Consider the following 72,089-nt stretch of genomic DNA (forward strand, 5'->3'; position numbering starts at 1 on the left):
GGTACCCCGATTATTGTCCACTTTTTTTAAAGTGCATCACATAGTATGAAACCAACATGACAGAATATGTTGTAAAACTTTGACCAATATAAAATGACAACTACAATATGTGGTACTGGACAAATTTGTCTCGGCTCTGTTTCTACATTTACTATGGGGACAGGTTCACTTCTTCTTAGAATAGTCTAGCCACTTAGTGGACAGGGGCAGATGGTAGAAAATTCAATGTTACGTTGACCTCACAACTACTCCCCAATAGTATCTTCCTTTGTAGTACTCTGGAGCCTCAAAAACAAGAAAATAATAATTTTAAAAACCAGTTCACATGCATCCAGCCCATTTCTGTTTACAGATCACAAAATGTCTATCTCAATTCTCACCTGAAACTCAGAAACATATATTATTAGTATCTCCAATGTACAGAGACCTAGATGATTATGCGTCTTTCCCAAGGACACATTTTAGAATAAAGCCAAAGCTGTCACTTGAACAATTTTTTTTTTCTAATTTCTGGTCACATATTTTATCTATCTCACTATGGCAGTCCTGCCAATATTTAAAAATTATTTTAAAAATTGTTATTTTAAAATTATTAGCATCCCAACTGTCTTCTCTGTTCTAAACTATAATCCCTTGGTTAATGTTTGGAGGTAATCTCATAAATGTAAATAGTGTCCCCAGCAATGCACTGTGATTCCCCTTTGCTCATGTTCTACTTAGGTTTGGGGTTTAGTCTGGGGCTAAGTGCAAATCTGAGGAGAGTGATGATTTGTTAAGGAGTAGAAAAACTGTCATATAAGGAATAATACAATGTCATTAACTATTTTATCTGTAAGAGAGGGAATGGCATTTGCCTTCAAGTGTTGAAAAATTCCTGAAAATTCTATGTATTTTGTGTAGCTCCAGAAACTAAATTAGGATAGCAGATGCTTGTTAGAGAGAAAGTAATTTCAGTCTACTCTACCTTGCCAAGGTTAAGTCTAATATTTCATTGTATCCTGAGTCCTTCTGATGAATGAACTTATGAATTAATGAGGAAGATATGTTCAAGGTCACAACTTTCCAACTTGCAAATTTATGGCTTTATAAGCATGATCCTAACACCTAACTCTCAAACCCTTACATGAGACAGTTTTTCATGACCCACATATCAATCCATTGCTCTGTACCCATGATTGCCCATTTTCTATTTTAACCCCCCATTATGTCCCCAGTGGACCTCAGAAATAACTTGGTTAGGAATGCTTTCAGCTGCAAGTTAGCAGGATTCTTGACTCAAAGTACACGATGTAGAATTTTAGAGTTCACCCAAAATGTGAAACTGAAAATGCCAATGGCATAACATAGTGAACTTGACATGACTGGAAGAAGCCGAGTTACTATACACTCCAACAAAAATTATGTAGAGGGAATTTCCACAGTGGGTAGGAGATTGGTCCAAGCAGCATTTCTTGACATGAGATCTGATGGCCATCAGAATCACACTGGCATACTGTGTATAATCCATACAATTAGCTGTAGTGATCATGTCATAAAAAAAAAGACCACTCTGGACAGTCTATCATGAACAGATAGCTGCAGAGCAAAAGCAGAATCAGGGAGACTGGATGCAAATGTTTCCATTGCTGCATGTGGGAGAGGAGGGTTCACAGGAAGTAGAGACATCCCTACATCATCAGATTGGCATCTACACCCTGGCCTTCTGAGGGTCTAGAAGCAATTCACACCCAACGGAACAGTTAGGTTTATCGTTGAAGATAAACTGAGTCTGGTCTACTTTTTTTGGGTGTTGGGAAGATGAACCTTCTGTTTGGGAAGCTCTCTAAAATACAAAAATACATATTTATGTTTTAATATCTTAAAACATATTTATGTTTTAACATGTACTCGCCCAGCTGAAACAGTGGCATCAGTGCATTAGGAGTCAGTATATAACCTCCAAACTCCCACCAACAACCAGATACCATAGTTATTTGCAGTAAATTTTAGAAACATGTCAGCCATTTAGGTAAGTCTTCTCTAGATTCATTTTTTTAATTTTTTTTTTGAGACAGAGACAGAGCATGAGCAGGGGAGGGCCAGAGAGAGAGGGAGACACAGAATCGGAAGCAGGCTCCAGGCTCCGAGCTGTCAGCACAGAGCCCGATGCGGGGCTCGAACTCACGGACTGTGAGATCATGACCTGAGCTGAAGTTGGACGCTCAACCAACTGAGCCACCCAGGCGCCCCATCTCTAGATTCATTTAAATTTAATTGTATTGATGAATGTGGATGGTAGCCATTTGGAATTGATTTCTATTGATTTGTTTCTAATTGAATTCAATTAAGCCCCAGTGATTTGCATTGAACAAATTAAGTTGCACAGACTAATTGGACTGAAGGCATTTTCACTGAGATAGAGAGCATTCATGGGATGAGGCCACTGTGATATGGCTTTCATAAGGCTCCTGGGGTGACAATTATTGGAAAATTATTAAGACTCAACAAATGTTTCAATTATTAAGAACTCATTTTACAGAAAGATGGACTGCATAGTTCTTGTCATTACATTGAACTCTTTGGCTCCCTAATTTGTAAATAGTTCAAGATTGATTCTAAGTGCTGCTCTTTTAATGGCATTTGACCTTACTTACTTATAAGAAATAAGAAATGTCTGTACAGAAAAGAGGAGACAGGGGAGTTCACAATTATTCAGCCTTGGGTGATTCTTTTATAGCTTTGTTTTTGAACATTAAAACTCAGAACATATCTGCAGTATATTGAATGTATTGCAATGCATTTAACATTTCATATCCCCCCAACATTGTCTACTCACTATTCTAACCACCACTGCAGTGACCTGTATTGCAAGGTGCACCCTGCCAGTGCCCCCCTCAGATCATTGTCAGTCTTACTTATCCCAGGGGGCTTCTCTGTTGCTATTACTGCAATAAACATCTCAAGGATCCACTGAGAGATTATTGCATGCAAATTGGAAATGCAGGATAGTTAATATCCCAAGGAGTGAGAGTTTGAGGAAGGATGAATGGGAGCGGTTATAAGCTAAATGTTGGCATCCTTCAAAATTCATTGGTTGAAGCCCTAACCCCCAAAGTGATGATTTTTAAGAGTGAGGCCTTTGGACGTAGTTAACTTTGTATGAACTCATGAGTGTGAGGTCCTTATGAGTATATTAGTGCCCTTAAAAAAAAGAAGCAAGAGATCTAGATACCTCTCTCTGCCACGTGAGAACTTGGCAAGAAGGCCATCTGCAGGACGAGGGCCCTTGCCAGGAACCAAATTCAGCTAGCACCTTGATCTTGAATTCCCCAGCCTTTAGAACTCTGAGAAATAAATACCTGCTCTTTAAGCCACTCAATGGATGCTATCTTGTTATAGCAGCCTGAATAGACTAATACAGTAATTAATAGATACATGTTTTCCCATTTCTTCTCTTGAATGGAGGTCCTGAGATGCTTTCCTTAAAGCTCTTAAAGTGGGGGCGCCTGGGTGGCTCAGTCCGTTGAGCGTCCGACTTCAGCTTAGGTCATGGTCTCGCAGTTCATGAGTTCGAGCCCCGCATCAGGCTCTGTGCTAACAAACAGCCAGAGCCTGGAGCCTGCTTCGGATTCTGTGTCTCCCTCTCTCTCCCCCTCCCCTGCTCATGCTCTGCCTCTCTCTGTCTCTCAAAAATAAATAAGTGTTTTTTAAAAAGTATTAAAAAAGCTCTTAAAGTGGTTACAACAGACTAGTCATTTAACCCCATAATGCATCTCTTCTTTGGCTTTTTCTATTTCAGAGCTTTGCTCCTGTACTTACCCTGCTTTCAAAATAAAGTATACTTTAGCCTTTTTTTCAGGTTCTATTTCTGGAAAACCCAGGCTAAGCCAATATGGTTGTTTTAGATTTACAGATAAAGAATTTGAAACTTATACATATAGTATTTAGAAAATATTTCACAGCACGAACTTCATTGAACTTGCATTCAAATCAAAGTCTGTATTACCACATACCTCATAAGTGGCAGTCAGTCAGCAGGACTCTTTGCTCATCCACAAGGACATATGTGATCTCTGACCTGATCCTTGGTGCTGCTGCATTGCCCCAGGTTTTGCTTTTATCAGCTTTCCAAAACTGGATTGACTGACATCCATCTATCTGACGAAAGTTATAATCTAGTCAGGAGAGAATCAGGAGGTATTTCAGCAGATGACATGACACTCTATGTGGAAAACCCAAAAGATTCCACCAAAAACTGCTAGAACTGGTACATGAATTCAGCAAAGTCACAAGATATAAAATCAATGCACAGAAATTGGTTGCATTTCTACACACCAATAATGAAGCAGCAGAAAGAGTAATCAAGGAATCGATCCCATTTACAACTGCACCAAAAAACATAAAATACTTAGGCATGAACCTCACCAAAGAAGTAAAAGATCCATACACTTAAAACTATAGAAAGCTTATGAAAGAAATTGAAGAAGACACAAAGATATGGAGAAACATTCCATGCTCATGGATTGGAAGAAGAAATATTGTTAAAACATCGATACTACCCAAAGCAATCTACATATTCAGATCAATCCCTACCAAAGTAACAACAGCATTCTTCACAGAGCTAGAACAAACAATTCTAAAATTTGTATGGAACCACAAAAGATCTCAAATAGCCAAAGTAATGTTGCAAAAGAAAACCAAAGCTGAAGGCATCACAATTCTGGACTTCAAGCTGTATTACAAAGCTGTAATCATTAAGACAATATGGTACTGGCACAAAAACAGACACATAGATCAATGAACAGAATAGAGAACCCACAAATGGACCCACAAACATATGGCTAACCAATCTTTGACAAAGCAGGAAAGAATACCCAATGGAAAAAAGACCGTCTCTTCAACAAATGATGTTGGGAAAACTGGACAGCAACATGCAGAAGAATGAAACTGGACCACTTTCTTACACCATACAAAAAAATAAATAAGCTCAAAATGGATGAAAGACATACACAGGAAGGCATCAAAATCCTAGAGGAGAAAACAGGCAACAAACTCTTTGACCTCAGATGCAGCAATTTCTTACTCGACCTGTCTCCGGAGGCAAGGGAAACAAAAACAAAGATGAACTATTGGAACCTTATCAAGATAAAAAGCTTCTTGACAACAAAGGAAACAATCAGCAAAACTAAAATAAAAGGCAACTGATGGGATGGGAGAAGATATTTGCAAATGACCTACCCGATAAAGGGTTAGTATCCAAAATCTATAAAGAACTTATCAAACTCAACACCCAAAAAACAAATAATCTAGTAAGGAAATGGACAAAAGACATGAATACACATTTTTCCAAAGAAGACATCCAGATGGCTGGCAGACACATGAAAAAATGCTCCACATCACTCATCATCAGGGAAATACAAATCAAAACCACAACGAGATACCACCTGACACCTGTCAGAATGGCTCACAGTAACAACTCAGGCAACAACAGATGTTGGCAAGGATGCAGAGAAAAGGATACACTTTTGCACTGCTGGTGGGAATGCAAACTGGTACAGCCACTCTGGAAAACAGTATGGAGTTTCCTCAAAAAATTAAAAATAGAACTGCCCTATGACCCAATTGTACTACTAGGTATTTATCCAAAGGATACAAAAAATGCTGATCCAACGTGGCACATGTACCCCGATATTTATAGAAGTGCATTAACAATATCTAAATATGGAAAGAGCCCAAATGTCCATCAACTAATGAATGGATGAATGGATAAAGATGATGTGAGAATATATATATATACATATATATATATATGTATATGTATATGTATATATGTGTGTATATATATATATATATAAAATAGAATATTACTTTGCAATTAAAAAGAATGAAATCTTGCCATTTGCAACAACATGGATGGAACTAGAGTGTATTATGCTAAGCAAAATAAGTCAGTCAGAGAAAGACAAATATCATGATTTCACTAACGTGTGGAATTTAAGAAACAAAACAGATAGGGTGCCTGGGAGACTCGGTTGGTTAAATGTCTGACTTTGGCTCAGACAACTCTCTCGGTTCACGAGTTTAAGCCCCCTGTCAGCTCTGTGCTAACAACTCGGAGCCTGGAGCCTGCTTCAGATTCTGCGTTTCCCTTGCTCTCTGCCCCTCCCTCACTTGCACTCTGTCTCCCCCTCTCTCTCTGAAAATAAATAAACATTAAAAAAAAAAAGAAAAAAACAGATGAACATAGGATAAGGGAAGCCAACATAATATAAAAACAGAAAGGGAGACAAACCATAAGAGACTCTTGAATACAAAGGACGAACTGAGGGCTGCTGGAGAGCAGGTGGGTGGAGGGTGGACTAAATGGGTGATGGGCATTAAGGAGGGCACTTGTTAGAGGGAGTGCTGGGTAATACATGTAGGTGTTATAAATCGCTAAGTTGTACTCCTGAAATCATTATTATACTACAAGTTAACTAACTGGGATTTCAATTTTTAAAAATAAAATAAATAAAATTTACAAAAGAACTGTCAATCTTAAAATTACTCTTTGGTACTCAACACATCAAATGGTTTGTGGAAAGAATGAGACCCGGGTGACTTTGTTTTTGTTTTTTCGTTTGTTGCTTTTGTTGTTGTTCTTGTTTCGGTTTTCTTTTTCTAAAATTTTTAATGTTTATGTATTATTTTGAGAGAGAGAGAGAGAGAGAGAGAGCGAGCATGAGTGGGGGAGGGGCAGAGAGAGAAGGAGACACAGAATAGAAAGCAGGCTCCAGGCTCTGAGCTGTCAGCACAGAGCCCGACGCGGGGCTTGAACTCACGGACCACGAGATCATGAGCTGAGCTGAACTCGGTCGCTTAACTGACTGAGCCACCCAGGCGCCCCCTACGGGTGACTTTGTACCCTTTGGCTGTTGCACATTACAACAGGCTGTCGCCTACCACCACACTTTCATTCTGCACCAGGTCCTGTAAATTATGTAGCCAGTCTTGGGTAAGTTATTGGGAAGTTAATAAAACTTAAACTTTATGTAAGGCTTTGGAAGAATCTTAACAAGGTGTACACATGGCTCGTGTTTTGAGAAAATTTGGAAAACTGTATTGTAACAATTAAGACGTGTTCGTCATCACACATTTGAATTGCACTTCTTTGCCTATGACCTCATTACATCCACAAAGCAAACAAGGGAGATTCTTGGGGGTGACATTTTAACCCCCCAATCAGGTTAAGGGTCATTTGGAGTTCCCACAGAATTTTGTTTTCCTTTCTTTTAAAAAAAAGGTTTTTTTAAAAATGTTTATTTATTTTTGAGACAGAGAGAGACAGAGCATAAATGGGGGTGGGTCAGAGAGAGGGAGACACAGAATCTGAAGCAGGCTCTAGGCTCTGAGGTGTCAGCCCAGAGTCCAATGTGGGGCTCGAACTCACGGATCATGAGATCATGACCTGTGCCGAGGTTGGATGCTCAACCGACTGAGCCACCCAGGCGCCCCTTGTTTTCCTTTCTTTTAACAGCTGTCTGTCAGGGCCCCCTCTTCCATAGCAAATCCCAAGCTCCTGGAGGACGGAACTTACATGTTAGTAACCTTAGTCACCCCAGCTCCTGGCATGGAGCAGATCACTTAATAGACAACTCTAAATGTTTCTTTGCCTGAAGTTAACACCTTCACAAGACTTTCTGGAACATAATTTGTAAGGCAGTATGGTTTTCTTAAAAAGCGGTGGTGATCTGGGCCACCTGGGTGGCTTAGTCGGTTAAGGGTCCGACTTCGACTCAAGTCATAATTTCGTGGTCTGTGAGTCTAAGCCCTGCATCGGGCTCTGTGCTGACAGCTCAGAGCCTGGAGCCTGCTTTGGATTCTGTGTCTCCCTCTCTCTCTGCCCCTCCCCTGCTCGTGCGCTCTCTCTCTCTCTCTCTCTCTCTCTCACTCTCTCTCAAAAATAAGCAAACATTTAAAAAAATAACAAAAAATAGTGGTGGTGGTTTCGTTCTTTCTTTCTTTCTTTCTTTCTTTCTTTCTTTCTTTCTTTCTCTCTTTCTTTCTTTTTTCCTCTCCATTTCCCCCTTTCACCACTGAAAATTGAAAGGCACAGGAATCAAAGGACAGACAAAACAAAATATTTTGAAATGCTTTTAGGAAATTGTGATCCAAACATTTCGCCTACTGAAGACCTGAGACATCTGCAATCCCGGGTAACGAGCTCAGTCCGCCTGGTAACTAAGGAGGTGGCTCATGGGCCAGCGGGTCAGAAATGCATCGTATGTTCACATTTTCCAGTAGCATCTGGGCATTTCTACTTGGAATCCTAGAATATCTGAGCCGGAAAGGAGCTCGGGGAGCATCTGTTCCAGAACCACATTTCATGTTCCGGAAACTTGGATCCAGCAAGGACTTGAAGGTACGCCCGAGACCACACGGCACAGCAGAGTCCCAGCCAGAACCACAACCGTCATCCTCCGGGTACAGCCTCTTCCTGCCTGGTTTTAAGTTTTCAGTCCTTGTCACTGTCCCTTTCCCTGCCCCTTGCTCAAAGGACAACATGAAATGCCTAAAAGCAATGCAATATTTCCAATGCTCCCGCCGAGGTGTAGGACTGAAATAGATCCTATAGATCCTCCTTCAGATTGTGGGGCATGGCTGTTTCCAAACTCATAATTCAAGTCAGACCAAAACAAGATCAGAAAGCTGCAGGAAATATGACTGGAATCTCCAAGTTCCCAACTCAAAGGCAGGACTCGGGCTGAATCCCCAGAGGCCACCTGCTCTGCATCTTGTTAAAACCGTTAGTTCTGGTCTGGAGCCCATGACAGCAGAGGTCACCTTACTGTCTCAATTTCTGCCAATCCCTAGGGAGGAGGCCAAAGGCTCACATCGACCACCTGGCCCCAAGGAGGCATGCTTGTGGGCGGAAGAAGTACTCGGATGGGCTTCAAAAGCTTCGTCCAATATAAACCGCGCTCCACAGCCAGGTCTGGTCTGTATCTGCTCCTCTGCACACAGCCCTCCGTTCCCCCTCCGCTGACCGTCCTGCCCCTCACGCCTGCCTGGGCCACCTGCACCTGTGTGCTGGGCGCTACCCTTTCACTGCTTCGTCAGCTTTAGACTCACCCCTCCGTACCTGACCTTTGATGGACACCTTTCTGTTCCAGATGCTTCAGACACAAGCAGTTTGCAGCTGTCCAATGTGCCCACCTCCCTCTCAGCGCCACACCCGCTCCCTCTTGTTCTACATCCCGTGTCCTCACTCCAGAAGCACGGCCCCTCCTTTGATCCTCAGTCCTTGGAGAGCTCCACACCCCCCTCCCCCTCCACCCTCGGACATTTGCATGGATCATTCTCTCTGTCCCTTCAAGTCTGTGCTCAAATGTCACCTTATCAGAAGGCTTCTCCAGCCATCCTGCAAGATGGACACCTGCCCAGCCTATAAAACTGCACCTTACCAGTGCAGGCTACTGTCTGCTCTCTCCCTCCACCTCATTGTCATCGTGACAGCACAGTGCTCAGTTACAAAATTACAGGGAGCCTGGGTGCCTCAGTCGGTTGAGTGTTTGACTCTTGATGTCCACTCAGGTCATGATCCCACGGTTTGTGAGTTCAAGCCCCGCATCAGGGTCTGTGCTGACAGTGCAGAGCCTGCTTGGGATTATCTCCTTTCCCTCTCTCTTTGCCCCTCTCCTCCTCTCTCTCTCAAAAAGAAATATTTTTATTTAAATAAGTAATTTTTTATTTAAATAAGTAATTATGAAATTACACTTACAATTACAAAATGACAATTTTATGTAAGTTTACCCTGTGACTATATATAGTACACAATTATTTGTTTATGTTCTGTCATCCCCAAACTAGAATATAACTCTATGAAGACAGGGACTTTTCTGTGTGTCTGTTTGTTTGATTGTCTTTGTTCCCCTTTATTGCTACTGTATTCTGCATAGTCTGACCTCGAGAAATATGTGTTAGAGTAGACAGGGGTGCTAAGCTACGTTCATAAATGGAATATAAAGTGTTTTGATGTTTTATGTAAACTCTTAAGCCATCCTACATGAAAGCAGCCATGACTAAAAAGGAACCAGCCTGCATCTCACACCCTTGAGACAGGGCAGGGGATGGTCTTCAGCTCCTGTGTTCTGTCTTTGGCTTCTCCTGAGGTTCTCTCTGTTTTTCAGTGTCAGACTTTTAAGCTTTCTGTCCTTCACCCCAGACGGCCAGCTCTCGCAAATGGGAATCATTCATGCACCCTTGGTGTGCACGTAGGCCTGTCCCAGGGATAAATGCCTGAGGCAACTCAGGTTCAGTGCGAAGTAAAATACTCTGTCTTCTGATATAGGACTTTCTTCCTTTTGTTTTCTGTCTGTTTCTAGCAGCAGCAGTAAATTGGATACGTTTATTTAGCACAGGCGAAATGCCTTCTTTCCTATAAACATTCACATAGAGGTCGGTATGCTAAGTGGGAAGAACCCGAGTCCAGGGGCCAAGGAACTGTCCTGCCCTGGCCCCATCTTTACTAAGGAGAGAGGATGGCCAGTGGGTACCTGTTCCTCTTCTTCCCCTGGGGCACCTTTGTGCCCAAGAGATGCAGAGCTCCTGTTCTAGCCCGTGCAGTCTGTTGTCTGGGTGTCTGCAGATGACCCCTTGTTCTCCACAATGAGTACATTAAAATGCAAAATTGGTAAAAATAGAGAACGAGAATAAAGAATAAGATAATAGAAGATAAATAACTATATTATGTAGAGTAAAAAAATAAGAATGTACAAAGGTAGGAAATACAGATTGTTTTTAAGTTGGAAAAGTAATGTTAAAAAATATCAATACAGAAAAATTAAAAATTAATGAGAAAAAAAGAAGTACACAAGTTCTTTAAAAAATTAAAAATGGTAAACTAATCAATGATAATTAAAGGAAAAGAGGAACCTACAGAAACTAATCCAAAATAGAAGATAAAGGAAAAGTAGGGTAGGAAGAAAGTTAAGACTAGACAATTTGAACTAACAAATAATAGGAAGAGGGAAAAAAGAAAAGAAAGGAGGGATCAGGGCTGGTGAGTAAAGGCAAAAATGAGGGAAGACGGAGACAGTGGAAATGAGGGAGAGAGGATGAGAAAGGAAGTCCCCAAAATCAAAAGGAAAGAAAATGCATTGAGAAAACAAAATTCAAAAAACAAAACAAAACAATACAATGGAAAATAATTAAGGAAGGAAGGAAAGGGAAAAATATTTTAAAAAATGAACAAAGAAACAAAAGCACAGTGATCGAAAGTCATAAAAGCGAAAGTAAAATAAACAACATGAAAGAAAAAAGCCATAGGAACAACATGGAAATAGGAAAAGTGAAATAGGATGTAAATAAAATAAAGACAGTGAGGAAAGTCAAAATCACATGGAGAGTAGAAAATGAGATAAAGAAAGCCAAGAAGTTCATGAACAAGGAAATGGAGGTGTGGACTTGGTCTCTTCCTCTGGCCATGAACAAGGAGGTGTGCCCCTTTCATGGTGACCACAGGGAGACTCACCTCGTGCTAAAGTTCTTGAGCTCACAGATAGAGTATGTTTTTGGTGCCTGAACATAATTTGTCTGGAGTCCTTCTTGCAGGTGAACTTTCTCATGGGTGACATAATGTTGTTTAAGCCCAAACTGACAGGTGCTTCACACTTTGCACAAGACCAGAGATATAGGGGCTCCCTGTGGAGGAAGGTGATGACAGAGGAAAGGATAAAGAACCCTAATTTCAGAATCATAAACAGAAACCTAGCAACATGAATTATGGAAAAGGAAAGATAATAAAACAAAATACTTAAAATACAAAAGCCCTAAAAATGATTGAATTTATGCAGAAGGAAGAAGGAAAGCAGGGAGGTAGGGAGGCAGGGTGGAAGGAAGAGGAAAGATTATACCAAAGACCAGAAAGTAAAATTGAAACAAGACAAAGAGGAAGAAAAGAAAAGAAAAGAAAAGAAAAGAAAAGAAAAAGAAAGAACAAAAGAAAAAGAAAGAAAGAAAGAAAGAAAGAGAGGAATGGAGGAAGGAAGAAAAAGAAAAAATCATAAATTGTACTGGAAGTCTGGTTATTTCTTTGAAACATCTTTGCTGTAGTTTGTGAGAAGTTGATAGCATGCCAGGGAAGAGAGAACATATGGAGTCACTCAAAAGCTGCTGTTTCCCAGGTCTTGTTCAAGGTGTGAAGTATCTGTAAAAAAAAACAAAAAAAAAAACTCTGGAAAAGTATGGTAGAACTGAATCAGCCTTTCATTTACAACACCCTCCTCCCGTCTAAAAAAATAATAAACAAAGGAATGGACTTGAATAATATAACTAACTTGAGAATTATTCAGCAGACTGGAAATACAATTTGGGCTCCATTAACAACATTCCAATTTAATATATTTCTAATTGGAAACAGGCTTTCTTGATGGTTTTAAATCTTTAAAATATAATTCTCCAATCTCACATTCACCAACAATTCTCATTTTGGTTTCCACTACTCCAAGCCTTAGAGGCTCCCAAATCACCAGGATCCTCCACCTCTGCATGATTACTTGAACCCTATCTTTCGTTTGGAACACACTTTTCCCATTTTCTGATGCCGAAACCAAAAAGGAAAGGGATGATAAAAACAGGAGAGACAGCTGATAGAAACTTTTTAGTAATGACATTGCCTTCTTGCATCAAGGAAACATCTTGACTTAAGAAACACCATGGAAAGTAGATTAAAGACTTGAATTCTGAGCCATACATTCTCTCCCGGATCTTACTTCCCATGTTTGTTATTATTTTTTTAATATTTAACATTTATTCATTTTTGAGAGACAGAGAGAGTGCATGAGTAGGGGAGGGAAAGAGAGAGAGAGACACAGAATCCGAAGCAGACTCCAGGCCCCGAGCTGTCAGCACAGAGCCAGATGTGGGGCTCAAACTCACGAAACGCAAGATCATGACCTGGGCCGAAGTCGGAGTTGGATGCTTCACTGACTGAGGCACCCAGTGGCCCCTCTCAGTTCCCATGTTTAGAAGCTACCCTTTGCTCTTTAATATAACAGATGTTTATAACAGGCATGATTCCAAAGGGTTTGGGCCCTACCGGGAGTACACCTCAAAGCAAGGACTCAAGGGCAAGAAGCTTATTTAGAAGAAGTGGCAAACAAGGACACAGGACAGTTAGGACAAGAAGAGTCAGCCAGTAAAGATGATTTCTCAAGTCGATGTGGGCGACTGGATGGACACGGGGAATCCCACGAGGAAACCCTATGAAATGCCTGGGGGTTACCCTACCTCAGGGCCAAGCAACTGGATGTTATATACACTGACTCTCCTCACCCTCACTTGAGGGCAGCTAGGGGTCTGTCACGCAACTGGCTTGATCCCTTCTGGAGAAATCCCTCAACCAAGAAATTCAGTTACTGATATTCAGAAGTCCACGAGAGCACCCGGTTGGTAGGACTTGGGAGGTGAGGGAAGAGCAAGGATGGCATGCGGGACAAGAGCTCATGAAAACAACCACACAAATGTATCGCCCGCTGGGAAAGTGTCAGCGTTAGGATTTCTCATGCATCCTAACCATTCTATGGGTGAGTATGGTTTTCCTCATTTACAGTTAAGAAAATAGAGGCTTATCTAGTGAGGTGGCTTCTTAGTGTCAATACCTAGCAAGTGACAATATGAAGTCAAAATCAAGATTTCTGTCACTACATCCCTTAACGTCTTTTACCATAAAAATGTTTGACCTGCAGAGAAAATAAAAGAGGAAGCTAAAGCCCCTGCTCCAGACTACTGCATCCAGTGAGTTTGTCCTGTTGAGGGGCAAGGGGCTAATCTGAACTGTCCCCAGGTCAAATCAATCACCCCAAGACAGAAGAGGAAGTAGAACGCGTGTCTCTATCGACATCTTTCCTTCCTTCTCTGCTCATCTGGTCGGCCCCCTCCCAAAACATCCAGGCCTCCTGCATGATAAAGATTAAACTACTGCTCCTAGTATACCTAGTTCTTACAGTCGCTACCTTTGGTTGACAATGATAGAATGAATTAGAATAGAGTCATAAAAATATTTAAAGATCATGGTCTACGCGGCCAGAACTACTAGGCACTTGACATCAATTAGTCTCAAGCTCTCTCTTAAGCTCTTCACAATGGTGTAGCCGGCATTTTAGTTGAGCCACGTCTGACAATTTGCATGCTAATTTTGTCCTGGTTCACGCCAAGGCCCTGGGCAAGGTGAACTACACCCTTTAGAACCAGACTGCAGAGAGTTCCCTTGTATCACTTCATACCAACAGAATACTGGTCTTGAGATTCTATTTCACCCTCTTTACAAGCAAAGAGTTGGCCTGTTCTTTTTTTTCTTATGTTTATTTATTTTTGACAGAGAGAGAGAGAGAGACAGAGCACGAGCGGGGGAGGGGCAGAGAGAGAGGGAGACACACAATCCGAAGCAGGCTCCAGGCTCCGAGCTGTCAGCACAGAGCCCAACGCGGGGCTCGAACTCACAGACCTCGAGATCATGACCTGAGCCAAAGTCGGCCGCTCAACCGACTGGGCCACGCAGGCCTGTGCCTGTTACTATTTGATGAATGTCGGCAGATGACACGAGACGCCTGAGTTGGAGGCGAAGGACTTTATTACCCATGGGAAAGCAGGCAGCGTATCATCAGTACATTAGACTTGGTTCCTCTTGCCCCCAAGTCCCATGGGGAGATGAGCATAATATGGCCCAGATTAATGCTACACACGCAGCGGGTTTGTTTCACATCTAAGGAGTACTCAGTTTGGAATTCTATTACTTTTATAGCAGGGTGTAAACTAGCCTGCTATTTGTCCAGGAGGAAATGTTACCTTATCTCTCAAGGTTACCCACTGTGAAAACAACATGGAGTAATGGCCTGAGTCAAAAGCATTCGAGCCCCCGGCCGTGGCACACCCAGAGCGCTTGAAAGAGTCTAAGAGGCCCACAGAAGACTGACTTTCTAAGAGACACCTGCACCCCTGTGTTCACGGCAACACCGTTCACAATACACAGGTTTGAAACAACCTCCATCCTCCAGTGTGTGACCATATGGATGATCCTAGCACACGTCACGCTACAGCGGAAGAAGTCGGTCACACAGGACGAACGTCACGTGATTCCACTTACAGGACGAATCTACATCAGCCAAGCTCATAGAAGCAGAGAATAGAAGGGTGGCTGCCAGGGGCCACGAGGAGGGCAAAATGGGGAGTTCCAAATCAGCAGGCATAAAGTTTCAGTTAAGCAAAATAAAACCGTCGTAGAGATCCGCCATACAACATGGTGCCTGTCCTTAACAACATGGCATCGTTCACTTTAAAATATGTTAAGTTGGGGCGCCCGGGTGGCTCAGTCATTTACGCATCTGACTCTTGATTTCGGCTCAGGTCATGATCTCCCAGTTCATGAGATCCAGCCTCACGTCGGACTCTGTGCTGACAGCATGCAGCCTGTGTGGGGCTCTCTCTCTCTTAAAATAAATACATAAAACATTAAATATAAATAAATAAAAAATAAAATAAAATGTGTTTAGCAGAGGGGTGCCTAACTGGTTCAGTCAGTGGAGCATGTGATTCTTGATCTTGTGTTGTGAATTTGAACTCCATGTTGGTGGTAGAGGTTATTTTTTAAAAAACAAAATCTGTTTGTTTTTTTTTTAATTTTTAATGTTTGTTTATTTTCGGAGAGAGAGAGAGAGAGAGAGATAAAGAGAGGGAGAGGAAGAGAGAGAATCCCAAGCAGACTCTTCACTGTCAGCACAGAGTCTGATGTGGGGCTCGATCTCATGAACCCTGAGACCACGACCTGAGCCAAAATCAAGAGTCAGACACTCAACCAACTGAGCCACCCAGACACCCCAAAATAAAATCTTATAAAATATTTATGCGAAGTGGATAAACCCCATGTTAAACATTCTTACTATAAGCACACACACAAACACAGGTACACAAAAGAACAAAAGGGAATTCGGGGAGGTGATGGATATGTGTAGGACCTTGATTGTGGTGATGGTGTCGTGGGTGTTCGCATATGTCCAAACTCATCAAAATGTATACATTAAATATGTTCAGTTCTAATATATCAATTATAACTCCATAAAGCTTCAACAAACAGAATGGGTCAGGTGTTGGGGGCAGTGTGTAAACTAGACTTCTGTGTTCATATCTTTGTGGATATCTTGATATTTTAAACCAGGTAAATATATTACCTGTTACCTATAAAAGTAAATTAAAAAGTAAATTTTTTAAAAGTTTTTATTTTAGGGGCGTCTGGGTGGCTCAGTCGGTTAAGCGTCTGACTTCGGCTCAGGTCATGATCTTGTGGTTCATGGGTTCGAGCCCCACGTCAGGCTCTGTGCTGACAGCTCAGAGCCTGGAGCCTGCTTTGGATTCTGTGTCTCCCTCTCTCTCTGCCCCTAACCTACTCACATTCTGTCTCTGTCTGTCTCAAAAATAAATAAACATTAAAAAAATTTTTTAAGTTTTTATTTTAATTTCACTACTTAGTTTCAGATGTGCAATAGAGTAAAAAAGTAAATTTTAATTGAAAAAAAAAAAGAGGATTGACTTTCTCAATATAGTGAACTTATCAAACGTGACCTGGGAATTCATTATACCACAGGGCAAAACCTACGCCATGCACAGAATAATTAAAGGGCATAAATGTTCACTTATATTAACTACCACATAAAATGATCTTGTATGCAATATATCCAATACAGTATAGTATGATTTCATAAAATAAACAGTGCTTGAGTAGCTGTTGATTGTCACCTGCTTTCTTGGAAGAACAATACCCAGGCTATGCAGGGTAACCATCTGGAACCTATTTCTAAAGAGTGCTGTCTGTCTTGCCAGGGCATATTAATGGTGTGTATACATTTTCATCCAGTGAACAATGGAGTCATAGCCCAATACCCCACCCCGACCCCCAATGAATGGTGCAAAAAATCAAACACCACCTCAACATTTGAGCGTGTGATTTTAACAAAAGTCCAAGGATTTCCACCTAGCTCAATCCCTTTGAATTTTGCATTGTTTCAATCATTCACTCAACAGAAATGCATTGAGAATCTGAAATATCCCTGACATAAACAGGGCAAGCTATTCACTTGGGGCAGGGGCATCAATCACTCAGTAGGGCAAAGAGAACTTGCAGAAATTATCCCACTTAGCACACATTTCACTGAGAACCTCAAAGGTCAACTTGGCATATGGTCACCTAGCTGGGAAATGCCATGAGGTGGAAGAGTTCGCAATGGATAGAAAAACTTCTTTGCCTAAGAGGAAAACCTCCCTGCCAACACCTCATTCCATATTCTCTCTCTCCTCTCCTCCTCTTCCTGCCTTTCCTCTTCCTCGTCCTCTTTTTCCTGCCACAGACATGTAGACACAGGATGCACAGACACATCTCATGAGGGATTAAAGGCAGGCTGCCTTGCCCATTTTTAGGCAATGATTCCAATAAACGATTAGCTTCAACAGAGTTCATCCCAGCCAGTTAATGCTGGGATTACCCCCTTCTTCCCTCCAGCTCTCGCCCTTGATTGAAAATGGCAGTTTGGGCGAGTGAGAGATGTGGTCATCTTTACCATGATTCAATCTGTCAAAGGAAAATCAAAAACAAAAACCCTTCATGGGGGCTGGGGGCCCCACTCTGTCCAGAGATGGAGTCATAGAACCCTTTTCCTTGCAGAGTTATCTCTGTGTATTGAGTTATGTCTAATTTTCTGGAGTGGTGAGTCTCGGGATTGAAAGTGCTTATGTCTCCCTGACCAAATAGATCAGAGCCGGCTGCCTTCGGAACCTGAATTGAGTGACTTCAAATACCACAGATGCGGACACTTAAATTTGAAGATGAGAAGGAAAAAATAAAAAAAAGAGGGGGAAACGGCTGTGTGGCATCTTTTCCACAAAACGGAGATGTTTAAGCACCAAAATCAAAGACCATGCGGGGAGCACCCACGTTCTGAGCTTAGGTTAGGAGATGCTTTATTTCCCAGAAGAGACAAAAGACGAAAAAATAATCAAAGATGTGTAACTTATCTTAAAGTCATTTTGACTCACCTGTATGAAATTCAGGAAGCCCCTCGGCGGAAGGGGCTAGTCAGGGGTGGCAGGATCTGAAAGGAGCTACATCTCCCACTGTCCCTGCAGTGGGGGTGATGAAGTTTTGGGGTGATGGGTGGTGTGGGAAACCAAGGCAGGAGGAAATGGCAGATAAAACTAAATCTGCTTATAACCCGCAGCCCAGCGACAAACACTTGAGGCCCGGCAGAGTAAATAAAACATTTCTCCAGGAACTCCTGGAGTTCCTGTCTCACTGCTCACTGTCTCACTGCTAATGCTTTGCTAGAGGGAAAAACAACCTTAGCTGGACAATAGCTAGGCCTCCAGTATCCTGGGAATCTTCTCTAGCATGTGAAAATCTTACTGGAAACTTCCCCCGGACTTTACCTCCCCCAAGTCCATGGTATAAAACCTGTCTCTCCTCATGGTCCCGGGGCAGCTCTTCCTGCCCACGGGTCGTGTCCTCGTGCCTTCCTAAAATCACCTCTTTCGCACCAAAGAAGTCGTCAAGAATTCTTTCTTGGCCGTCAGCTCCGGACCCCACGAAAACCCCCCACCACCCAAAGCCTCTCAATGGAGGGGGGGTGGTTTGTGGGGTCTGGAACTGATAGCCAAGAAGGAATTCTTGAAGAAGTCTTTGTTGTGAAAGGGTGATTTTATGAAAGCATGGGGACAGGGACCAAGGGCAGAAAGAGCTGCACGGTGAGTGTGGGGGGTGACACTTTCATGAAGTCAGGGGGAGATAAAGTCAAGAGGGAATTTCCAAAGAGACTTTCACATGCTGAAGACTTACTGGAGGCCTAGGGGCACCTGGGTGGCTCAATCAGTTCAGCATCGACTTCGGCTCATGGCATGATCTCAAGGTCAGTGAGTTTGAGCCGCGCGTCGGGCTCTGTGCTGACAGCTCGGAGCCTATAGCCTGCTTCGGATTCTGTGTCTCCCTCTCTCTCTGCCCCTCCCCCACTCACACTCTGTCTCTCTCTCTCTCTCTGAAGAATAAAAAATACTAAATAAAAAAATAACAATAATAAAACAAATAAATAAAGACTTACCCGGAGGCCTAGCTATTGTGAATCTCTGGTTGTTTGTTCCTCCAGCAAAGGCTTCAACACTAAGACAGTAGGGAGTTCCTGGACTTTGGCCTATTGATTTCTGGTAAACTGGTGGAGATTCTTATCAGTCTGACCATTTCCCGTTTTGGGGGGAGCTGGGAGTGTCCAAGGAATATCATACGTGTCCCAGCTGGGGTTGGGATGCTAGTAGCCTGCACTTTGCCCTCAGCCAGCCCTATGCTCTCTCATCAGGGGGCCTGGCCTGCCCAGAGGTACCAACAGTTCCTGCCGTAAGAGAATAAAGTGTTCTAGAAATATTAGAGGAAACGGTTTGAGCTTGAAGCAGGAGAGAAAAACAGGAGAAATTTCTCAGGAGAGATAATTCTGTATCCCCAGCACCTCAGAGACGTGCCTTCTTTCTCCCCACTGCATTGAACGACTTCGAGTTCTCGTGTTTGCCCTGGACCTCTGCCAGGGCTGTGCTCCCTCATAAGGAACTTGGCTCCTTACATTCTGGTATTAATATGGGTGAAGGAGTGAGCTTACTACAAAGAGAAAATGTGGCCGTGGAGCTCTCTGTTAAAATATCGTTCAACATGCAGCTTCTTGATGAGCTTTTGGTCTTTGACGGCTTTCTGGAACACCCCTCAAGGTTGCAATAGGCACGCTGTTCTCCTTGTTAACATGCGGTGTTCTGCTTGATGGGTGAACTTTCACTGCGTAACAAACAGTCCCCCCCAAACTAGTACTTAGCTCCAGATACTGTGGCTCAGGCTGGCATATCTTCTAGTCTGGCTGCTTCGCTCCTTGCTGCATAAACAGTTAAATTCAAAATAATTTTAAGATGTGTTACAAAGGCATAGTTCAAACCATTGGGCTTACACGGTTAGACAGAGGACAGAAAGAAAACCAAATCTCATTCACATTGGAGACTTTTTCTGGGGAGAGATGATGTGGAAATGTTGAGGTTTGGAGCTGATGGCCAAGAAAGAATTCTTGAGATGTCTTTGGTGCAAAAAAGGTGGTTTTGGTAAAGCACAGGGACAGGACCCGTGGGCAGAAAGAGCTGCACTGGCTTGAGGAGGGACTGATTAAATAAAGAGTTTCTATCCTATTGATGAGAAGGCAGGCTGAGAGTTTGCAAGCACAAGCTAGCATTTCCACCCCTCACCCATCCCATCTACCAGATGGGATATGTGTGACATTCCTCAGGCATTCTTGGTTGCCCAAGAACAAAGGAAAGGAAAGAAAACAAATGGTTAACTGTGATACAGGTCACAGTCCTGCAGGACATGAGTCTCCGGTCAGTTTACAAATATCTTAGTAAATTACAAGAAAAAGGCAATCTTATCAATAGCCTCATCTGCAGAAACCTATAGACTCAGTTTCCTGATCCCCAACATCACCCTCCCCTCCATAGTGCCATGGGGAACAAAGGCAAGAAAGAAATGGCAGATAGAATTCAATTTCCTTACAATCTGCAGCCCGTGGACAACTACTGGAGGTAGGCAGAGTAAAACGTTTCCCCAGGAACTCCCTCCTGTCTTATGTTAATGCTTTACTAGAGGGAAAAACAACCTTAGTCTGACAACTGCTAGGCCTCCAGTAATTTGTGTCTTGAGCATATGGAAAATCCCTTTAAGAAACTTCTTCTTGACTTTACCTCCCCCAGCCCGCCCCACAGTATATCACTAACAAGTCCTTCCTCACAACCCCAGGACAGCTCTTTATGTCCATGGATCTTATCCCCATGCTTTAATAAAATCACCATCTTGCACCAAAAACATCTTCAAGAATTCTTTCTTGTCTGTCAGCTCTGAACCCCACCATCACCCCAAAACCTTATCACTATGGAGGGGAGGGTGATATTAGGGCTCCAGGAAATTGAGTCTACAGGTTTCTAGAAGTTTGGCTATTGATAAAATTGCTTTTTTTCCTTAGAAATCATTAAGACAGTTGCAAACTGAGGGAGACTCATGTCCTGCGTGACTGTGATCTCTATCAGTTAACTTTTTGTTTTTCTCCTTTGTTCTTGGGCAGCCAGGAGTGCCTGACAATGTCACAGGTATCCCACCTGGTGGGGGGTGGGTGCTGGTATCTGCTTGTACTTTGCCCTCAGCTTGCCTTTGTCTCCCTCATCATTAAGAAAGAGAACTTGAATGGGTCCTTGAACAGCCAGGTTCAGGGAACTGAGAATCTGTCCCTGGCACCTGACTGAGAACTTTACACAGGTTGGCTTATTCCTTCCTTTAAAGTCCCCCAAATAGGCACTATTAGCTTTATTTTACAGATTAAAAACTGAGTCCAAAAAGCTAAGAATCTTGCGTAGGATCCTATATCTAAAATATAGAGTGAGCATTTGAATGTTTATGTATTTATTCTTTGAGAAGAGACCATGAGCGGAGGAGGGGCAGAAGAAGAGGGGGCCAGAGGATCTGAAGTGGGCTCTGTGCCCATAGTATCAAGGCCGATGCTTGAACTCACGACGAGATCATGACCTGAGCTGAAGTTGGAAGCTCAACCGACTGAGCCACTCAGGCGCCCCTCGAGTGAGCGTTTGTACACAACTCTGACTCTGAAACCCATGAACTCCTCACTCTTTCAGCTTTAGAGAAGACAGTTGATTTACAACAGTCTCCTTAGTTTATGTCCATAAAGAATACTAACACTATTATTATCTACACTGAGGATATGCTTTCTAAGACCATTTGAACCATAAGCAGCACAGACTGGCTTGCTGGTAAGAAAGTCAGGCCAACATGCGTCCCCAGAACTTCAGCTGTGAGTCTTAAGGACTTGTGACCATTGGGAAGTTCTCTAATATTTGGGGGCCTCCTATACTTACTTGTTGGTGCACTCGTTTTGATCTATCAAAACTAATAAAATCAGCTAAGGGTAGCTTCAGAGATTAAACAAGATCATCACAAAATGGTGAGTATTGTTGTTATCACCAAATCAAACAGAGGCTATTAGGGAAAGGAAACTGGGATAGTGTGATTTACAATAAGAAATGCATATTTGGTTTCCTTTGCCTTTTCTGGCACATGCCCTAAAACCTTTGAAAGGTCTGAGAGGTAAAGGTGTCTTTTGTTATGTTAGTGAGGTGACTTGGTGACTCACTTAAGGATGGGGACTGGTGGCCAGGAGGACAACCATGTGATTAGAAGGTTGGAACTTTCAGACCCACCCCCTTGACCTCAGGGAAGGGAGAGGGGCTGGAGTTGGAATCAATCCCTATTGGTCAATGATCTAATCAATCATCCCTAGATAAGGAAGCTTTCATAAAATCCCAAGAGGACAGGGTAATGGGAGTTCCCACGCTGGTGAACTGCTGGGGGCACAGGGAGAGTGGCTCACCTGGAGAGGTGTGGAAGCTCCACGCCCCTTCCCCACACCCTCCCCTGGGCGTCTCTCCCATCTGGCTATTCCTGAGTAAACTGGTGATCTAGTAATTAAAAGGTTTCTCCAAGTTCTATGAGCCACCCTAGCAAATTAATCAACCCCCCCCCCCCCCCCCCCCGCCCCAGACAAGGTCATGGAAACCTCTAGCTTCTAGCCAGATGGTCAGAAGCACAGGTAACAATCAGGACTTGCAACTAGCATCTGAAGTGTGCGTGTGCTGGCAGGGGGACGGCAGCAGTCTTCTAGGACTAAATCCTTAACTTGTGGCATCTGATGGTATCTCCAGGTAGGTAGTTTCAGAATTGAGCTGAATTCTTGGACAGCCTGCTAGAGCCTGAGAACTGCTTGTCGGTATGGGAGGTCTACACACACATCCACACACACAGAGGAGATGAGTCCGTGAACCCCAAAAAGAGTAACATTCTATGATGAGGATATAGCCATTGGGGAAAATGAGAAATGCAACTGGTGACTGGAAAAAGAACTGTGTTGGAACACTCCGTCATATAAAACGTAAGGATTGGGTTAATAGGATCTAAGCACCAGCATTTGGACAAAGGGGGACCAATTTTGTAATAGAGACATCCGGTAGGTAATGATCTCTGATACTTTGATCTGGGTGAGGCTCACGGCAAAAAATCACAGCAGAAAGTATTTTAGTCATTGTAAACATCCCATTGACAAATCACTAAAAGTTTGAATACAATCTCCAGATCATTCATACCCAGCACCCTTTGACAGACAGAAAGTCCCCCAAACTGGTGGTTGAGTTGGACCCTACAGTCTGCATTTCCTACCTGCTTACCAAACATCTGTTAAATAAATTAAATAATATTTATATTGCAACAAGGGCTCTCAGCTTTATCTTCAAGCAGACCTTTTAACTGAAGACTGTATGCACACATAGGACACAAAACAAAGGCTCGTCCATCCTTCTCTTTACAAAGTACTGTGGATGCCTGAGAGTAGACTTTGACACTGGCTCTGACAGCTGAAGTGTCTGTGGCTTTGGACAAGCCACCTACCTTCTCTGTGTCTCTACTTCATCATCTGTAAAATGAGGAACATCATGGAGCCTAATTCACAGACTTCTGTTCATGTTATTTTGTAGGCAAATACATAATCCTGATGACTATTAGTGACAATTGTTTTCTACAGATTGACTTTCAAAGAAATGTTGAATCATAGCCAGTGGAAATATTTGTAATTCCATAGGGAAATATGCCTTCTTTGATTAAATTTTTTCACTGTGCTTTTTATCAGCCTTATCATTAACATTATCATTATTGCTGTTATAGTAGGTCATTAGTCATATTAATAGAGGTAAGAAGGTTGACTATGCTGACATCAGCCATAGAAAGGCATAATACTAATAAGCTGCAAATCTTCTTGTTTTATTGGTTCCTAGAAAATGAAGGGAAGGTGATATAGTAAGTATCAGATACTACACCAGGTAGTTTATATAAACCCATTGCATCATCGCGGACTTCCAATTTGAGTACATAAACTGCACTCTACACAGAAAATTGAAGCAGCAGCTAAAATTTTCCTTAAGATCGCAGGATCAGTATGTGATAGATCTGGACTTTGAACACAGGTTTCACTAACTTAAAGTCCTGGTTCTTTGCATTACTCTACCCTATTTTTGGAATTGATACATTTTAGGGAATGGATTTCAGGTTCTCCGAGTTTCCAGGAAATGAATCAGCACAGTGTGGTAGCACGATGTGCCGTAGGAGCCAACATCAGACTTGCCTTAAGTAAAGCCCTGGGCCCTTCCACTTCCTAGCAATGACTGTGGGCCAGTCCATCTGTCCTCTTTGGGACTCAGTTTTCTTATCTATAGAATGGGTGCAATTCATCTCTACTCACACGCGGTTGACTGACCTATGTATGAAAGTGAATATGGGAATGTTTCATATATCATAAAGACCCTGGGGAATGCAGTGAGTAAGTCATGTAGTATCAGTAAATTTAGGATCATCTCACTTATCAGATATACTCAGGCAGCATCACATCCTGGGCCCTCCACACCTTTGTCACCCTCTGTAACACAGTCCTCAATTCTTCTTTTCTAAACCTCAACCCGACGACCATTCACTACTTCAGCAAATCATGTGAGCTCTATTTAAAAATACATTCCAAAGTCCTTCTGTGGTCACCGCTACCACCCGAGTCCAAGCCACCCTCTCCTACAACTGGATGTCTCACTGGCCTTGATGACACCCTGCCCTGTTGACACTTTTGCCCCTCTAGGGTCCATTTGCCCTAAAACTGGCCTCCTTAAAAGTCTCCATTATGCTAAAAGTGAAACCCAAACCCCTGCTGTGGCCTTAAATGGCCTCACGAGACCCAGCTCTTAGGCACCACAACTCTGTCTTGGGTCCTAGTCCCCAGCCTCCCAAGCGCATTGGGTGTCTTTCCTATCTCCCATCACTCACAGCCTGTCTGGGCATAAACGCCTTTACACTCTACCAGGATCACTCACCCCAGGTCCTCATCTGCTTCCTTCACAACACTTGGGTCTCAGTTCAAAAGACTCCTCCCCCTCAGTCTCCCCCGTCTCCCCGATCTAAACAAGCAGCCCATTTCACCCATACCCATGCTACCTGCCGTCTGCAGGCCATTTATTGCTACCTGAAATAGTCTTCTTCATTTATTCACCTGCTTACTGTCGATTGCCCTGACAAGACTTTGACTCCGTGAAGGAGGACCCTTGTCTGTCTTACTCACCACTAGCACCCAGACCAGGGCATAGGATACAATTTATATATGCTGGATGGATTTTATTTTATTTTTCCATGTTTATTTATTTTGAGAGAGAGAGAGAGCACAAACAGGGGAGGAGCAGAGAGAAAGGGAGACAGAGAATCCCAAGCAGGCCTTGCGCTGTGGTCACAGAGCGCAATACAGGGCTTGATCTCATGAACTGAGAAATCATGACCTGAGCCAAAATCAAGAGCCGAATACTCAACTGACTGAGCCACCCAGGCATCCCTATACTGGATGGATTTTAAAGAGCAAATCTCTCTTATGCTCCTGCAGTCACTGCCATGGAATCTTCTGCCTCCTCAAATGTCCCTCCATTTTCCTTAACCATTCGGGTCCTACCCCTGCCTTGCTTTTCCCAGTTGGGATGCTTTTCTCTGCGTGAAAGCCACTCCCACAGCTTTCCTTGGATTGAACACTAATCTAGTCTCTTTTTTCCCCATTATTTAAATCTGCGAGAGTGTCTCACCCATAGTCTATTTCTTCAAGAGCATGAGTGGAGGGGTGAAGTAACATTTTGTAACATTGGCAATGAGTCAGCCATTTTATACATCTATCACCCGCTCTGACTCTGCTTCATGGCTTCAGGGACCATTTTTTTCCCATTTCACAGATGAAATGTTCAGAGGGATTAAATAAAGGTCTTAGGGTTGCACACTATATGTTGCAAAGCTGGGAACAGATCCAGGTCTGACATGAGAGCAAATGTCTCCTCCTGCTGTTTTTGTTTGTTTGTTTGTTTGTTTGTTTGTTTTCCGCTTCTCTTCACCATATCTACCCCCAAACAAGGCTGAACGGAACTGAAGGATGGGGTGGGGTGGAAAATAAGACTGCTCTGAAGACCACCTCCATTTCTCAGCGGGATCTGAGAGTCCTGTGGTGGGTCCTTGTTTCCTGTCTGATCTCCCTGCTGTGCCTCCAGAACCTTACAGAGGGAAGGAAGGGGACCAGTTGCTGGGCAGAGTGCCCCGTACTGATCATACCGAGGGTTCCATGTTCCTTGGCATTTGTTTTAATGGTCACAAAGAATGGATTGTGACTTCTGGATGGTGCTGAAAATTAGGTTTATTTGAAGATGGACTCACCTCAAATTGCTAAAACTGTCATCTCATGTTGCCAATATGCCATTCATACTTGAAAAGAAAAGAAAAATATAGCATTCCGCCCCCAGCCCACCTCCAGTGATCTATCCAAAAAAAAAAAAAAAAAAAAAAAAACCTTGAAAACCCACCAAATTAGAATTACATTGTTCTCTCTGGCACTCAGCCAGCTTCTCACACTATCCAAGGCTCAGAGAAATAGCTTAGAGAAAATATGTTTTTCTTAGTTTCAAAAAGATTGAATTAAAACTTCACATTTGAAATAACACCAGGACCAGCCAAATTCAATAAGCCAGGAAGTCTGGGAAAGGTGCCTCACGTGGACACACCCAGGCACGTGTCACAGCTTGAGCGACATGGGCCTGTCTGTGCTGTGGACAAAGGGGATAGGATTGGAGACCCGCGTGTTCTGGTCCCCACCTGGCACCATTTACTGACAGCCCCCCAGTGAGCCACGTTACTTCCCCAGGTATTCCGTTCCCTACGTGCAGAATTGAGCGCCTGGTACATACTCCAGAGCTGAGAAACAATACGGGGGCTGAAAATGGAAAAACGCATCCCTAAGACTCAGGCACCCTCACAGTGGGCACTTGTCTCAATCTCAAGTTCTTCATTGGTAAAATTAGAAAAACAGGCCCTCCTTCACAGGGCTGGCCGGGGAATTAAATGAGACAGGGCATGTGAAATTACCAAGAACCTGGCTGACAACAGCTGCATGGCTGATAACTACGGGTTAGAACTTAGGGGTCAACAAACTCCAGCCTGCACACCAGCTGCCTGCTTTTGCAAATAAAATGTAATTGGGACGCAGTTACGCCCACTGGTTTACCTAATGTCTATTGCAACGGCAGCATTGTGTGCTTGCTTTAGAGACTGGGAGGGGGAATGCCTCATCATCAGAAATATTTACTATCTAGCCCTTTGCAGAAAAAGCCTGCCAATCGTGGCCTCAGTGATTGCTAATGTCCCCTCCAGCTCTAACTTGGGAGAGAATTCTCTTTCTCTTCTTTCTTTCTTCCTGCCTTTATCGCCCACTTCTACCTCCTGCCCACTGAGCGCCTCCCTTTTTCGTTGCCTTCCTCCTTTCTCCCTCCTTCCTCCTGTTCCTCCTTCTTTTCTCCACAATGAGATAAAGGCCAGATAAACACACTGAGCCTTTGTGAGAATAGAAATATGTGCCCCTCCTTGCTGGTGGATATAACTGGAACTGGTGCCAGGACCCACGGCTTCGACCTCTGTAGCTGGGACTGGATGGCACCCTACCGTCAGCCACGTCCTGGGTCTCCTTAATCAGGAAACAGCCCGTACATGGCTCTGAGTGGCCAGACATTTCTTAGACACTACTGAGGCTTTGTACTTGGCACCATATTTTCTCTACTTTAAAATTTGTTTTTAATGTTTATTTATTTTTTAGAGAGAGACAGAGTGCGAGCAGGGGAGGGGCAGAGAGAGAGGGAGACGCAGAATCGGAAGCAGGCTCCAGGCTCGGAGCTGTCAGTACAGAGCCGGACGCGGGGCTCGAACCCAGGAACCGTGAGATCATGACCTGAGCCGAAGTCAGACAACCGACTGAGCCACCCAGGCGCCCCTTTCTCTACTTTTAAAAATCATTTTGGGGCACCTGGGTGGCTCAGTCAATTGAGTGTCTGACTTCAGCTCGGGTCATGATCTAGCAGTTTGTGAATTTCATCAGAGCCTGCTTAGGATCCTCTGTCCCCCTCTCTCTGCCCCTCTCCCTCTTGTGCGTGCGCGCGCTCTCTCTCTTTCTCTCTCTCTCAAAACTAAATAAACACTAAAAACTTATTTTGTTCAAAAGAGAAAAAGAGACAAAAGAACAGACTTAACTATAGAGAACAAATTGGTGCTTACCAGAGGTGAGGTGGGGGGGGGGGGGCGGGGGACGGGTATGACTGAAATGGGTGATGGGGATTAAGAGTACACTTACTGTGGGGCGCCTGGGTGGATCAGTCGGTTAAGCGTCCGACTACGGCTCAGGTCATGATCTCGCGGTTTGTGAGTTCGAGCCCGCGTCGGGCTCTGTGCCGACAGCTCAGAGCCTGGAGCCTGCTTCCGATTCTCTCATTCTCATTCTCTCTCTGCCCCTCCCCCCCCCCCATGCTCTGTCTCTCTCAAATAAACAAATGTTAAAAAAATTTTAAAAAGAGAGTCCACTTACTGTGAGGAGGACTGAATTATGTACAGAATTGTCAAATCATTATATTGTACAACCGAAATTAATATAACCCTGTAGATTAATTATACTTGAACAGAAAAAGTAAAGTGAGTTTCCTGTAAAAAAGACATTTTGTTCATATCATTCTTTTAAACTAGACTGAACTTCTTCAGAGTAGGGCTATCTTATTGGTTCTTAAGATCATGTATCTACCATTGACCCTTGGCACCGGGGTGCCACCCCTCCACGTAGTCACAAATCTGTGTATAATGTCGGACTCCCTAAAAACTTAACTATTAATAGCCTAGTGTTGAAATGAAGCCATACCAATAATACAGTCAACTAACACATATTCTGTGTGTTCTATGCACCATATACTGTACTCTTAGAATAAAATAAGATAAAGGAAAATGTTAAGAAAATCATAAGGAGAAGACACACATATAGCACTGTGCTGCCATTATCGGAAAAATCCACGTGTAGGTGGCCCCGAGCAGTTCACACCCGTATTATTCAAGGGTTAAGTATATATCACAATGCCTGGCATTTAGGCTCATTGAATGTTTGTTGAACTGAACAATTTTCTTCAGAGTAACACGTTTCTTGTTAATTTCATATTACGTCATTCTGACAAGTCCTGTAGTGTCACTCAGTCTTATTATTTCTGTGCTTAAAAGAAACTAGTTTATCGAAAGTGGGAACTGACACTTTTAGTCCATATTATCCTTAAAGGGATGAGTAAGTGAAGAACAACTAATGACATGCCTTTTATAATTTGGATGGTTCGAGGGGGTTCTGCCCTTAAATTAGGAAATGATAAACACCTTTCTCTCCAACCCTCTACTCTGCAACAGTAGTCAGTATTTAAGGAAGATGTCTGGGTGGACCCAGGCCATAAACTCTTTACCCAAGTGTGACCAAATCCACCTGTGAGACATCAGATACATGCCCACGATCTGCTCATCAGTTCAAAGTGGATCCAATTAAAGCCTCATTTACAGGAAACTAATCATAGTTTCCTGCAAATTGGAGGAAATGCTGTTCCAATCAAATACATAATTCCTCTTCCCTTATGAGTCAGGCTTCCTGGTGTTATGTGACATTTACCAGTTGGCATAACCCTCAAAATTATTCCTTTTGGGAAGGGATCCTTGCATTATGAATAAAATTTTAATTTGGCTTTGATAGAACTTATGTTTTTCTGATCAGCCTCTCCCAATCTTACATCATTACATTTGCAAACTTTGATGTCAATTCAATCATTTTCCATGTAATTATTTTATTATCTGAGTGTGAATGACAATGCCTTCCATTTACAATACTGAATTCACATGCCTTTGCCAGTAGGCTTTACCCACATTATCTCATTTAATCCTGAAAATAACCACAGGGGGCATGGGAAGTTGCCATATTTTATAATTAAAGATAACAGTAACAATAGCATCAAAACAGAAGGATAAAATGATTCAGTAAATTATTCATAATTGCATAGTAAGGAAGTAGTGAAGCACATATAAATAGGTCTAGTTTGGGGCGCGTGGGTGGCTCACTCGGTGAAGCGTCTAACTTGATTTCAGCTCAGGTCATGATCTCACAGTTCAAGAGTTTGAGCGCCCCATCAGGGTCTGCGTGGAGCCTGCTTGAGATTCTCTCCCTCTCCCCTATCTCCCTGCCTCTACCCCATTCATGCTCTCTTGCTCTAAATAAATAAATAAATAAATAAATAAATAAATAAACTTAAAAAATTTTTTTTAAAAATAAGTAGGTCTAGTTCCTTACTCTGTTCTCATAATCACTTAGCAATATTGATTTTGAGGCCACTCAAAAATGGAACAATGGAGCAGGACACTGGACTGTCTTCACATCACTACTAACATTACTGCAGTAAGCCACTGCTTTAGGCTGGATGTTCTAACAATTTCAGGAATTGGGGAGGATCGGTCAGATGAACCTCTCTTAGCCATTCCAAATCTGAGAGTCCCTCTAGGGAAGGGGCTGCAAACTATGTTTATCACCTATATGAATGGTTGAGAAAAACATCTCAAGAAAATACTTCACGGTACATGAAAATTATCTGAAAGTCAAATTTCACTATAAACAAATTCATGTCAGAACACGGCAACACCAATTTATTTTTGTGTTGTCTGTGGCCGCTTTTGCATTACCACGGCAGAACTGAGCAGTTACAACACAGATCACAGGGATAGCAAAGTCTAGACAATTTGCTATCTGTCCCTTTCGTTTATTTTGGGGTACAGTCTCATTGTTATCTCCTGCATGGAGGCTTGCTTTCTTTGCTCCCTCTTGAATATGAAAAGTGCCAATAATATCTAACCCAAGGTATATGATTTATCGTACACCATCAGGACTGAAAGGCTTTTATTTCAGCTAGTCTAACCAGGATTGATGTTTTGAAACTCTCTATAACAGTCCTGCCCGACAGAATTTGTTGTGATGATATGAATGTTCCCTCTCTATGCTGTGACTGTATGTGGCTACTGAGTCACTGAAATGTGGCTAGTGCAACTGAGGAGTTAGATTTTGGAATTTGGGTTAATTCAAATTTAAATCTGAGCTCCCACATTGGACACTGAATCTCATTTAAATCTATCTGAGAGGCATTCTGCGTCCTCCAAAGTTGGGCTGGAAGCTAAGGGGGGCTAAGTGTACCAAGTAGAACCAAGTAAAACATCACCCACTGGGCAATTTCTGCCCACCATGGAAACTCCTTTCTATTTAGAGGTTTGAGCTCTAGTGGGTCACAGGAATCCCACCAGGAAGACCACATCTTCCTTTTCTCCGTCTGTTGGAAGTTCAAGCTCAGGTAGATTGGCAAGCTTCTGTCAATAAATGGCTCCCGCCCTCCATGTTTAATTTGGAAAAAAAATAAGCCAAATGGGACAGAGACAGGAGATCACTCACAGCAGAGTGGCAAAGTCCAATGACTGGATTCTAACCAGACTGTTCAAACCAGAGACTTTGAAACTATCCCTCGGCTATATTCTCAGTTTCCTCAGCACTTAGTTTTGGTCCATTGTACAAGCTTTAGTCTCCAGCGTTACCATCGCTTCTCTATAATATACTTCCAGGAATTTCTTTTCTCTTTAGGTTAGCCAAATCGATTTTTGTTATTTACAGCTAAAAAGCCAGGGTGGGGTAACTATCAAATTTACTCCTGTGGAATTACAACCGGTTTTGAGGTTAGTAGTCAAACGTCCAGGGAACAGGAGGAATTTTGTGGAACAGGGCTGGTTTTGGTTGACTTTGGTCTATGCACTGCAAAAGTAGCCAGAATTGATTCTGAGTCTGCCAAGGCCGTGTCTGCAATCCTCAAATGATCTAGAGGACAGACATGGCCTGGCCCTGTGGGGGCCACAGGGAAGAAAAGGCATGTGATGTCACTGTCATAACACAGTGATCTAATGCTAGGAGGGAAGATTAGAAAAGGCAAGATGAGATGCTAGCACAATAACCCCCAACACTGTGAATTACATGAACTGCCATTTTCTCATTTTCTGTCTTGGTGTTTAGAAAATTCAGAATTAAATTTAAAGCTTTGGAAGACAGAAACTACATAAAACTGCGTAACCAGGGGATTTGGCTTCTACCCAGTCTCTTGATATCGCTTTAGATTTTATATTCCTGTCGTAAGGATCTCATATCTTTTCGAGTTTAGGTGTCTCTAATACTTGTTTTGGATGTGGATAAGGTGTAAATTTAAAATAAGTTATTCATCTTCAGTCAGAAGAACAAAGCTTTCCTGGGCACAATGGCCAGGTGGCGGGGGGGGGGGGGGGATCAACGATGTGGTTCCTTCCATGAGGAATACACATTACATCTGTTCACCAGCAGAAGCTTTGGGAGGTGAGTCCAATGGTCCAAGCTACTGGAGGAGGAAATATCGAGCAGCACAAGGATGTAAGTGAGGGAAATTCAAGGCCTAATCTAGAGAAATGGCCTTGCATTTGGGGAGTCAGGAGGCTGGTTGCCCAGGTGGATGGCCAAGGTTTACACAATTGTGCTACAGAAACTCCTGTGGGAGCCAAACGAGAAAGTACACCAGGATTAGACAAGGTACCAAATGGTGTCAGAAAAGAAAGTAAACCCATTAGTTTGGGAAGATATAGAAGGGCTTCAGAGAGCAGGTGTCCTAGACAATGACAGTTTGATGAGAACAAAGGAAGAGATTCAGAAAATATGTCAGGTTTCTGTGTGTACATGTTGATCCTGGGCCATGGCCTTGTACCGGGGCCTCTGGGGTTACTGGGAAGAAGAAAGGTGCTGGAAGTATGTGGAGATTATTCCTCTATCCCAAGGCCATAATTCAGGCAAGACCTGGCCCTCACACTTAGAATCAAGATTAAGTCAGTAGGCATTAAAAACCCAGAATTTCCCAAAATAAGGCTACCTTTTAACTGGGAGGTCTGGTTCCTCCAGCTGGAGTACATACTGCTTGGATTCTGGAGTTGGACAGACCCTAGTGTGCTGTGTGACCTTGGGCAAGTCATTGAATCTCTTTTGAGCCTTGGTTTTATCACCTGTAAAATAGAGATGATAAAGCTTAATTTGTGGGATTTGACTATAGATGTTAAACGAGACAATGAACTTAAAATTCTTGGCATGTCAAAGGCTCTCAATAAATGATACTGACAGCTCATTTCCCAAGCGCCTCTGTCCTTCCAGGCACGATTCCATTCTTTGTGCTTCTGCTGCTTAGAACACACACCGGCTCTGTCAGTCCACATCCTATCCATTAAGTCCCAACGCATATGTCTCCAGTTCCACGTGTCCTCCCTGCACTGTCTCAGCAGAGAGACTGTCTAGAACTATTGTCTTATCATTTGGGGCACTCGGCTACATTTTCCTACAGCGCTGCTTTTCACCAAGCATCAGACTTTTAATGGCCATGGTTCATCTCCCCTACTGAACTGTAATCTCCTGGAAGTTAGGCTCTAGGACTGCATTCATCCACAGTTAGCTCAATGTCATTACAACGAACCCTTATCCAATGCCTGCTGTCTTATAGACCCCATGGAAGAATCTGGGGATGCAAGGAAGAATAAATCACAAACTAGCCTGAGTTCTCCAAGGGGGCAGCAATCATTGACAGACGTAATAGTCACATGGTATTAGGCTCCTAAGATAGAACCCTAACGTGTTGATGTATTTTCAGAGAATGTGACTGTGGAAAGAGAAGCATGATGAAATAATGCCTAGAAATGGAAGTCTGTCAAGAAATCAGCATTTAAGAATCTTTAAAAAAGGGCGTGGGGTGGGGAGGAAAAGTGTATGATACCAGCTATAAGCAGAGAAAAGACACCAGGAATTACAACCATTCTGCAGTAACCGATATTGGCTAAGAATCACACTCATGGAAATTGAATGGAGAAGCCAACCTTTTAACAGTGAAAAGTATGCCCCCAAATTTTCATTAAGTGATTTCCCACAAGAGCATTTATGGCATGCTTGCTATATTGCAGGCACTGGGTACTAGAGTTATAAAATTAATCAGACAGTACTTGCCTACAAAGAGCTCGATCACAGAAGAAGAGAAAGTAAACAGATAACCACAACCCGGTGTAAGTGTTATCATGGGAAGCAGCTCAGACATTATAGACAAGGGGGAGAGAAATTTGCATTGTGGGAGCCCCAGCAAGGGAAGGGTCAATTTTATTTGGACACTTATGTCCTTGATTCTTCCTTGATTCTTAGCCTTCTGCCCTGTAATTGGCCACATCGAGAACCTGGGCAGACATGGTTTTCGAGAAACCATCACTAACATTTCAACAGTGCTTTAGAATAGGAGTCAGCAAACTATGGCCTGCCATCTGTTTTTATAAATAAAGTTTTACTGGAACACAACCATATGCATTCCTTTACATATTGTCCACAGCTGCTTGTGTGCTAAGTAGCAAAGTTGAGTAGTCGTGATAGGGGATGAGCGGCCCACAGAGGCTAAAGTATTACTGGATGGCCTTAAAAATTTTTTTTATGTTTTATTTTTGAGAGAGAGGGAGAGACAGATGGTGAGTGGGGGAGGGGCAGAGGGAGAGGGGGAGACACAGAATGTAAAGCAGGCTCCAGGCCGTCAGCACAGAGCCCGACACAGGGCTCAAACTCATGAACCTTGAGATCATGACCTGAGTCAAAGTTGGATGCTTACCCAGGCGCCCCCTGGATGGCCTTTTAAAAAAAGATTGCCAATCCTTTCTTTTGACTCTACTCACATTGGAGTCAGTGCTGGGGTTTACATTATTAAGCACGCATACTTGTTTCAGGCATGGCTATGTCAAGGAACAGAGGGAAAACTGAAAGAGGAAAGGAACTTCACATTCTCCGCGTGCCTACCATCTGCCAGGCTCTGTGCTAGACTCTGAATTCTGCGTCACATCCTCACATTTGTCTAGAAGGTAGTTATGACCCCCCATTAATATAATAAGAAAATGAGGCTCAGAGAAACTGTGACTTTCATATTGTCATTCAGTTAATGACAAGCTGATATTTTATCTCAAGACTTTCTAACTCTGAAGCACTATTTTTTTTTTAGTTTTTTAATGCTTACTTATTTTTGAGAGAGACACAGAGACAGAGTGTGAGCGGGGGAGGGTCACACACACACACACACACACACACACACACACACACAGAATCCGAGCAGGCTCCAGGCTCTGAGCTGTCAGCACAGAGCCCGACACGGGGCTCGAACCCACAAACTGTGAGATCATGACCCAGATGCTCAACTGACTGAACCATCCAAGTGCCCCACCGAAGCACTATTTGTTCTCAGAGACAACCCTGCTTTTTAAGGAGCAGAATATTAAAATCAAACAGTCAATCAATCAAAGGAAGAACACTGTTGACATTAGTAACTGCATGGGGAAAGTGTGTTAGGTATGTGATTTGGGGAACCTAAAAAGCAATGGATGCCCTTGTTTCTCTGAACCAGCTGAAAGATGACAAACATCAAACAGGAAGGGGTCAAACATCACCTTTATTACTATGAAAGCATTATCGGAGGACGGGGCTTAGGACTACAGCCAAGGGCACATGTTAATAATGCCCCCGGAACTGAGTTTACCTCCAGAGCTCTGGGGACCCCCACGTCTCCCTGTGGGTTCTGCTACCGAACAACTCACTGTGCACAGCTTCAGAGAATACGTGCTCCCTGCAGTGAGGGAGCTTAGTGGAGAAGAAAGGGAGTGGCTGAGCTCATCTGCTGGAGCTCAACAATCTGGAAAGTCCCTCCTCCCCAGGAGCAAGAGAAGATGAGCAGGAGTCTGATTCTGACTAAGGTCCTTCTACAACAAACTGGAGGAAGGAAGCCCTATCCAGCCGCTGTGTATTAGGAACTCTGTTCTCACCAGAATCTGGAGCATGGGATTCTTCTCTCCTGAGCCTCCTCCCCAGGCGGGTGGGTAGCCCTGGGAGTCTGTGGCTGTCAGAGAAGCAGCCCCACGTGTGACCCCCTTATCAGACCTGGGTCCTGCTGCGCACTTCCAGTTAGCATTGCGAACCCAGGCAGCCCTAACTTACGGGGATCCTGCCTCCCCCTTCCTCCAGGATTTCGACTTTCTTCTCTGTTCTCCCACTTTTTGGCAGGGGTCCTGTTTGAGATGAATGGATAGTCCTTGAACTGTGCCATCATTAATTTCCTGACCATGAATACGAGCACAGAAATTACCTAAAGGCAGCTGCCGTTCCTGCCCACCCAAGCAGACCAGAATCTGGTTATAGTTTTCACATCATTTCATTCGATTCACCCAGTGCAGAATATGCGGAAAGAAATGCCAATATACTACCAGCCTAAGTCCTCCAGAAATCCCCAGTGTGCCTTCCAAAAGCCTGCAGGAGGGGCACCGTGCTTCCTCCAGCCTGGGAGCCCAAGTGCCACCAAAGTCTGCTTTCTTCTTCCTGACACTGACATCACACCATGCCTCTAGCACAGACCACGGCGTTTTATTACAAGTCTCAGGATGGAGCGATGTGTTCCGAAGCAGACGATGTTCCCCTTCGGGGGCAAATATCTCTCATGTGCATATCTCCTGAGGCTCTTACAGCAACTTTGGCGGCTCCTGCTCATTTCCATCGTCAGGCCAGCAGAGAGATGAACGGGGTGCCCCTCGAAGTCCAAGGTGACACTCCGTAAGCCGCTCTGATGAAAGACGGAAACCACAGATCATCCTTGAACGTGGAGCCTGTGTCACTAGGAGCTCACAGGCCTCTGGGCGTATGAATCCCCAGTGAGCATGACTACAGCTTGCTGGGTACTCCCTCAAGCAGGTGTCCAACCCACGCAGTGGGAAACAAGGGGGGTGCGGTTTGTTCCACAACTGGCATTTTAAGGTGCATCTTAGGGGATTAGCTCATTCTGAATGGAGACAAGGAGAGACTCCAGAATTATGAAGGTAGTTCACGAAGGCGTGCACGAAGGAGTAAACGGCAAGAGGAAAGGCCTCGCTGTCTTACGAACCTAACACCATGTGTCGGTGATGGCTGGCCCCCTGGAGAACTCAAGCTGGTTTGTGATTTACTCTTCCTTATACCCCCAGCTTCTTCCATGGCGTCTTTAAGGCAGCAGGCACTTCCATCCAGGTTTGGAAAATCCTACTACTCATCTTTTTATGCAGAGCCCCCAGCCCAGGGCCTTCCCCCCACACCCAAACAATGGTGTGTTCAGAAGGATGCAAAATCACGCCCAAGAGAGGAGACTCTGCTCTGGGTACAAAGTGGTATCTGACAGCCTACAAGGTCATGAGTGACTCACTCTTCAAATTTGGAAGGAGGAACGAGGAAGGAGGGACAGGAGAACAAGGCGGCAGCTTTGGGAAAGGCAACAGGCTATCTAGTATTCCAAGGAGAAGAAAAAATGGGGAAAGGTGCTCTCAAAATAGGAGGAAGTTAAGGGGTAATTAGAGGAGAAAAAAATAGAATAAACTTGCTGTTGACATTTAGCTATTTTGAGAATTATAAAGCTAATTTACGGTGATTGCTTCCAAAAGGAAATGGAGGTCTTGATTGTTTCAACAACTGATCTACAAATATAATGAACGTCAGCTACGAGCAAGATACGTGGCTGGGTCAGATACAATGAAAGAAGATGGAATTTGTTGAGTGCCTTCTGTGTGCCAAGCACGTTAACACTTTTAATCCCCAGAAAATGTTGTAAGGGACGTAACTGTCAGCACTCAGTGGGGATATGAAAATGGGCAAGAGAATATGATTGCAACAAAATAAAGGGCTATGGAAGATGACTCTCCATAGACCAAAGGACCACTTCTGTGGATCAGGTGACCCTCAAGACAGAAGGTATGTGGTGCGGGCAGGGGGAGACGCTGCCATGTCTGTAGGGAGGCGCTAGCTCATATGGGGGTCTATGAATTGGGCCATAAGAAATCTGGCCTTAATCGGTAGGTGATGGAAACTCATTAAAGGGTTTGAACCCGGGAGTGCCCTGGTGCTTTTTAAAATTCTGAGTGCTCAGGGCACCTGGGTGACTTGGATAAGTGTCCGACTCTTGATTTCGTCTCAGATCGTGATCTCGAGGTTCATGAGTTTGAGCCCCACATGGCGTCAGGCTCTGCACTGACCGTGTGGAGACTGTTTGGGATTCTCTCTCTCTCCCTCTCTCTGCTTCTCCCCCGGTCGAACATGCTCTCTTTCTCTTTCAAAATAAATAAATAAATATAGTAAAAAATAGTTGTGAAATTCTGAGTGATCAATCTAGTAGTAGTGGGCTGAATGTAGTAAGACAGGGTAAAACAAGAGGGCGAGGGAGCTATGGCAGTAATCTAGGCAAGAAATAATGGGGGGCAAGGAAAGAGCAGGGGTCAGGAATATAGCAGATGGAGAAGCCACAGAACTAGCAGGAAGGGGCCACTGTTTCCAGCAGAGGGCGGGAGGGAGACCGAAGAGAGTCGGTTGGCTTTGAGTTTGAGCTTGAATTTCTGGATGGGTGACTGTGAAGCACACGCACAAAACAAAGGCCAAGTCCATCACCTGACTGGATTCCCCAATGAAAACACACCAGCTCCTTTTAGATTCAGACAGTTTACCACTTACATAGTGAAAGGAAGTTCAACCAAAGGCACCAGCTCCCTGAGGTCCTTGCTTTATACGCCAAAAAAGACAACGTTGCAACAAAAGGGTGTAGGTTGCTTCAACATGAGCTGGGGACACCCTGGACAGTGCTGGATAGTGTCCCCAAAAGAACCTGAGAATGTGAACCTTTTTGGAAATAGTCTTTGCAGATGTAATTAATCACCTCCAGATGAAATCATTGTGGATTTAAGGTGGGCCCTAATTCCAATGGCCAGTGTCCATATAAGAAGAGGAGAGGACACGGGCACACAGAAGGACATGTGAAGGTAGAGGCAGAGACTGGAGTGATGTGGCCACAAGCCAAGAGACACCAGGAGTCACCAGAAGCTGGGAGAGTCAGGGAAAGAGGACTTTGGAGGGGGTGTGGCCATGTCAACACCTTGATTTCATTTTTTTTAACGTTTATTTATTTTGAGAGAGAGGGAGAGAGGGAGGGAGACAGAGAGAGAGAGAGAGAGAGGGAGAGAGAGGGAGAGAGAGAGAGAATCCCAAGCAGGCTTCACACCGAGGGGCTTGATCCTAGGACCATGAGATCATGACCCGAGCCCAAATCAAGAGTCGGATGCTCAAGGGACTGAGCCACCCAGGTGCCCCTCCCCCAACACCTTAATTTCAGACTTCTGCCCTCCAGAGCCATGAATAAATTCCTGCTGTCTCAAACCTCCACGTTTTTGCTATTTGTTACCGCAGCCCTAATAACACACCCCATTTCTAAGGAGCCAATTCCAGGCTGTGGCTGAGCCGTTCTATACCCTGAAACTATTTTGAGTACATGGCACAAAAAGCCCCATACTCCATGAGACCCCTGGAGCGATGGGGAGGGGAGGTGAGCAGGAGACGGCTGGACGGCAGCCCCTTCCAAGGCCCTCATCCCCTCTGGTCCCAGGAGGACCATAAAGTGTCCACCTAAGACTCAGATGAGCTGCAGGTCAAGCCCTCCCCTGCATGGGCCTCTGTGGCTGCGTGCAAGGCTGCCACGGCGCCACGGCAGGACCATTCCCCTGGAGACGCTCTTCTCTGGCAGCCGCTCCCCGGAGAGCCACGCCCTGGCACTCAGTGACAGGCAAGAGCCTGGCCTCTCCTCTAACAGAGTCTGAATGGAGACTTCTCACACCTAACCTCCCAGCCACAGTCTCTGATGCTTAGAATGGCTGGAAAACACAGCCACAGGCTTGGGTCTCCTCGGCTGACACGGCCCTGATTCACGCATGGGGGTGATGTCTGAATGCACTTCCAATGCATCTACCACCTGCCCCCCCGCCCCACCCCCGGCATAGTTTGCCTCTCGCACCGGATTCGCCTGGACCCCCCCATTGGGGCCTGACCCAATTCCCTAACTAAGTCCCTGCTGACTCAAATCGCCTCAGTGACTCCAACGTGCATCTCGCCTCCCTATGTGGGGCTCTGATTCCTCTGCTCTTGACGTATGAGTGAGTATTACTCTTAAAACAGGCAGATTCTTCCAGTGCTTTAGTGACCCTTGGAGTCTTCAAATTTTATCACTTCGTAGTGGACTCTTTACTCAATTCCCTCACCGCTTTGGTTACCTGTGGAATTAAATTTCACAGCACAGATAATTTCTAAACTATGCTGATAGGTACTGCCTTTGGATTATATTTTAACCCGTCCAGTTGCCTTCATCAGCATGAAACTCAATGATAGGGTCCTATATCTATGCCCATCCCAAACCCTTTAGCTTCACATTTCCTGGATATCTGAACATTCCCACACAGGTATTTTGTGAAGTTTACCATATAATGGGAAAATGAATCATATGGACCTTAAGGCAAGGCTACCCAGGTCCAATTCCTGTATCTGCTGTTTACTAGCTTTGTCTTCTTAGACAAATTATTGAGCATCTCTGGGCCTTAGTTTTCATGTAGGAGCATTATAAGGGCTAAATGAACTAACATAAATCACCTAGAGCATTGTCACGCAGCAAAGACTCAACACTCAATGATTAACGGTAATGAAGGTGATGATATTAACTTTGGCAAAGGTGACTGTGCCCCACGCTTCCCCCCTCATGAATACTGCATTATTCTCCATGAAGGCACTACTCCACTTTGTAAGTAGTAAAACTGTCCGTCTTTCTGGACCTTTGCATTAAATGATAAATTCCTTGAAGGCCACCATCTTGTTTCATTCATCTTTATGTCTCTTTAAGTAGCGTTTGGGAGATGGAGCCTTAGCACAATTATTGTCCTCACTCCCCTCCTCACTTTATTAATTTTTTAATAGGATGTACAAATGGGCCAGACCAACTTGTTAGAAAAAAAATAATGCTTCAGCAATTTGAATAATTATGTGGTATATTTATAAAATATTTCAAAAGCTAAACTCTAAGTTATACATTGGATGACAATTATATGAACAGTTTGAAGGGTAAAGCCCATCTTATGCCTTTTCCTACTGGCAGAGATGCATTGAATAGAATTGTACAGTACTTTTTTTTCTTTCTCTTTAGAGATTATTTAACTCTATCAATCTTATTTCCAGTTCAATTATGAAACCAACAGGCCACACATACCATACATCCAAAAACAAATTTAGTCTTCTGAATATTAATTAACATTGTTTCAAAGAGACGGGCACTGTTTATCGTTGATTTAAATTAAATATTGAGAAGGAAATTAAAGAGATTTTTATTTCATTTATTCAGCAGCAACATTACAATTTATACAAATGAAGGCATAATTAAACAGTCTGCCATTAAATTACAATCTGCATCTCATGTAAGCAAACATATTAAAATTGAAAATGCTTGTCATGAATATAAAACCAGCTTGCCTGAATAAGAAATACTCCAAATGTACAATGCGCATTTAAGCAACTGCTTTGTTTATTTTCCAAAGAGGATTGCAGCTCTTTTGATATGACCAGACTTGTAGGTTACATCACTTTTAAGATATATGGTCAATAATAATTCTAACACTACTAATGATAGCTCTGTTGTGGTAATCGCTGGTAAGCACGTAACTCACACTAATTTAATAATTTAATTCATGAGATGGGTATGTATCGGTGTTATCTGTTCTAAAGAGTGTCTTTTGTTTGTTTGACTAGTTGGTTCTGTATTGTTTTAGGGAGAAAGAGAAGTCATGTGGACATAGCCGTGCCAGAGAAATTAACTCTGGGGAGAGCCGGATTACAGTTGAGGAAGAAAGGGAAGGGGCCATTCAGCAAAGAGAAAGATCTAGGAGGAGACTGGTTCTGGGATTTGGCTGGTGGAAGGTGCATACTCAGTTACAACAGTAGTCCAGAGACCATAGAGAAAGTAGTCACTAAGAAAACACCATTTCCTTGTATTAGCTTGGTGGTCTTGAACAGGTTACTTAATCTCCCCAAGTCTTCACTTGCTCATCTACCAAGAGAAAACAATAATATTCTCAATCCTTCCCAACCCCCCATGGTGAATATCACAGGATAATAGATGATGGTTGGTATCTACTAGGTACATTTCTTAAATTCTTGAAAACTCAAACTAGAATTTAAAAGGGTTTGCAAGAGAGAAATGCCATTTCTACTATGTATCAAAGCATAGCTGTGAGTGGAAAAAATGGAATCTCAGGGAGTATCACATAAACAATCTTATCCCTGTCTTCCTTCTGCTAGTTCTACGCCCTTGATATCTGGTGGTATATTTTGCAATCAGAATGGTCCCTAGTTATAATCTAAAACCCCCCTAAGGACACAATACCCATGAATGCTCACCAAGGCAACGCCATCTGAAGCAGTAAATAGTAATTTCAATAGATAAAGCAAGCAAGTTTACCCACAGAAATTCTAGGAATCACCAGATTCTAACTGCAAACAATTGATGTGATATAAAATACATCGATCTGACCAAGCCAAACTGGATTCATTTAGCCAAAGAAGAAACTGAATAGTGAGGATGCATCTCAGAGAAGGAAACGAACCTCGTTACCACATGGGTCTGCTAATCTGACAATCAAAGATCCGACCTTTTCACCTGGAGTGGGTTTGGGTGCTGATTCAAGCTTTAGGCATCCTCCGCTGCTCAACTAGAACAACTGGCCTATTTCCTGTCAAGTCAAGAGTGTTACAAATGGTGGCCCCGCCCACATTCAGCCCCAGTGAAACACTTCTCCTCAAATAAACTAACCACCCCCCTCTATAAAGTTCTTTCTTTTAAAAGCCATCTCAAGGTATCTCCACTTTCTAATAATTCATGTATTCATTCCACATATTTTCAGTTAAGAGTCCCAACTGGGATTTTGTTAAATGCTGGAGAGTCAGCAACGCCTGGGTACGAAAGCTCAGAGCCCTCTGCTCACCACTGCAGGGGGCTCAAGTTTACCTGTGGGATTGCTCCTCTCTCCCAACAGTGTTGGTTATGGCTGTCTGGCTGCCTATTTTTCTGGTTACTCAGCACCTCTTCCAGTGTTGTTGACTCAATGGACAGCGAATTACCAATTGTAATACCAGTGGTCCTGACCTCCTCATAAATGCTCACTCTTCCGCAGGCCCCTGGTCCAACCGATTGCAGTGAAAAGAGCCACAGGAAAAACACATCATGGCTCGGCCTCCTCCCCATGCCCACAGTCGATGACCCAGGAATGGACTCCTGATCCAGCCAGCCAGAGATGGGGACCAAAAGACTTGAACCAACTGGGATGCTTTGTTGGGTGGATATGACAGTTGATGACTGACTGGCAGCTACTGTCTGCCATGTTGACTGGAAAACAGTGGCAGTGGATGTGCTGATCTGAAATAAAAAGACTCCTGAGGACCTAAAGTGCATGAGTCCTTTACCTCAGTCCATGTCCAAGGCCTGCCTGCACCATTCTGTGAGGCATTCCCCTTAACCATGGAATTAATCCCCTTTTTTTCTTCAACTGAAGAAGATCACTATAAAGCATGCACCCAGGTAGTCAACCAACTTTTAAAATTTGTACGTCTTTTCCTGTTCCCTGCTTCCCCTTCAGCCTCAATGTAAAGCCCTCCTGATCAGACCGTGTCCAGATAAACAGATGGTTTGGGGAATATATTCCACTTCTATCCATTTTCCAGCCTGATTTATTGAATCTAAATTCTCAGTCAAATTCTGCTGTGCAACACCCTCTCCAGAAACAGTCATGAACTTTCTCATTTCCCAGCTGCTTCCCATTTGGTCAGAAGAGCTTTTGAAAATATAATTTGAGCCTACAATGTTTAATTTTCACTGACCAGCCAGGATGCTTTTTCCTATTTGGAGATCTATCCTACATCATCCTGTAGAGCAACAGAACAGCAAAAGTCTTATTAATACAACACCCTCCATCAGTTGTGAGGACTGGCGATCTAAAAAAATTTAACTTCCTCTCTGTTAGCACCTAACTCTTACACTGTCTTAGTGATGGACACCTGAAGACGTGTGGAGATTTTTTAGTCGGAAGTGCCTTGAGTACCTCTTATTAACCTCCACAATTCAAAGGATAGACAACAAGCCTTCTGGGGGTTCCTTAAAGCCCCTTTTCTAATACAAAAGTATGACTGTTTCAGTAGACTCTGGTAGGACACTGTGAAATGCCTCTAACTTCCCCACTCACATCCCTACTCCTTATCTCCAGCAGGACCATTATTTTTTTAATGTTTGTTTATTTATTTATTTTGAGAGAGACAGCATGAGCGGCGGTGGGGGAGGGGGGCAGCGAGAGAGGGAGAGAGAGAATCCCAAGCAGGCTCTGTGCTGTCAGTGCAGAGCCTGATGGAGGACTTGAACTCACGAACCGCAAGATCATGACCCGAGCTGAAACCAACAGTCGGACGTTTAACCAACTCAGCCAACCAGGTGCTCCATCACCATTATAATTTCACTCCACTTTCTTTACTCAGCTCTAGTTTTGCTAAAGCAGAACATCCCTTCTTCCATTCAAGGTACTCTATTTTCTCAAGCCAACCCCACCCCATTTTTTCTGGGACTTATTTCAATGCCTCCAGTTGGCCAATTTGGAATTCCTCCTCCGAAGAGGCAGAAGTGCTCAGACTCGGGTCTCCAGTGCCCTATCCATGACCCTTTCTATTTGCCTGACCTTCTGTCCTCATACCTTTCCTTCTCAAAATCGGGTGTCATTTCAGACTCTTCAGTGTCGTGCCTCTGCACAGACTTTGCCATCATGATTTTCTTCACCAGAAAACATGTCAGTTGCAAGTAAACCGAGCTGTAAAATGGACAAGATAGTGGAGCTTACTAAATGAGGGTTAGGGATTGGATTGCTTCAGTGGACATTTGGTGAAATCAGTAATTACTTCTGAGGAGCCACCTCCCTGAAATTTGTTTTTCTTTATCGTTTCCTTCCATTTCTCTCCAAACTAGCAGTGACTGCAAATGGCTCTAGATCTGGCTGTGATCCTTCCTGATGTAATCAGTTGTTACAAAGAAAAATCATTAGCATGATGCAAAATTAATTAGAAAAGTCTGTTGCAATTTATAAATATGCATTTGTGGTTAAATAAATCTAAAGATTTGGATTTCGCTTGATGTCCCTCAGGGTGGATAGTTTGCATGCTTATAGTGCACCAAACAAGAAACCTAATCAGATCGGTTCTGCCATAAATGAAAGCCATTTATTTGGCCCTAATTGGGATCTGAGAAGTTATTAAAGCATATTTTTGGAGTTTGTTCAAATTAATTATTGTGAAACAAATGGATTTATAGGCAAGCTACTTTCTCAAAAACATTTTCCCCTGAGACAGCTGTACCTTGTTCTAACAAATGAAAATTATACGAATAGAGAAATTATAATGGTCTATCAGGGCTGGAAAGCAAAGTTGGGGGGGGTGGGGATCGGCATTTAGGGCAGACGCTTGGAAGGTTGTCAAATAAAACAGAGCTGTTTTGTACCCAAGCTCTCAGCATCCAACTCGCAAATCTTTCTGCCATATTTCCACTGGAAGAAACAAGTTTGTTGAAAGGAAGAGGAAGCACCTTCCTATACAGTCGATCCTGGGACACACTGCTGTATATCCTAGATCTAGACTTGTCCTTGACACATGAGAAGTAGTCTGGTAAAGTAGCTCTAATTTCTCAAGCCCCTGACTTATAAGGCTGCATGGGCTGGAACGCTCTACCTCCAAGTTAAGATATTCAGGGTAGAGCTAACTTGGAGGAAACTGGAGGTTGAGTAGATGGTGACTTAGAAGTTTTAAAGAGAGAAGTATCTATGTATTTGTGTTGTTTATCCTTTCTCTGCATTATATATAATATCTGAGTTGAAACTGGGACTTGTAACAAACGAGATACATTATTATCTTGATAAATATTTCTATTTTAATGGAGTCCACCTATGCAAATATGGCAATGCCATTTTTAATCCAGCTGACCACCACTATGGGACCCCTGGCTCCTCAAAACCAGGCACCCAGTTTGACACCAATGACATGCATGATTTGATTTTTCCAATTCTACTAGGAGTCAATGTCAAATGATCAAATCTCACCTGGGAATGCAGAACTTCTAAGGTGATATAAACATCATATATTGTATTCATTAGCTCTACATACATTGGCATTAAATAAAAATTAAAAAAAAAGTGCACATACCTTGTTATGCATGCAGAAGGTATGTGCCCTTTTTATTTATACATGTCTATTCCCCTAAATTCATCCAAATACATTTTGTGAAACACGGAGTTGTCTGTTTATACTTCTCAGAAGGATCAGCAAACCTTTCTCATTACCTCCCAGTTTCCTTTTTTTTTTTTTTATGTTTACTTATTTTTGAGTGAGAGAGAGAAATAGAGCATGAGCTGGGGAGGTGCAGAAGAGAGGGAGACACAGAATCTGAAGCAGACTCCAGGCTCTGAGCTGTCAGCACAGAACCCGATGTGGGGCTCGAACTCATAAACTGTAAGATCATGACCTGGGCTGAAGTCAGATACTTAACCGACTGAGCCACCCAGGTGCCTCTACCACCCCCCCCCCCCCCCAGTTTCTATTGTCCTCTTCATCCCTCTCTCCCTGGTATTATTCCTCTTAAAATACAGGCTTCTGTCTGGGGTGATTTCAGCAGCTGTCAGCTTTCTGTCAGCATATTACAAGCACAACACAATCACATCTCCAACCCTCTCTGACTCAGTGAAATAAAAAGGAAACAAAACTAGATGAGAAAGCATCATGTATCATAATATAAATGTCTAATTATAAATTTTAAAAGTCAGGCATGATTTCCAAATAAATACAATTTGCTTGACATTGAAAGAGGATTTGGGTCAACATGTGGCTCGACCAATATTTGTTGAATCAAGTGAGGAGTAAGTAAGTGTACAGAAAAGCGCCTTACCGAAGCACGCTTCACTCAGCTGAGAGCGAGAGGGCTCAGGGTGCAACTCACATCCTCTGTATCTGAAGAGTGAGAACTGGAGGCCCAAGAGGTTTCCTGGAAAAAAAAGAGATAACCCATCTTGAAAGCCAGTTCCCTCAAAAGAAGTTATTATCAGGGCCTTCCCCCTAATTTAGCTTCCAAAACAAGGATGCAAAACATTGTAAGGTGAATGTGGACCCTGGGAAGGAAAACAAAGAAAACACTCTGTGAAGCATCATTTCTGCAGCTTGAAAGAAAGACCAAGTCCGGGAGAGAAAGAAAACAGCAATTTACCAAGGACACTACCCTAATCTCTGGGAATCTGGGACCAACACAAATTTAGGAGGAATCCTGCCCGGACCCTGCAACAAGAGAGGAAAGTTTATGCCACCCAACTGTGGCATCGCACAGGGAAGACTGAGTGAGATGAATGAGGTCCTAGGAAGGTCTCAGGAAGCAGTTCCAGGCAGAAGCAAATGCAAATCCTCTCTGGAGGACAAAGTATTCTGCATAGAAGACCTCAGACTCCCACATATCAACAAAGCATGATTTTAGAAACAAAAATCGCCAAATATGCAAGCAAAGGGTCAACAGAAATAAAAACCATTTAAGATCCCCCACCCATCCAATGATTCAGATATTGTAAGTGACAGATAAATATTTAAAAGTAACTTGTTATAAGATGTTAGCAGATATGAAAAATGGTATAATAACTAGCAAGTGACAAATTACTATCTGTTCTCGGTTGAATTCGTACATTGAGGTTCTAACTCCCTGTACCTCAGAATGTGGCCTTATTTGGAAATAGGGTCATTTCAGACGCAAGAAGTAAAGATGAGGTCACAATAGAGCGTGTGGGCCCCTATTGCAATGTGACTGGTGTCCTTATAAAAGGAGAAACTGGTACACAGACACACTCACAGGAGAATGCCACGTGAACATGAAGACAGAGAGGGGGCTGGTGCACCTACAAGGCCAGGAATGCCACAGATTTCCCACAGGCTGCTAGAAGCCAGGGAAAGGGGCATGGAATAGATTCACCCTCTCAGCTTCTGGAGGGAAAAATCCTGCCCACACCTTGATCTCAGACTCCTAGCCCCCAGAGCTCTGAGGCAATAAATCTCTTGTGTTTAAGCCACCGCGTCCGTGGTACTTTGTTACAAGCAGCCCTAGCAAACTACCACACAATCCAAAGCAGACCAGGAAGGTTTATTTTTAAATAAATGAATAGAGATTTTAGAAATAGGGATAGAATTGTCCAAATGAAAAACACAGCTAATTGTGTATCAGCCAGGGTTCTGCACGTGAAAGAAGAGAAGCCGAATCATTCATATGCACAGAAAGGACCGAATCCAGGACATCAGTGTTTTTTTCCCCAAATAGTCTGCTTCCTGAAATGACTCCCTAAACCACCAGAAGTGATCCACCAATATGGCCACGATAGCCATTCCAGGAGCAAGACCTTACTCCGCTGTCCTCCCCACGGATGTGTCTCATCTTCAGGAAGCCAAAGGAAGGATAAGCCAAGTCCTATGCGAGGATAACCAAGAAGCAGCTTCCGCCGTTACCACCATTGCCACTGACTGAGCACCCAGGACGCTGGGGAAGGATGGGGAGTGTCACCAGTTTTTCCCCATTCCATGTTCCTGCCAGCTAGCGGCTACAACCAGGACCCCACTTCCTGTCATTTCTCAGCACACACAGAAACACGTGGGACCTTACCTTCAATTGACTTTTCTTTTTTCTTTTTTACTTTTTTTAAGGCTTTTAATTTTTTTTAATGTTTATTTACTTTTCACAGAGAGAGAGAGAGAGAGAGAGACAGAGCATGAGCAGGGGAGGGGCAGAAAGAAAGGGAGACACAGAATCCGAAGCAGGCTCTAGGCCCTGAGCTGTTTGTTAGCACAGAGCCCGACGCGGGGCTCGAACCCACAAACTGCGAGATCATGACCTGAGACGAAGTCAAATGTGCAATCGACTGAGCCACCCAGATGCCCCTTCAATTGACTCTTTAAAATAGAGTCTTTTACTATGTTAGTGTTTCCAGCCAGAAGGTGATCAGCATGTAAGGTGAATGAGCCAACGATGAGACTCCAGCAGAGGGAGGCTCACGAGCAGATCGTATGCAGTAGAGGCTAGAATTCACGTCAGAACACAGACCTCCAGACATTCTCAAGAATCTACAATAACAATATGGGGGGTGGGAAATAGAGTCAAGAGACACTGAGGACAGACTGAATGCCTAATGTAAGCTTATCTCTAAGGAGCATCCTAGAAGCAGACAATAGAGAGAACAGGAAATGCGTCATATTTAAAGTTTTCATGCCTGACAATTTTTTGGACCTTTGAAAAACATGAATCCTCAAACATAAGAAACACAAGGTATGCCGAGGGAGATAAATAACAAGAAATCCAATCCTGTACACACTGTCATGAAATAGCAAAACGTCACATACAAAATGACAATCTTACAAGCAGCCAGAGAGAAAGATCACGTATTAAAGGACGATAATTAGACTAATACCAAGTTCTCAATTAAAAAAAAAAAAGCCAGGAAACATGAGAATTACACCTTCTAAGAACGAAAATAAATTAATTATCAAGTTGGAATTGGTTATTCAATAAAACTCTATCTCTGGGGCGCCTGGGTGGCTCAGTCAGTTGAGCGTCTAACTTTGGCTCAGGTCATGATCTAGAAGTCTATGGGTTCGAGTCCTGCGTCGGGCTCTGTGCTGATAGCTCAGAGCCTGGAGCCTGCTTCGGATTCTGTGTCTCCCTCTTTCTCTGCCCCTCCATCGCTCATGCTTTGTATCTCTTTCTCAAAAATGAATGTTATAAAAAAATTAAAACATAAAAAAATAAAACTCTTATCTCAAGAACAAAGGCATTTCAAGGAAGCAAACAAACAAAAATCAGAGAGTCTGTTACTAACGTATTTCTAAACTATTTATTTTGGAAAAGTAAAAATAACTACAAAAGAAAATCTGAGAAGCAAAAAGAATAGATAAATAATAAAAAAGAGTTCGGAAACATGAGCAAATGTAAACATTGGATGATAATGATCATGGTAATATTGCTAAATCTGCGGTTTATAAAATAGCCCAAACCAAAATTTCGAACAGTTGTTGAGTGTAAATCATGATGTGAATAACAAAATCTCTTGTTGGTAAAGCTGAGTAAATAAGATGAATTATTCAGTGTAAAAATCCAGTGGCGACATTCAAAAGAACATAAAAGAAGTGTTTAACTTAAAAGTCAGTAGAACAACCAAAAAAAAAATTGGAATAAAATAAAATAAATGAGAAAACAAATAAACCAAAAGTAATTGGTTGAAAAGAAGACCAGTAAAGGTGAGGAGGCAGAGGAAGTTTAACAAAAAGGCGAAAAAATTCTAAATTGAAAGTGAAAACCTAAGTCCAAAGGCTCTAAATGATACAAATACAACAAGCTCTTTATTTAAAATGTTTTAGCAAAGGATTAAAATGTAATCACAACTGTGTCCCATTTGTAAGAGACACAACTCAGAAACACTGACCATAAAAATATGGAAAAAGAGGGGCGCCTGGGTGGCGCAGTCGGTTAAGCGCCCGACTTCAGCCAGGTCACGATCTCGCGGTCCGTGAGTTCGAGCCCCGCGTCAGGCTCTGGGCTGATGGCTCGGAGCCTGGAGCCTGTTTCCGATTCTGTGTCTCCCTCTCTCTCTGACCCTCCCCCGTTCATGCTCTGTCTCTCTCTGTCCCAAAAATAAATAAAAAAAAAACGTTGAAAAAAAAATTAAAAAAAATATATGGAAAAAGATATACCACACAAATAACAACCAAAATAAGGCCGCCTTAGCTCTACGATGTCATACAAAATTGACTTTAAGACCAAAAGGACTTTTACGAATATGGATGGTTGAATACAATCCTATAGCTATAAACTCCTGATAAAGTAGCCTCAAAATACTGACAGATGTGCTAATTAACACGGGTATCATTTTGTGACAATGTATGCATATATCATCAAATCTCCACAATGCACACTTTAAATATCTTATAATTCTAATGTCAATTGAGCCTCAGTAAAGCTGGAAAAGATACACGAAAATTCTCTTATCAAAAGTATATGTGTCAGGGGCGCCTGGGTGGCTCAGTCAGTTAAGTGTCTGACTCTTGATTTTGGCTCAGGTCATGATCTCACAGTTCACGGGTTTGAGCCCCGCATTGGGCTCTGCACTGACAGCAGAGAGCCTGCTTGGGATCCTCTGTCTCTCCCTTCACGCTGCCTCTCTGCCCTCCCCCACTCATGCTCTCTTTCTCAAAATAAAAAAACTTTTAAGTGTGTGTGCGTGTGTGTGCGTGTGTGTGTGTGTGTGTGTAATACAAGGAACAGAAATTGGCAGAACTAAGAAATCTCCATCATACTGGGAAATTTCAATGCGATTTCCCAATTATTTACTATGTCAAGCATATAAAAAGTCAAGGACGATGGATAAGATTTGAGTGAGTCGTACACCTAAAAGCTTGATTTAAGGGACGTTTAGTATGCTGCCCCAACCATCTGAGATCACAAATTCTTCTCAAGTATGCATGGAATTAAAAATAAAACAACACAAAAGCCCATCACATTCTGGACCATAAAGCAAGATTCAACAAGTTTCAAGTAACTGGTATCATACAAAGTTCTCCAACCACAGTGCAGTACATTGCTGGCAGAATGACTACACCAGTAACCCCAAACTCTCTGGTCTCTTTGTGCTCATGCCGTTGAATACTGCCTTTCACATGAATCTGAGCTTGGTCATGTGACCTGAGGCTAAGCAGAAGCTTAAGAAAGTGTCTGCACACATCAACTTCCTTTCTTTTGGCCCCCAACCACTGCCCAGCCCATGTCCAATTATATGATACTACCCAGGCAAGGTTAGCATGTTTAACCCACAAAGGGCACAGATGCGTAAGTGAGACCAGCCAATACCAGATGAACTGCCCTGGCCATTCATAGGAGCATAAATAAACAATAATAAACTGTTAGGTAATTAAGCCAGCTATTTTTGGCATCTTCAGTGTTGTATATTATAAATAGTGTAGGGGATACTATATTCCTAGATGTAGAAATTGAGGATAAATATATTTAACACAGATATTAACTAATTCCTCCAATTCCAAATGGTAACGAGAGGGACCTTTACCTTACAATCTCAATCTTTTGAATACAGGAAAGTGATACCTCATGTTGTTATACTTTGCATTTAAAATAACCCCATTGGGGGCGCCTTGGTGGCTCAGCTGGTTAAGTGTCCGACTGCGGCTCGGGTCATGACCTCACAGTTCGTGAGTTTGAGCCCCTCGTCAGGCTCTGTGCTGACAGCTCAGAGCCCGGAGCCTGCTTCGGATTCGGAGTCTCCCGCTCTTTCTGCCCCTCCCCCGCTCGCACTCTGTCTCTCTCTCAAAAATAATAAATAAACATAAAAAATTTAAAATACCCCCATTGAATCAGGCATAGAATATCAGGAGCTAAACAACTAGTAAAGAAAATGACATTAATTGTATGTACATATATACACATACGTACATATACGTGTTATGGCTGCATGTATTCTCACCCCATCAGCCCACATTTAAGAAGTACCTCTTATGTACAATGTCCCAGGACAATGAGCCTTTGATTAAGCTCAGGGATTTCTTCATGGACGGTAGACTGATGAAAGCAAGCCTCTCTCTGGAGTCACAGGAAGATGATGCACCAGCCCCTCTGTAGCTTGAGTAATTTATTTAATAGGTGCACCTGCTCCTGCCAGCTGTGAAACATTTGGTGAGGTGACCTGGGGCTCATTCCAACTGCCTCGTGTCACCTGAATGGCACCCAGGGAGGGAGGAAGTCAGATGTAGGGGGGAGACATTCTGGCACCTTTGAAGTGGTGGTGGTTGCTATGGAAACCCTTTTGGATGGAGCGCTGGAGAAAGTCTGTCTCTTGAGTTCAAAGGACAAACTTCTGTGAAAGATGTCATTTGGGGGAGGGGCTTGACAGCGATCCCAGCCTCTTAACATCTGTATGAGAAGCTTTCATAACTAATAACCCTGGTAGGGGGTGCGTGCCAAGATTGACACTTTCACAAGGAAGACGGCTCAATACCGCGCTCAAGAGAGAACCCCGGGGTGCACACAAGATATGAATTACGCTTCTATTTGGGTGATAAAATGTAATGTCATTGAATTTATAGGAAGTCAACAAATTTTGCAGAATGTTTACTCTGTGCCAGGCGCTGGACCCCGGACTGGGGATCCAACAGGAAACAAGACAGAGCCCTGTCCAACTGTGTAAAAAGCCCAGTGAAAATGAAGAGTGACGAGGCTTGTGATGTGGGCGGCCCAGGGGTTACAGAAGCGTCAGGAGGATGGGGAACCCTACCCGGTGGTGCTGAGGGAGGGGGGCGGGGAGGGATGAAAGAAAATTCGCAGAAGTGGGTAAGGGTTTGATCTCATCTGTGCAACTTAAAAAGTTTGGGGGGCACCTGGCTGGCTCAGTCGGTTAAGCGTCCGATCTCAGCTCAGGTCATGATCTCACGGTTCACAGGTTCGAGCCCCTCGACGAGCTCTGTGCTGACAGCTCAGAGCCTGGAGCCTGCTTCAGATTCTCTCTGTGTGTGTCTGTCTCTCTCTGCTCCTCCCCCATTCACACCGTCTCTCTCTCTCTCTCGATCGCAAAAAATAAGCAAACATTAAAAATAAGGTTTGGGACAAACTGTCTGTTAAACCCGGCTGTTATGAGAATTACCTGGGCTCCACGCTGACCCGCGCGCACTCACCACTCCCGTATGGTGGTTTTTGTTATTTTCCTAATCCTAACCAGTATCACTGAGGGCTTAGGATTGGCTGGGCAACTAGCTAAGTCATTTTTTGTTTTTCCTACCAGAAACAGACCCATGAACTGTCACCATAACAACTCTATTCTGGGAGCACTATTCTTATTCCCATTTCACGGTAGAGGTGGCTCCGGGCTACATGGGACGAGTGGTCGAGACCAAGAAGCTCCTGGGCAGCAGAGCCTGTGGGCACAGCCAGCCTGAGGGCAGCGCTCCAGGCCTCGGGGTCACAACCAGCACCAGCACGGCAAGGACACTAATGACAGCAATCACCTCCGCGGCACTTGCCATGGAGCAGCCAGCGTCCCAACCTCTTCCCTTCTGTTTCATTTAATGTTCGCATAACCTGGCGCGATAAGGTGTCAGCATCTCCTGGGAGCGAATGCAGAGAAGGAGACATCTGGATGTTGAGCCTCTTGTGGATAGTCAGTGGCAGAGCTGAGTGTGACCCCGGGGTCCCTCACGTTCTTTGTCCACTGCCTGAACAGGTCACCGACACTCGGATAGTCAGTGACCCTTAGCTGGGTGAGGGGGTCGCGGGTGGGGGCAGATGAGGTTAACCGTCTCAGGTGGGCGGAGCCAGGGTGAGAAGGCAGGTCCCCTCATTCATTCACCCTGAGCTTCATGATGGGGTGTCGCTCCATGTGCTGTGGCCCCGTCACCCCCATTCCCTTCTAACGAAGCGTATTTTTCACTCATGCAGAGTTGGGGGCCTGGGAGGCTTGAGGGAAGGCTTGTGTCTTGCCAGTGGTCGACACAGGGGAAAAGTAACATGAGAGGGACTGAGGAATCCAAGTAGTGAGGGTCTACTAGGCTCCAGGTGCCTTTGTAGCCTTGGAGAGACAGTCAAATAATAAAATGTCATGCTGCTGTGGGCAAAGAGGAGCTGGCTGGTGCCACAGAAACGGCACTGGGGAGTCAGAATCTCTCACACAACGGGGAGTCATTTGCAGACAGAACCCAATTTGTTATCTGCTCTTTTCTTGCCAAAAATCCCAATGAGTCAAAATGGCCCCATCTGTCACAGTCCTGGAGAGAGCGATGATGCCGGTCAGGGAGACCAAGCGCTCCCCCCGAAGGACAGGCAGGCTGAGGGAGAGCTCTGTGCAGCGGGCCCTGCAGAGGCCAGGCCCGCCTCACGCACCGAGGACGCCCACTTGGCTTGCTGAACCCTCAGGACTCACTTGATGACCTTGACCAGCCAACCGCCAGCCCGCCCGTCCCCGGGAGACTTACAGTCCTCTGCTGTTGCTCTAAACACCAGACAGAGTAAAACAGTGAGCACACAGGACGCCGCCGGTGTGCCTGCCAGGGTTCCAACTGCTGTCCCTACACCAGCTGCTGTGACAGCAGTCTGTGACTGGAGTAGCGTCAGGATCCCGCTTTACAGATGCAGCAACGAGGCACCGAGAGCTGAAGGGACGTGTCCAAGGTCACACAGCGGGTCAGTGGGAACGACTGAATTAAGTTCAGACAACTGCGGATGCAGAAATGTCTGTAGACTTTGCCAAATCCTAAGGCGCAAAATCTCCACCGGTTGAGAACCAGGAGTCTCCTACGATGTTCACCGTCCAAACCTTGCTTAGGTACGCGTTCGTGCTGTGCACGTTTCTGCACGGTTGCTAATTTCCCATTAAAGTAGGTTCACACAAAAAAGAATCCAGCACAGAGCGTGGGATGCAGTAAGTGTTCAAACTGTGGTCTCCTTTCCGTTCCCTCTTCCAGATCCAGCATCCACTATTTCTGTGCATACCTGGCAGGCCTCCTAGGGCATTTCCTCCAAAAGCCCTGCTTTTATCCAGCCCGACTTAGTTATATATCACCCAGCTTGTAACATCCCTCACTGTTTTGTGACTTTTTAAAAAAAAGTTTATTTATATTTGATAGAGCACACGTGGGGAAGGGGCAGAGAGAGGGGGAGACACAGAATCCGAAGCAGGCTCCAGGCTCTGAGCTGTTAGCACAGAGCTCAACTCAGGGCTCAAACCCATGAACCCTGAGATCATGACCTGAGCCAAAGTCAGAGGCTTACCTGAATGAGCCAGCGAGGTACCCCTGTAGGTTTTTTTAAAACATTTATTTATTTTTGAGAGAGAGAGAGAGAATTTAGAGCATGAGTAGGGGAAGGGGAGAGAGAGAGAGGGAGACAGAAGATGTGAAGTGGCTCCGTGCTGACAGCAGAGAGCCTGATGCAGGACTGGAACTCATGAGCCCAACTGTGAGATCACGACCTGAGCCGCAGTCAGATGCTCAGACCAAGCCACCCAGGTGCCCCCAGAATGTTTTATAAATAAGAATGACAGCTATGCTTTGCTTTGTAATCTTCCTTCCCCCTGCCCTTAGAGAAAATGGTTATTACAAAGCCGCTATATTTAATTTCTTCTATGACTCTGTATTTTGCCACATATATATTTGTGTCAACAAATAATATTAATGAAAATTATTGCAGCTAATATTCCCTGAGGACTTCTATGTCACAAAGTCAGCCCAGTGTTGCCTTGTATTGTCTTGTTTAATATTCATAACAGACCTTTGAGATACCACTGTGATCCCCCCCATTTTATATTTAAGCAAACTGAGGCACTAACATGTTAAATAAATTTACCAAGATTCCATAATTACATTTCGCAGAAAGGTTAAATCTTGCAAGCTTGTTATCAAGCAGACATCACAGTGGTCTGTTCACCCATCTGTTCCTGCGGGTAGACTCTGAGCTCCTGCGGACAGAAAATGTGTCCCTTTGTCTCAGTGTCCCTGGGGCCCATGAGAAATGACACTAATAAATGAGCGCACAAATGAACAAGTAAACAAATGGGTCAGGAATCGATAGACAATGCGACTTCTCCCGACCGATTTCCTGTTTGCAGTCAGGCTGCGCGATGCTCTCCTCGCTCGCCTCTCCCCACCCCCCCCCACCCCCGCCGGGGGGGCTTCTGGCTGCTCCCACAGAAGCATCTTCCACGCCCCTCCCCCCCCGCCCCCCACTTGCACAAGAGTGTGTTCTTTGCTTAAAATTCTCTTTGCAGTCAGGGCATCAGAGGCCGCTTTGAAGATCAGGCACAACAAGGAGGGAGCGAGGGGAGGGATATCACAGAGGCCTCTGCAGTGGCACCAAGCTGGCCTGGGAGTTCGTAAAAACGCACTGCGGCCTGATCTAAGGCCATCGACGCTGGACCGCAAGCAGCCCTTAAAACAACGTCCAGGGCTCTCATTCAGGCCACTTGGTGGGGGGAGGGGACATGACCCGGACACTGCGAATTGCTCGGACAGACTGGGGACACCTGCACACACACCTGCGCACACGGATACATTTTCCTGTTAAGCAGGCGTTGTGGATCGATGCTTCCTTTTCCATGTATCATGTGCAGGCTGAAAGTCAACCTGCCTGAAAGCGAGGGGAACAGAGGCCGACCTCCTCCCCCAGGATGCACCCTCAGTGAGGTAATGGGGGTAAACCCCTCAGCACAGGGGCTGCAGGCCCTGCCTGGGAGCCCAGTGACGGTGGCACCCGCCCTGCTCTCTCCCACACGCCAGCTGCCAGCCCCTTTCACCTGGTCCCGGCCTCTGCTCACAGCCCCTCCCCCACGCAAGCTTCCCCACACCCCCTGTCAGCGCCCTGCTGCTCTGTCTGCTCGTCACCACACCCCCAAACCCAGCTGATCCCCACTCACTGCTTCCAGATTGAGCTCAGATTCTCTCTGCATCACCCACCCGCCTGCACGCTGCCCTCCCGTTGGGGGACGATGCCACGTCAACTCTGCGAGTTTAGGGTTAACAGGGAAGCCCGCATCCACTGCTATGCCCCTCGTGTTGATCACGGTTGATGACGTAGACAACTTTCCCAAGTCACAATTAGGGGGATAACAATGGCAGGAATGATCTCCCTCCCCTCTCTCTGGCTCACCTTTTCTTGCTCTCCACAGCACCAACGGGTATCCCTCGCTTTTCAAAAAACTGCGTTGTGCCACTTTACCTTTCCAGAACACCTACATTAGTCCTTGTTTCCACTAATTAAAAGGAATCCAAAGAGGATTTTTTTTTTTGCCTGCACAAAAAAAAAAAAAAAAAAAAAAAAAAAGGCAAAAAGTGAAAAGGGTTCAGCGTCGGTTTTGCAACAAAGCTGTTGCAGAGGCAGCTCCGGAACGGGGAGAGTGGCGCCACCCAGCGTCTTTCCCTGGAACTACACTCGGCCTCTCGGCATCTCAGCATCTCAGATTCTCCCCATCAGACCGCCAGCGCTTTGCCCTGTGTGCGCATCTGTGCCCCGTCTCCATTTACTTTGTGTGTCCGCTAGCAAGCTGTGGCCTAAGGTATTTGAAAAGCCTGAGAGAGGATATCTTTGGGTCTGGGAACACCCTACTTTCGAAGAAAGTACGGGCGGCGTAAACCTGTATCCCCACCTGACAAAGTGTGCGTTCCCCCTTCCCTCTGGAACAAAATTACCGTCTGGGCAGGTCCTCTGTCTGCCTGGTCACCAACGCACTACTAGGGCCTGCATCAGGCACAGAGAAGGTGCCTACTAAATGCCCGCTGGGTACAGGCATGAATTGGGTTTCTGCCCTGAGTGTAGAGGCGTGGTAAGCCCCTCACCACCTTTCCTTCATGAAGTCGTCAGAAACTCGGTGGTGGCCGTCCTTGCCGCCTCCGATCGGAGGAAACGCAGGTGGGGTGGCAGGAACCGGGACGCCTCCAGGAGCATCGAGAATTCAGGGGTGGTTTCCACAAGGTTGTGCAGCTAATAGCACAGTAAGGCAAGGCGGGACCCAGGTGGCCTTGGTCCTCTGCACGCTTCCCGTCCCCCGGGTCACTCTACCCCCAGCACTAGGCTGGCAGGGACTCTAAGAAAGGACTCCATGAAATGTGTTAGGCAGACTCGGTGCCCAGGACGGCCTGGAACCTACGAATGAATCAAGATCAAGTACAAGTGGACAAAGCCAGAGATAGGAAGCAGGATTTCCGGGCTTTCCAGGCTGGATCTGACCAGTCGGTAATTAATTCCTCCAGCTGGACGTCAAGAGGAGCTCAGCGAGGGGAGGGTGGAGATTCGCCCCTGGCCAGGCCGCCCTGGCTCCGAAGCGTGGCCCTCTGCTGCCCCCTCGTGGCTCGGCCTGCCGGGGAGCGCGCGAACACTCCCACGTCCCTGACGCACCTCCAGCAGCCCGCGTTTCCACCAAAGGCGATCCTTCTGTCTTTTCGCTCAGGTTTTAGCAACAGAGCAACTGCGGACGTCACTGCTGGGAAAGTGGGGGAGGCTGACTGGGGCTGGGAAAACGTTGGGGAGTCTCTCACACACAGAACCTGTTCCAAATACGCTTAGGCTTTATGTAGCAGGCAGAAGGTACCAACAATGAGGGTACCTTTTCCTGACCTTGACCGAGGAAGAACTACAAATTGAAAGGACTCTTCTTCTTCGGAATAATGTTTTTCAGAGCTTGAATCTTCCTACTCTGAAAATTTTATGGACGGTGAATTGATTAGGTACTGAGTGCTGTGATCTCAAAAACGTGCCGCTGCTATGTTGGTGAGATGAGACCTGCCCACATGGAGACAGAAGGTCCCATTTGAAATTCATGTTGAATTGTCACACAGGGTTAAGTAGTCCTTTACATTCTATAAATAAGCCCTACTTATAACAAGAAAATGAAAACTCAATCCAAACTTCTAAATTGATTTCAATGCATCGCAGGGCTGAATGCTTCCTTTGTGTTATAAAGTACTTTTCTTTTTGTTTCAGTGTGTCTTTTGCCCTTGAATACGACATTTGCCATGGATTCTGAAAGTGCCTGCGAGCATGCTTATCTGAAAACCTCATTAAGGAACCCATCGCAGGCGATGGTGATCCCACAGCTGAATCACAGAATCATGTGGCATCGCATGCGGAAGAAAGGTGGAGAACTACATTCCCATTTTTGGTTTTGTTTCTTGAATAGAATTTCCTTCACTTGGCCACAAACAGCAGCTAAAAACTGAGGATGTGAATACTTTCAGGTTCCCCTAATATCACTCAGCTTTATTTCAACTTTATCTGAACTGAAAAAAGGGAAGAAAGAGCATTAATTAATTACCAGCTTTGTATCAAGTATTAAGATAGGCGTTTTGCATCCATTACCTCATTAACCATTACTGTGATGGATCGGCAGAGGCTGTTCATTTATCTATCATTGTGTGACAGTGGCCTCAACTCTCAATGGCTTAAATAACTTTTTTTTTTTTTTTTGGTCCCAATTTTCATGAGTTGACTGGGCTCAGCTGGTGATTCTCGCTTGGATTCTGTCATGGGATTGCAGCTAGATAGTAACTACGGATAGTGTCCTCGGAAGGTGCAAAATAGGCTGATGTCCAACATGGCTCATTCACTAGACTGGTAAGTGATGTCGTTATTGTGGAACCATCCAACAGGGTGCCTACACGTGGCCTCTTCTTACAGTATGATGTCTGGGTTTTGACAGAAGGTGTCCCAAGAGTAAGTATTCATGAGAAAGGAAGTAGGAGCTCCGGGCCAATTAACGGCAATGTCTAAACTGGGAAATGATCATTTCCAATGAATTCTATTGGCCAAAGAAGGCATATTGCCAGTCCAGATTCAAAAGAGTAGAGAAATAAACCCCACCTCTTGAAAGGGGATGGGCAGAGAAGTACAAGGGTGAGAGATACTGCCGGGTCATATTTAGAAAATACAATCTTCTACAATTCACATATCTTTCCACAGGCAAATTGTGCTTACTGCCCCCCAAGAACTCCAGACTCTCATATCATCCCCTTACAGCATCACCCCAGAGCCCAGGGTCGCATCAGCTAAAGCAGACCCAGATATGGTAATCCTCCTTTGACTTAGCCTTTTGAGTACAATTTACCACAGTCTGAGGAACTGTGTCCTAAAGGCACAAACCATCCACTGTACTCTCGTCTAAAGTACAAGGGGGAAGAATCCCTTCAATAGATACTCCTTCCACAGGGACAAAATTCAGGAGGTGCATAGTAATTACTGGTCCACAGTGATTCCGAAATTCAGCTGAGCACCTGTTGCCAGTGTTTCGATCTGAGACCAGGCCTGTTCCCTCCCTGGTTGGCTTGGTGCTCTTGGCTCCCCGAAGTCATCCATCCACTTTCTACAAGAAGTAGCCTGTGTTTGAAGTTGAGTATGGACCTCAGCCTGCCCCCTCCCCTACGGTGCCTGAAGTCCATTTTTTTTTAATGTTTATTTATTTTTGAGAGAGACAGAGACAGAATGCGAGTGGGTTGGGGCAGAGAGAGAGGGAGGCACAGAATCCGAAGCAGGCTCCAGGCTCCGAGCCATCAGCACAGAGCCTGACACGGGCCTCAAACTCACGAGCTGTGAGATCATGACCTGAGCCGAAGTAGGACGCTCAACCAACTGGGCCACCCAGGTGCCCCTCCCGAAGTCCATTTTTAGGAAGACCCTTCCCATTGTGGACTGTTTCTGATGAGGTTTGTCTAAGTAGACAGTGTTTCTGATGATATAACAAAAACAGTAACAATGGCAACTAACTAAATTGCTATCTTATAAACACTATGGGCTTATAATTAGTTTTACTGAGGTTTCAGTTGAGTAGAAAAAAGTCACACACAACTCATTTTGAGATATCCCTTTGGCTTGAGTTCAGAATCACAGCGCTCTGGAGTATTACCCTTTACTTTCTTAAGAAGCCTTTTTTGTATAGCTGAGGGGGACTGGGAACATTTTCTCTATTTCTTTTTCTCAAATCTTAACAAAGAATTTCACCACCGCACACTTGAGATGATCTCTACCCTGTGGACATTTCTTTTTCTTCTTTTTTTCTTTTTCTTTTTTGGTAGCTTTTCCTTGCCTAACATGGCTGGTTGTGAGAAACGATTTTATTTGTGAACCCAGAATGTCCTGGATTCTTTCTATTTCTTCTAAATTCTGTGGGAAAAGTTAACAGTTATTCTTTTTATTTTTTTAAAGCTTGTCTCCTTCTAATTCTCATATGTGGCTTAAAAAAAAAAAAAGAAAGAAAGAAAGAAAGAAAGAAAGAAAGAAAGAAAGAAAGAAAGAAATCAATCTATGGGGCACCTGGGTGGCTCAGTTGGTTATGCGTCTGACTTCGGCTCAGGTCATGATCTTGCAGTTCGTGGGTTTGAGCCCCACATCTGCTGACAGCCTGGAGCCTGCTTCCGATTCTGTGTCTCCCTCTCTGCCCCTCCCCTGCTCGCACTCTGTCTCTCTCTGTCTCTCAAAAATAAATAAATGTGTTTTTTTAATAAAAGAAAGAATCTAGTACTTCCAGCAGGATGCCCAGTCATCTTTTCAGGCAAACACGTAATATTACTATTTGTACATTTTATTTTCCACACTACTGTTAGCACCAGTTTTTTCTTAGTTTTCCGTGAGCCTGTCTCACGTTTTTCTAGGCCCCTATGATGATCTGCTCATTGTCCTTCCTGATTCCACAACCTTCTCTTTGGGGTCTTCGGCCCCGTCCTAGACCCCGTGACACACTGGTTTTGGATTTTGTTGCAACATAGATCTTCAGTCTGCTGCCCATTTCTGTCCTGGCCATCTATTTCTGTGTGACAAAACACTGCAAGCCCTTGTGGCTTAAAATCATAATTTATTTTTTCTTTTTCTTGTGAGTCTATGAGCTGCCTGGGCTCTGGTGAGATTTGTTCAATGGGGAACTCCGTGCTGCGTCGCTAAGTTTGTGGCAGGAGCCTTCTGAAAGCTGATGTCCTGTGCCTCTACGATGGTTTGCCCACACACTGGCAGGTGACACTGGCCGTCAGCTGGCACCTAAGCTACGGCTGCTGAACAGAACAGTGTACTTGGGAGTGCTTGGGCTTCTCATAACATGGGGTCTGGGTGCTGAGCTGGAACTTTCCAAGAACAAGTGCCCCAAGAGGCAGGATGTGGATGTTATCAGTCGAGGTAAGGGCTATGCCTGCACCTCGCACAGTGTCACATCTGCTGGGTCCCCGGTGATGGGCTTTATCTTGTGTTGGGTTGTTAGAAGATCACGTTGCAAAATCTAATATGACATAGGGGCGCTGTGCTCAAAATTTAGGCATAAAAAAAGGAAACGTGAATGTTTTGCATTATCTCCCCAAGTCAGGGACTTTGCGGAAGCGATCGTCTTCTGTCATTCTTATTTTGCTGTTTCGGACAATTCACTTATGTCACCTAAAACCTTGCTCTAATCTTCCCTATCTTAGGGTAAAAACGTTCAAGTCCATATCAACCTTCAACTAACTCCCATCTCTGCTCCTTATATCAAGCTCCATCTCTGTTCCATCTTTTTTAATCCTACTCTGATCAGCTGTTGACCCCTCTCTACAAACCCTCTCATCAATATCACCAACCTCTCCCTTTGCTAAATGCAATCCTCATGTAGCAACATCTGACAGAGTTGACTTCTCTTCTGTCAAACACTTTTTTTATTTAGCTTCCCCACCATCAAAGTCACACAGCTTAACTTCCACCCCACTGGCAATTCTAATTTTCCTACCTTAATTTTCTCTATTCCATAACCTGCAAATACTGGAGTACCATGAGTCTCGATGTTTGGTCTTGTCCCTTCTGTATTTTAAAAATTATATTCTAGCTCCCAATGACATCATCCAATATCATGGATTTGAATATCTTCTATATGTTGATGTCCCCCAAGATTATATTCTCAGCTTGGACCTTGACCTGAACCCCAGACTATATACCCAACTGACCACTCACCATCGCCAATGATGTCCAAAAGTCATCACAAACCTAATAGACATACAATTGAACTCCTATATTTATTCCCCAAAGCTACCTCTGTAGATCCCTACCTCAGCGGATAGAAATTCTCTTCTAGAATATCGAATCAAAAAATACCCTATCATCCTGAATTTATCTCTTACTCTCAAACCACCAGACCTAACCCATCAACAAATCCCCTTTCCTTTACCTTAAAAATATATCTAGAATATAAGCACTTCCTCATCTTTCCTCTGCTACTATCCTAGTCTGAATCTCTACCAAAATAGTTTCGATAGCCTCTTTACTGTTTTTCTTTATTCAAACGTATTGCCAATAATCTATATTCAACAAATCAATAAGTCATCTTTGTAAAATGTATGTCAGATTATTAGACTTCTCTGCTCAAACCCTGCACAGACTTTCTAGCTCCCCCAATGTAAAGTAAAACTGTTCTTTTTTTTTTTTAAATAAATGGTTTATTTGCTTTCTTACCATTAACTTCTAATTGTCCTTCATACATATTTCAATGAAAGACTTTTGTTAAATCCATACATTTTTATATATAATCATAGTCCCTGATTTGCCATTTTTAAATTTTTTTAAATGTTTTATTTTTGAGAGAGAGAGAGAGAGAGAGAGAGAGAGAGAGAGAGAGAATGAATGGGGGAGGGGCAGACAGAAAGGGAGACACAGAATCCAAAGCAGGCTTCAGGCTCTGAGCCATCAGCACATAGCCCGATGTGGGGCTCAAACCCATGAACCATGAGATCATGACCTGAGTTGAAGTCAGACACTTAACTGATTGAGCCACCCAGGGGCCCCTGATGTGGCATTTTATTTAATTATTTACATCCTTCAAAGGACAGAAATGTTTACTTTTAGTGTGATCCAATTTATCAATTGTTTCTTTTTTCTCAGAGATAAGACTTTATTTTTTTTTTCATAATCTGTATACTTTTTTAAGTAAAACTTTACAATGGTCCATAAGACAAATATAATCGGCTTGCTACTGAGTGGCTCATTGGGCTCCCGTGGTGATTGTACCATATCTTAGGCTCCGTATTGGTTTCTCATCCTGACAGATTAAGAATTTAGCAGCAGGTGGGGCACCCGGGTGGCTGAGTCAGTTAAGCGTCCGACTTCAGCTCAGGTCATAATCTCACGGTTTGTGGGTTCAAACCCCGTATCCGGCTCTGTGCTGACAGCTCAGAACCTGGAGCCTGCTTTGGATTCTATGTCTCCCTCTCTCTCTGCCCCTCCCTTGCTTGCGCTCTGTCTCTTTCTCCCTCTCTCTCTCCCCCAAAATTAAATAAACATTAAAAATTAAAAAAAAAGAATTTAGCAGCAGGTGTAGCCCGATCCGCCCTTGCAAGGGGACACTCCTGCTGGAGTGGTAGAATGCTCCTTGCATTCATTCCTGACAGCACGGCTACTCTGTTTCGGACCCACTACGGAAGTACTGGGGCCGCTAAGGGCAACCATGGCCAGCATATCCCACCCTCTAGGTTTTTTAGCGCCTCTTCTGTGGCAGATGCTCCGTGATGTGTGTCGGTGTGAAACACAGAGCCACACACTCACACTCCTCTTCCCCAGGCCTCCTGATTTCTCTCTTAGATGCTGTGTGTTTAAAAGAAAACATACAAGCCCTAAAGATTCACAAGTTTCTATTATTTCGTAGACTGCAATCACATCGTCAGTTGTTTAGGCACGAGGATAATAAATATTATTGACGGAGGGAACAAATGAGCCATATTGTGTGCTAGACTGATTCACGTATCCTGTGTGTCCTCTCAACGGCTCTCGGGCACGTGTATGATCACCTGCTCGTTGCAGCTCTCAAGGGGACAGTGACAGCAAGGCTGTTACCTGGTCGAGCTACGATGGAAACCTAAGTGCGTCTGACTCACTGCATTGATCTAAGAGCGCTGCACTCAGCACGCGGTAGGCTCTGATTAAATTCACTCCGTGTCCCTTTAAAAGGGAAAGGATAATTCTCACAAGGGTAATACGGAACTAATGATGAGGTTTACGTAGGAGGGATTTGTGAAATGCAAGATGCTGAAGACTGCCAGATCCGTAGTAAATCACATTGATCCCTGCTTCTCTAATGTACCTGCTATTTCTTGAAATTGAAATAATAAGATCATGATATTAGAGATTAGAAGGTGAGACCTTTGAGATGGTCACAGCAAACGCTTTCATTTTGCAGATGAAGGGACTGCCATGCAGGGAGAGGATGTTAGTTACCCCAAATCAACTGGTAAGTTAGTCCTGGCCGGGGGTGGGGGGCACCGAGACGCAAACTGAGCCCAGTCGTCTCCCGACTATATAGCGCAACTTTAAATGACAATTTCATGTGATTAATTTCTTTCATTGAGCGGGGTTCCTTCTCCCAACCTCACATAAGCGGAATTAGCCAAACCAATTCAAGCCTAACCGAGTTGATGAAGCAGCAAACTAAAACAAATTCTCGTCTACACTCCACATCCCATACAGTGACCACTGGGATAAGGCAGCGGCCACGGGGAGCTCACTTCCCCTCCCTGGACCCCAACATAAAGGTAGAGTGTGCTTAGATGGTGTTTACATCCTTAGTCAGCTCTACGAATCTACGACTCTCCTATCGGGGGATCTCATTTCCTTCCCATTCTATGACTCTGTCTCATGGTTGCTTACATGGCGGGGGTAAGGACAAGGGCACTACCATTTATTTGTCAGTTTCTATGTGCCAGTGGTGTATTTAGCTTTAAAGCCGAAGTGTTGGGTGCCAGCAATAAAAATCCACTCTGGCAAATGTAAAGGAAAAAGTTACGTGGGGACCACTGGGAAGATAAGAGTTTGTTCAGAGATGAAGGCAGGTCTCAGGTCTCAGATGAAGGCAGGCACCTGGGTGGCTCAGATGGTTGAGGGTCCAACTCTTGATTGCAGCTCAGGTCATGATCCCAGGGTGGTGGAATCAAGCCCCGCATCAGGTTCCATGCTGAGCGTGGAGCCTGCTTAAGATTCTCTCTCTCTCTCACTCTCTCTCTCTCTCTCTCTCTCTCTCTTTCTGTCCCCCTCTGCCTCTCTCTCCCACTTGTGCACTCTCTCTCTCCGAAAATAAATTTAATTTAAAAAATACATTCAAAAATGAAGGTAGGCTTCAAAAAGGAAAAGGTGGAGCTAGGGCCAAATGAGTTGCATATGGGAGGTATTCCAAATAGTACCTGGCCTACGGTAAGCACCGTGATGCATTGGGAAATAAGAGAATAGAAGAAAGGACTGGACCCAGGGCATTTCTGGGGTATGGTGCAACAGAGGTTGTGAAATCTTTATTCACATCCCCATCATTGGGGTGCATTCGTCGTAATCATCCTTGGGTGGCACAAAGGCCACCCAAATTCCAAGGACGGTCTGAGTGTCCCAGCGTGGACAGCGTGCTGGCACAACAGGAAGGGGCAGTCCTATGGGTAACGCATGGCAGGGGGACGGAGGTGGCTTCTCAAAGCACCACTAAGAGCCAGCATCGAGCACCGTGCGCCTGAATGCTGGGCGGCCCAAAATGGCGCTCCCAAAATTTGTCTCATCTAATTCATGCAAAAATATTGAGAATTAACATTCAGTTTTAGGAGACAACTCTGTGAGATTCGTGAGAAACCACGTCACTCCCCTGTGCCCCGGGATTCTCCTTCATAAATGAGGGGGACTACGGTAATGGCCATAGAGGTCTGTAAGAGGAGCCCAAGACGCACGGTGCTCAGAGCAGGCCTGACACGTCGTACACAATCAAACACTTAGCTTTTCTCAGCAGCCGTGGGCCCTTGGAAAAATCTCATGCTCTTCCTGAGCCTCCAAATGTAACTGCTGCTATTATCTCTGCAGAACTGCAATGAGGGGATTGGACGTACTAGAAGAAAACCCAGGTGTGATAGGGTAGTTTAGGGAATCACAGAAAAAAATGAGCTATTAATCACCATCACTATTGTCACATTTTATTTATTTATTTTTAACATTTATTTATTTTTGAGACAGAGAGAGACAGAGCATGAACGGGGGAGGGTCAGAGAGAGGGAGACACAGAATCCGAAACAGGCTCTAGGCTCCGAGCTGTCAGCACAGAGCCCGACGCGGGGCTCGAACTCACGGACCGCGAGATCATGACCTGAGCCGAAGTCGGCCGCTTAACCGACTGAGCCACCCAGGCGCCCCTCTATTGTCACATTTTAAATGAGGAAGCAAAGACCCCAATCCCTGAACTCGTGGGAGAGTGGCTATAGTATTGTTATTATTTTCTTGGCTTTATTATTTGTAACTAAACCTATGGTTACGATAATGTTGATCTTAAGGCAACCCAGGCACACATGGGAACCCTGTGCGCCCACCGCACATTGGTGTCCTCAGAACTGCCCCTTCCCATGAGAGATGGAGGAAGCTGGGCGTCAGACCAGATGTCTCAGCCACCTCCCAGCACATGGGGAAAAGGGGTAGGCTTTTGTGTGACCTCAGGCAAGTCTTGGCAGGGGCTGTTTCTAGATTTCTGCATTGCTGTAATGAAGGATGCGGTGAAAGAGTCACAGTCTCCCCACAGGTAAAAGCTGTCCTTCCAAACCCTCCACCGGGAATCCGTAAAAACTCGAGGACCTGAGCGGATTCCCAGCAGGTGGGGATGTTCAGACAGCTGTAAATTATCACTAAATTTGGCACGAAACAGAGCGGTATTTCTGAAGAATTCTTTTATGCCTGTCATAAGAATTCGCTACGCCATTCTGTGCTGTAATGCATGTCGTAAATACAATAATGTACGGTTTGTTTCTCCCCAGGACTGTGCTGTGTCGTGCTAAACTTGGGAACAAGCACAATTAGGACTATAATCAGTTGTGACATTTCTTGAAATGTTTCTATTTAATTATGTTTTTGCTGCAGACTGACATTAATAGCTCTTTCTGAAAAGACAAATCATAATAATTTCTCTGGGGAAAATGACAAAGATAAAAGATACACATGCAAGAAGTCAGAATTGACCCAGAAACTGATGGTTGGCCATGTGAAAAGGGAGCTAAAAAAATTGGATTGCTTTAGTTTGGTCTCCCCGGAAGCATCACCTGAAGGACAAATAGGAGGTGGTCAAATTTAATTTCCATGCTCCTCCCCCTTCTCCTTGCAGCCCGCGTCCCTTGGTGGCAGGTTGACTCGGGATCTCCTCTGTACAGTGGTAAGAGTGCAGAGTTTGGAGGCAGGAATAGTTGGGAGGAATCCTTGAGTTACCAAGCACTTACTTTTTTTTTTTTAATGTTTATTTATTTTTGAGAGAGAGAGAGAAAGAGAGAGAGACAGAACAAAAGTAGGGGAGGGGCAGAGAGAGAGGGAGACACAGAATCTGAAACAGGCTCCAGGCTCCGAGCTGTCAGCACAGAGCCCGATGCGGGGCTCAAACCCACAAACCACGAGATCATGACCTGAGCCGAAGTTGGACGCTCAACCGACTGAGCCGTCCAGGTGCCCCTCACTTATGTCTTCTTTTAAGAGTGTTGTACATTTAAAAAAAATTTTTTTTATGTTTACTTATTTTTGACAGAGAGAGAGAGAGAGAGAGAGAGAGAGAGTGTGTGAACAGGGAGGGGCAGAGAGAGGGAGACACAGAACCCGAAGCAGGCTCCAGGCTCCGAGCTGTCAGCACAGAGCCCAACTCAGAGCTCAAACCCACGAATCACGAGATCATGACCTGAGCCTATGTCAGCCGCTTAACTGACTGAGCCACGCAGGCGCCCCAAGGAGTTGGGATATTTTTAATGGGCTCTAGAATCAAACTAGCTCAGTTTGAATTAGATCTCTGTCACTTGCTAGCTTTGCTATCTTAGACCAGTCAAAAATAATAATAATAACTAAAATTAAAACAAAGTATAGATTAGTATAGATTAGTCAATTACTTATCCATCCTCGTTTAAATAGTGAATAAAATATAATGCTAACGCACACCTTTTATGCTGTCACGATGTATAAACAAAACCTTGTAAAGTGCTCGTCATACTATTTGGTGGGTAGCAGGCATCCAGGAAGAGTCAGGCATCATTAGTGCTGCGACTCATCAAAGGAGACGGATGGTAAGCAATATTTCTCCCCCTGTAACTCTCACTGGCTCTGAGACTAGTCCTGTGAGCAGATATTTCATAGTTCTAATGTCTAGGAGTAAATCATCATTCCTGGCATCTGGGGTTGTAATATGGAAAAGATTATGTCAAGCACTTTTAACACAGCCACAAATTTTTTAGGAGGGCACACAGGAAACATTAGTCAAAACCATATGGTTACAGGGGAAAGAAACCACCATGGGGCACAAAAAAAAAAAAAAGGCAAAGTGGAGAGTTCATGAACAGTGTAGCTAGATAATTAAATATGCAGGACTGGTGGCTTCCCTCCCCCAGGGAGGTTCTGTGCCAGGGACGCTGTGCCCTCTAGGATTGAGGGCACAGTTGGAATTCTCTTTCCCTAGTGCTTACCATCACCTCCTCCCAGTTTCTTTCTTTCTTTTTTTTTTTAAGAGTACAGGGGAGGAGCAGAGAGGGAGAGGGAGAGGGAGACTCCTAAGCAGGTTCCACACCAAAGTCGCAAAGCCCAATGTGGGGCTCGAACCTACCAACCGTGAGATCATGCCCTGAGCGGAAACCAAGAGTGGGATGCTTAACCAACTGAGCCACCTGGGCGCCCCTCCTACTGTTGCCAAGTCCCTCTGTGGGCGGGAGCGGAGGCCAGGAGAAGAACCAAGGAGAGTGGGGCATTGCTTACCAGACTGGCATCACCATCAGCTGGCTTCTCACTGCCTGGGTCTGGCACGTCTTACCATGGCTTTCTCTCTCACACTCACTCTCACTCTCTCTCTCGCTGTGGGCCACTGTGGGTGACTCCCTATTATTTATGGTCTTTCAGCTGGAGACCCCTGATGGGGAAAACACTCAGTCTCAGGTGGTGATGGCTCTCCCCTCGCCAACCCCTAGAAATCCTGGCATCAGACTCCAGCTTCTCCTCTGCCGACCCTCTTCTCACCCCTGACCATGTTAGCTCCCTTTCTATGTTTGCAAGAGGCACCTCCTGGGAGGTGCAGCACCATTCGTTTACTAAACATTTCTGAGAACCCCCTAAGATCTGGCATCTTCCGAGTGTGTGTGTGGGGGGGGGGCATCAGTGAGTGTGAAGCTGGGGGGGCGCACAGGAAGCAAACTGCTTCCCCATCAGGGGGACGCACAGTGGTGCGCACTGGGGAGAAGGATCTATAACGAAGAAAGACTTTTCCAACGTGGTAACCTTGAGCAGAAAGTGGGCGAGCACAGTGAGCAAACTGAAGAGCAATCCGGGCAGAGGGGACAGCGCATTCGGGCCCGCGAGGTGGGGCCAAACCGCATGACACGGGGACGCGGCTGAGCACAGGCATGACAGTGCATGGAGGAGAATGTCCAATGCATGGGCGATCCCGTCAGAAGAGAGGATTCCGGGGAAGAGGGACACCTAAAACCATCACACCTAAACCGTGAGCGTGCGGCCCCGTGGAGCTGTGTGTGCAACGGACACCCACAACAGTCTCAGCCTCCAAATCAGGTAAAGGCTGTTTGTAGTCATTTAATCTCTATTGAAGGTGCCACAGAACCTTTATTGACTTTTCTGTTTCGAGAAGTGAGAACAAAGCACGAGCCTAATTAGTGGTGATCACAGCTGCTGAAGGCTGGCGCTCACTTTTCCAACAGGTCCCCCTCCGCTGAAACGGGTGCTCTGGGCTCCAGGCCTTGTCTGAAAGGCAAGGCTTTGGGACGTGAGCAAAGGTGGAGAGAGAGAGAACGCAGCTGAGATCAGACTGATGGCTACCACTGATCCAAGGGCAAGGTTGATAAAGCTCTCTTACACAAACAGCTGCCTCCGTCTGTCTGTCCGTCTGTCAGGGGAGACATCCTGCTCAAAGGCAAAGGGCACCTGTCAGGTCTGGGGAGGTCAGTGAGAACCTGACGTGGGACAGGTCACAATCAAATGGGCTTCCGCCTCTGAGCAAAGAGAGCCTGGCCTGTGATAAACCAGCAGCCAATGCAGGTCACATCCAACCATCCAGTGGGCTACACGGTCACAGAAAATGACAGCCAGCCCCCTCCTAGAGAGCGATACTCCTTGAGGTTATCAAGGAAACCAAACTAGGAGACATAAAGACAGGACTTCTGTTCAACATAGGTCATCATTGCTTAAGCATGAGACCAAACAAAACCACAGAGGCATTAGGCCAGCAGAAGGCCCTCCCCTGGGCTGGGTTCATCCTTGGATGATGGTCCTGAGAGGAGTCAGGGAGGCCCAGCATAGGACCATGGAATAGGGGTCACTTGGAGGGTCTGGAGACAGTGATTATTTCCAAAGCAATATACATATTTTACCCCATATTTTAACAGTGAGGCACCAGCGAATACTGTCTGGATGCCTGCCCTACATATCAGGCTACAGTCCAAATACTTATCTCCTCCCAATAAAAAGTGTTCCAAAATTTGTCTTTTTCTCTGGTTCCAGGTGAGCTATGGCATTTAACACACAGATAGATTATTCTGTGCTTGCATTCTGAGAAAGGCAAGCTTTCGTTTGGC

At 44.5% G+C, this 72,089-nt stretch overlaps 1 long non-coding RNA gene across 2 annotated transcripts; it reads right to left on the reverse strand.

The window, feature by feature from the left end:
* Positions 1-12,014: 12,014 nt before the first annotated feature.
* On the reverse strand, positions 12,015-57,532 carry LOC122211216. Of its 2 annotated transcripts, XR_006198565.1 has the most exons (5): positions 57,461-57,532; positions 56,395-56,506; positions 46,924-47,019; positions 44,690-44,803; positions 12,015-12,166 (listed from the first exon to the last, which is right to left on the reverse strand). It is a non-coding gene; the product is annotated as an uncharacterized LOC122211216 (long non-coding RNA). The 2 variants fall into 2 exon arrangements; XR_006198564.1 differs by lacking the exon at positions 12,015-12,166 and having other exon boundaries at positions 44,436-44,803; positions 56,412-56,506.
* Positions 57,533-72,089: the final 14,557 nt, after the last annotated feature.

The sequence above is a fragment of the Panthera leo genome, chromosome F2 (genome assembly GCF_018350215.1).
Source record: "Panthera leo isolate Ple1 chromosome F2, P.leo_Ple1_pat1.1, whole genome shotgun sequence".
NCBI classification, from domain to species: Eukaryota; Metazoa; Chordata; class Mammalia; order Carnivora; family Felidae; genus Panthera; species Panthera leo.